General features: G+C 38.0%; 1 protein-coding gene across 2 annotated transcripts; it reads left to right on the top strand.

The window, feature by feature from the left end:
• The first annotated feature begins 18817 nt into the window (after positions 1-18817).
• LOC107630123 (Transducin/WD40 repeat-like superfamily protein) lies at positions 18818-25514 on the top strand. 2 transcript variants are annotated; one of them, XM_016333173.3, is made up of 7 exons: positions 18818-19263; positions 19499-19539; positions 20215-20337; positions 20786-21244; positions 21908-22072; positions 22160-22644; positions 24816-25514. In XM_016333173.3, exons 4-7 carry the CDS (start codon positions 20986-20988, stop codon positions 25194-25196), a joined length of 1290 nt encoding a protein of 429 aa, XP_016188659.1. In that variant the 5' UTR covers positions 18818-19263; positions 19499-19539; positions 20215-20337; positions 20786-20985; the 3' UTR covers positions 25197-25514. The 2 variants fall into 2 exon arrangements, with proteins under 2 accessions (XP_016188659.1, XP_016188658.1); XM_016333172.3 differs by lacking the exon at positions 20215-20337 and having other exon boundaries at positions 18828-19263.
• The last annotated feature ends 35434 nt before the right edge of the window (positions 25515-60948 follow it).

Raw genomic sequence — 60948 nt, 5'->3', positions numbered from 1 at the left:
ACTCAGACAAATTGGTAAATGCACATGATGAATTTAGATAAATTAAACACTTATTAGTAATCATCCTATAATAACTACAATTTGTTTCACTAGCGTGATAAATAATTATATATTAACACATGGTTAGTAGTAAATTTTCTTTATTTTCACTTAATTAGTAGTTGCTTTATATTTTAACTATAATTTGTTTCTTTATTTTCACGTAATTAGCAGTGACAAATCGTTTTTGTAATAATATTTACTGTTAAAAATAATCTAATTACGAATTTATAACTTATATAGAAATTCAATGAATAATGTTAAGGAATTAATTTTTTTCAATCAATATCAATTAATTTTTTAAAAGATGATTTTATTATCTTAAATTTAGACCGTAAATTTTAAATTTTTAATCCTAAATATGAAATTATAAACTTAAATTCTAATATTGGCTAATAATATTAACTAACTAATAATTAATTTCTTATAATTTTTCTTAATCTATTGAGGGAGTCATGATAGTTACAATAACTTGTTCATCAAGTGCGTAACTTTGAATTATCTGAAAGTACTTGCTTGCCACCTGAAATGCATCTATTAATTCTAGCATATAGAATTATTTAACTGCTGATGAAGCGGACAAAATTTAGAATTGAAGTAGCTAGTATGCATGTGACTTTCGTTGAAAATTGAAATTCTTTGATTTTTGAAAATGTGCGTCGGATTTCAACCATGAAAAAAGCTAGCGCTAGTTAAGGATGATGACTGATGATGATGAGGGAGAAATTAAATTCGAGAAAAAAAAATAAAAAAGAGATAAAAACATAATTTGACTAAGGAAGTTAGTTAGTGTCTGTCAAAGATATAAGTCGTTTTCTGTATTATTCTGTATTTCTATAGTGCGGTGGAGTTGACAATAAATCTCGACTCTTGGATAAAATATTTTTTGGAGTCATTATTTAGCATTCACTACTCTCTAATTATCTCTCACAATCTTTTTTCATAAAATCTTGTGTTTTTTTAATTAAACAAAATTTCATTCAAGAAAATAGTAAAATTATAGTTTAAGTGGAGATACATTATTTGATTATAAAAAATTTTGTAAGATAGGAATAGAGATAAATTTGAGTTTTTTTAATTTTTAAATCTATAGAAGAAAATGTTACAATATAAAAAAATATTCTCTTTTTTTCACCAAATAGATTAAAAGCTTTTCAAATGTAAAAATATTTCTATGGATAAATTTTTTTTTATTGTATCTTCATCTCAAATCTATAATTAATAACATATCCAAAATACCGATGAAGATAATTAATACACAACCAAAAAATTATTTTAGATTTAGATCCGTATCTCTGAAAGAAAAAAATAAGAACATCAACTAGAGAAAAAGAGAAGGGAGGAGAGGAGAGAGACGACTGAAAGAAGAAAATGGCATGGTGGGAGGGTGGGGTCGGCGAGGAGAGTGGTGGTTGTGGGAGGTGTGACTAGCGGAGAGTGAACTAGGCAGTGAAACAGAAAAGGTGATAGATAATAAGAAAGGAGAAAAAGAAAATAGGAAAAGAAGAGAAGAAGGGTAAAGGAGAGAGAGTAGAGGAGGGCTATCGCAGTTAAGACTGAGGCAGCGACAACAGCCATCAAGAAAGCTTTGTGTTTGTTTGGTCTCCCCAGGAGAGAGAGGTTTTCTTGATACAATAATATTGTTAGAATATAATTAAAATCAATTAGGATCAATTAGTGTTATTTAGTATATCTGAATATTTATTATAGGAGATTACGTCTTTATTAATTATTACGATTCTTTTAGTACCTATAAATACCCTTTTATATTGTATCATTCTAGACAACTTGAATAGACAGTTTGAATATACTTAATAATACACAAATTCTTTCTCCAGTTTAGTCTCTTATTTCTAACATGGTATCAGAGCCATGGTATTCTCCTTGAAGATGATAGGTTGTTTTTCTTGCGGTGAAATCACCGTAGTTTTTGCACTTTTTTTATGCCATTTTTCCTTACCTTTTGTCACTTCTTTAATTTGATGCTTTTTCACCTCACCGACTAGCCTATTCTCTCTGTCTTGTATTTTTCCGAGTCGAATGATCAAACACTATTGTCATCCACTGCTTACCTATTCTCATGAAGAAATCATATAGTTTTCGCTCTCTTTCGATAATTCCGTCTACGCTTCGTCTGCGTTCTCTCGTGGCAGTTCCATCTGCGCTTCTTTCTGGCAGTTTCGTCTGCACTTCCTTTAGACAGCGGCAGTTCCGTCTGTGCTTCCTTCAGACAAGCGGCAGTTCCGTCTGCGCTTCCTTCCGGCAGTTCCGTCTGCATCCGTTTTATCAGTTTATGCAATTTTTTTCTCTTTATTTCGTTGTTTTAAATAAGTTTCAAACTCAAGTTGTCACTTGAGTTTGAGGGGGGATGTTAGAATATAATTAGGATCAATTAGGATTAATTAGTATTATTTAATATATCTGAATATTTATTATAGGAGATTACGTCTTTATTATTACGATTCTCTTAGTACCTATAAATACCTTTTTATATTGTATCATTCTAGACAACTTAAATAGACAACTTGAATATACTCAATAATACACAAATTCTTTCCCCAATTTAGTCTCTTGTTTCTAACAAATATGACTCCCCTCTCATAAAATCTTATGTTATATACCTTTTTTGAAACTATTTTTTTCTCTTTTATTTTTATTTTTGTTTATCTTTTCTTTGGTCATAGGCATGAAATGGGTCGAGGGCCACCCAACAATGTAAACAAAGAACATCTCTCTCAATAGACTAAAGGATCGCGAAAGAAAATCATTTGCCATTAACTCTACTTCTAAGTTACCTTCTCATCTTTTTTATTTACTCATATAGTATCAATAACTATTAAGACTTAATTATAAGTAGGATAAGCTATTCACAACAACAATAAATTATTAGACTAATATATCACAACAGCACAACAATAAGTCATAACAGCAATAAGGATGTTGAAGACTCGAGATTTACTTTGGAGCAAATGCAAGCTCTACTTGCCTTAATTCAACAATATGGCTCAACCAATCCTAAAAGTGTTAACCAACCCGGGCATTAGATTTGGTTGGATTCACCAAGTGATCCGAAGATAATTCAAGTGCTTCTTGGGACATCGACACAGGATTCACCATGCATGTTACATTTAGTTTATGTGCATTCTATTCATATAATTCAATTCAACCGATTAGAGTTAAATTACCAAACAAAAATGCATTTTAGTTGCTAATATCTATGGCATAGTCAAATTTTCTAACTCATTATATCTCATAAACGTTCTTTACTTATTTGATTTTGCTCTAAATCTTGTATTTGTCTCTTTCCTAATTACATCATTAGATTATCTTTTTTATTTTTAACAAACTCGATTGTTAAGATTTAGGATTACCCTATAATAAAGAAGATTGGAGCAGATAGTCTCAATGAAGGATTATATGAAATCACACAACTCAACACTCAACACACCACATAGCATATACTGAGTTGCACTACACATCATGATCTCACCATACTTTGGCATGATAGATTAGGATATTTACCTTTTAATAAATTGCATCCCATTCACTACAAGAAAAATGTTGAGTACCATCGAAATTATTGTCGGATTTAATATCGGACGTTAGCGGCGAGTTTTCCGTCGTATTTACCATCGAATTTGCCAATAGATTCGTCACATTAATTTATTACCGTTGGAACATTATTTCTGACAGTAATATTTGGTGGGAAAAAAAATTTTCGGCGCGTTCACTATCGTCGGATTTATCAGGGGCTAGATTCGATGGTAATGTTGTTTAGTGAAATGTTGTATTTTGGGCACGGAAAAGATGTTACTGGTGAATTAATCTGGTGGTAAATTTGGGCTAAATTCAAATGAAAAGCCCTTTCCCCTTACTTTACGAAGCCGTTATCTCTCTCTCTCTCTCTCTCTCTATATCTCTCTCTCTCACTCTCTCTCTCTCTCTCTCTCCTTATTTGCTCACACCTCCGACAGCAGCAGTCAGCGTGGCCACCGCCGGAGCTTGCCACCGACGTTGCCACCGAGGAGGAAGCACCCATTGTCACTGCCGTTGCATGTCCTCAGCGAATCTATTGCTGCTGCTGCTGTTAAGTCTCATCTTTCGCCGCGGTTGAGGTTTACGTTGTCGTCGCCACTGCCTCTGTCACGTCGACATTAAAGAGAGCTTGCAGCTACTATCATTAGTGGTTGGTTTGATGGTATGGTTATTATAGTTTTTCATATTATTTTGTGAGTTTAACATTTTGTTAGGGTTAGTTGTTAAATTAGTGGTTAAATTTGCTTAATGAAGTACATTATTAAGAGTTGTTATATTAATTTAATGTAAGCGAAAAATTAAATTTGTCATACTGCTTGTTAGTTTGGTTGAATTGAGAATTAAGTTTTAATTAATTAGAATAATGAGTTTTACGTTTTTTTTTTAAATTAGTTTTCGAATTAGTTTCAACTTGTGAATTTAATAAGTAATCCTCTTTTATTAGGACGGTGCAATTACCTCTAAGCTCAATTGGAGTTTTCTTCTTTTGTTGTCTGTGTAGTAATATTTTAGGTTGGTTTTCTATCTCTGAATATAATGAACTGTTTAACGTTTATGTTGGACTTACTTTTCCTAGGATAGAGTTTTAGGACGGAAGTGGGAGAAGGTCGCATAATGACACCTTCTCGAAACCCTTGTTTGCTGAAAAATTATAGAGTTATAAGGGATTGTGCACTAGAATGGTTAGGATTTGATGTTTTACTAAATGCCTGTATGCTAATGATTTATGCCTGTAGTTCTTTCCTATGTGAAAATTTAATGGATGTTGCTGAATTATGAAGAAGGTCTATGAATTATCGTTTCAATTGTTTGCTACGTGTTTGGTATGCCAGAAACTAATAACTGTATTCAGTGGGAGATTCTAATTATAGGGGACATTGCCAAATTTTCTAAAAACATAAATAATTTCTATTGTTCTAATAATTCTAGGATGTTTGTTTCAATATGATTCCTCATCGTTTATGAATATATGAGAGGGATAACGATGGCCGGGGGAGGTTTAAAACTGGAATTCTTTGAGGGTGGTTGATGCATTTGTCGTGCATGTTTTTAGCATGAAACCGTTTATGTATGAAGGGGTTTCTAAGTGTCCGTGTCAAAAGTGTCGACTGACTAAGTGGTTAGGATCGGCGGACATAATGCTTCACCTCTACTATAACGGGTTCAAGGATGCGTATTGGATGTGGACAGAACACGGAGAAGTGGGCGAGTAGCGAATTACCCAGTCTGCCTCTAATTTAAATAGATCTGGTTGTCTAATGAGGGTTTGGGTGTCGAGAGACCTAAACATGGATGACATGACTTGAGAGGCTAACCAAGAGAGATACAACGAGATGGTATGTGACGTAACAGGTGTTAGGGAATTGGAAGAGGCTGAAGAAGAGCCTAACCTAAAAGCGAAGACATTTTATCATCTGTTAAAATCTACTGCGAAACCTTTGTACAACGAGTGCGTTCATTCGAAGTTGTCTACACGTGAGAGGATGATGAGTAATAAATCAGAGTCAATTCATACCCAAGAGTCCTTTGATAAGTGGGCTACCCTTTGCAACGAACTGGTGCCTGTCGAGTCTACTGGCATTCTTTGAAACTACTACGAAGCAAAGAAGCTAATTTCGAAGTTGGGTCTAAATGCGGTAAAAATTGATTGTTGTCTAATTAGTTGTATACTGTACTACAAGACGGATATAGACCTAATTGAATGTAGATTTTATATATCATTGAGGTTCCAAGTCGAGAGAGAACAGATCAGTAAATACCGGATAAAGATAATTCATATGAAACGGATGCACTACATGCCCATAGTCCCTAGACTGAAATGATTGTATGCATCGATGAGTTCAGTTCCTTATATGACCTGGCATAGTAACAATAAGAGAGCTGATGGAATCATAATGCATCCATTACATGGAGAAGCTTGGAAGCATTTTGATCGGGTCCATCCTACATTTGCGAGCGAGCCCAGAAACGTTGAACTAGCTTTGTACTTTGACGGGTTCGCACCGAACTCCAATTTTGGTAATACGTACTCTTGTTGGCCTGTAATCGTGACACCTTATAACCTGAGTCCCAAAATATAGTTTTTCTTTAATTTCATAATAGATTTTTTTTGCTCTTGTTTCAATAAGAAAAACTAAAGCTGGCTTGATTTGCTTGCACATTTTGTGTAATTCAGAAACTATTGCAGGGGCTGCTACCCCGTGATAGTTCCAGCTTATGATACTCATGGCTGAGTTGGGGGCATGTTTAGGCCTGCCTCCTCAGCCATTGAGTCTTCTATGATCTCTTCTCTGTCTTGCTAGTCTTCCTCTATTGGCATTGCTCCAGCTGGTCTTGATGATTGCTTGCTTCTTTTACCAGCTTTCCAAACTTGTAGGGCAGCTTTCTCTCCGAACATATCTCTCATCAGCAATTGTTGCTCGTCCTCCCTTTTCATTTTCAATTTCAGCTTTTTCTCCATTTCTTGTACAAGTTCCATTTCATATTCTGTAGCCACTACTAATGCTTTGCTATTGTTGGGCTCTAATTATTTATCTTCATTTGCAAGTTCAACGTAATAAACACCCCCATCAGCTGTTGTATATATCTACTTGTTATCCTGTTCTAACTCTCTGTATTTAACCCAATGGTCTCCGCCTGCACTTATATGACCCCTTTTATTATTTTTTTGGGCTTCAATAGCATTATTTTCTCTTGTAGCTCCTTTCATTTTCTCCTTTGCCATGTTGTTATTGAGCCTTTTAAGTGGTTGTCTAATAGTAAGATTATTATCTTCTTCTTGTGAACCAATTCTAAAGAGATGAATAATTTCATTGGACCTTTGGTAGAAGTCACCCCATATACCTTTTTAATTTTAGCTTCCTCTCTTAACACACTTAGCCCACCCATTTCTTTACCCTTCTCGTAGATCCTTTTGCTGCCCTTAATATCTTTATTCTCCTTTACACAATCCCTAGCATCTCTCTCCACTTCTTCTGATTCAGTTTCTCTGACAAGCAAATCTTCTAGGATATTCTTCCCCTTTTTCACATCTTTATGATCTTCTTTGCCAGTTCTTCTAGGAGCTTCGGCTATACTGTCTTCTTCTATTTCCCATTCTTTTTCCTACGCACTGCTAGCTTTACTCCCTGCTGTCTCCTGTGTTAACTCACCTCCTTTCCTCCAATCATGTTCTTCACGCGCCACCTCTCTCTAATTCTGCCTTGAGTTACTCTCTTCCATGCTTACCCTGTATTCTTTTGGCTTCAACGCTCTTGCTTGTGCCACTCCCAAACTAGCTAAATACCATGGTTCCTTTAGGTTCTAGGTTGACATTACTGTTGGATTCTTGCACTCCTTCTTGTTATGACTGATAATACTACAATCTAGATAATAACTCTCCAAGATTTTTTTATACTTAAACTGTATCCAGGTCTTTGGTAGTCTGTCCCTTTAGGATTTTCCCAGACTCCAATAAGAGTGTTTTGATGATTTTAAAAGCAAGCTCCTTGTTAGTGATCACTTTTTCAACTAGATTCAAGCAGTCTGCCCTGAACTCTTGTTGTGTCGTCTTCTGCAAAGAATTTATTTTTCCTTTTATGGATTCAAGTCCAGAGTTCTCCATTGAAATTCAATAGGTTTTAGGATATTGTTGTTCAAGTATTTGTTGGTTTTGCAATTTGTATGCTGGTGATTTGTGGGTAATGGTGGATATTGTGTAAAAACGGATGTATTTGTTGATTGTGTGTAGCGGTGGATATTTTATAGGAAATGTTAGATTTTTCAGGAAGATGTACTGAGGATTTGTATAATATACTGGATAAGTTAGAAGATGTGCTTGTATGATGTTTGATTAAGTGTGAATAGGAAAAACCATATGTTCTTACAAAACTTTTCTATTTTGAGAAAAACATTCTCCTAGAGAGAAAATCAAAAGATTTTTTTATATGTTGTCTATACTTTGACCCAAATAAAAACTACTAAGGCTCAAATGGTAAGCTCTCCACCTAGAGTGAGCCCAACACCTTTATACCTGACTTGACTAAGTCTGCGAATTACATGAGCTAGTACATTTATTATTTATTTGTTCATGGGTTTTAATTTTTAATTTTAGAGTGATTATGAAACGGACTTGTCCGTTTATTTTTATTTAAAAAATAGATAAAACTCCAATTTTAGGCTAGCCCGTTTATTGTGTTGGGCTCTTGGGCGTGACCTTTTCATTTTAATTTTGGTAACACGGCCTCACCTTGATCTTGAGCTAAGCGTCGTTCTGGTTTTGGGCCTTATTAGTGGGTTCTTGCAATCCTAGGCGTCGGTATCAAGAATCAACAGAATCTTTCTTCTCGTTGTTGACGGTTAACCACGGAATCACCTCCTCTACGCTGGTGAAGTTTCCTGCCACGCTTGGCTGCTTCATTTTTTGTGACACAGACACCATATGGATCTTCTGCGCGACGCATATTACCATGCCTCAGACGACGAAGATCAGCCCAAACGTCAGAGGCTCTCACTCTCGTCTTCTTCTTCTTCTTACCCTCCAAAACCCTATTTTCCTCTAACTCCTCCTCCATCTTCTTCTCTCAATCCAAATCCCATTCCTGGAAGCTATGTTTCAAAGAGACAACGAGCACTTCTCGCTCCTCTCCCTGACCCTGACCCTATCCCTCTCCCGCTTTACTCTTCGTCTACACATTCTGGTACTCTTCTTCTCCGTTAAATGTAATTACATATTTTTTTTTCTTTCCCTTCCTTCCTGTTGTTTTTCTTTCGTTATGATTTTGTTATTGAGGTGATACTTGTGTTTACTAGTTTATGCTTTTTTGCATTGCTAATGTTGCAGTTAAATTTTAAATACGACACATTTGGTATTTTCAAAGCTTGTAATAGGCTCAGGCCTATTGATTAGCTCATCCTTAAACTACCCTCCTTAGTTATTAAACAACTCTTAGCTCTCCATCTGTTATATTTGTATCAATAGCTCAGATTTAGAGTTTAAAATTTAGAATTTAAGGGTTTAGGGATTATGATTTAGCGTTTAGAGTTCACAATTTAGAGTTTCGATTCAGAAACTATGATTTAAGATTTATGATTTAGAGTTTAAGGATGGCCGCACTCTACTTTCTTCGAAGAGCAATGGTATTCCCCCAATTGATTAGTTTGACTTATTTTTATCTTCTTTTATTTCTTGTCACTCATTTTTCCCCCTTGTTAATGGTTTCTTCAGATATGGTATGCTGGATATTTTATTTTGTATGTCTATTTACTTTGAATGTTGAATTTCTTTCTTGTCTACTTTTAATCAGTGGTTGAGTTGAGATGAGAACTTCCACTGATCTTGTCTCAGTGTTCTTGTTCATAGCCACATGAAGTATCTCAGATGCTAATATACCACGTAATGTTTTATCATTGCTGAAAAACAAACCGAAGTGTCATCAAAGCCTGAATTCGATGCCCGAAAAGCTATATGCGGCTCTATGTGGGCATATTAAAGCCGTCAATGCTATACATTGGTCATCAACTCTTGGTAAGTTTAGTAAGGTTTAAAACTGGAATTCTTTGAGGGCGGTTGATGCATTTGTCGTGCATGTTTTCAGCATGAAACCGTTTATGTCTGAAGGGGTTTCTAGGTGTCCGTGTCAAAAGTGTCGACTGACTAAGTGGTTAGGATCAGCGGACATAACGCTTCACCTCTACTGTAACAGGTTCAAGGATGCGTATTGGATGTAGGCAGAACACGGAGAAGTGGGCGAGTAGGGAATTACCCAGTCTGCTTCTAATTTGAATAGATCTGGTTGTCTAATGATGGTTTGGGTGTCGAGAGACCTAAACATGGATGACATGACTTGAGAAGCTAACCAAGAGAGATACAATGAGATGAAATATGATCCAATAGGTGTTACGGAATTGGAAGAGGCTGAAGAAGAGCCTAACCTAGAAGCGAAGACATTTTATCATCTGTTAGAATCTGCTGTGAAATCTTTGTACGAGGAGTGCGTTCATTTGAAGTTGTCTACATGTGTTAGGATGATGAGTATTAAATCAGAGTCAATTCATACCCAAGAGTCCTTTGATAAGTGGGCTACCCTTTACAACGAACTGGTGCCTGTCGAGTCTACTGGCATTTCCTGAAACCACTACGAAGCAAAGAAGCTAATGTCGAAGTTGGGTCTAAATGCGGTGAAAATTGATTGTTGTCTAATTGATTGTTTTTTGTACTTCAAGACGGATACAGACCTAACTGAATGCAGATTTTATAGATCATCGAGGTTCCAAGTCGAGAGAGAACAGATCGGTAAATACCGGATAAAGATAATTCATATGAAACGGATGCACTACATGCCCATAGTCCCTAGACTGAAATGATTATATGCATCAATGAGTTCGGTTCCTTATATGACCTGGCATAGTAACAATAAGAGAGCTGATGGAATCATAATGCATCCATTACATGGAGAAGCTTGGAAGCATTTTGATCGGGTCCATCCTACATTTGCGAGCGAGTCCAGAAACGTTGAACTAGCTTTGTACTTTGACGGGTTCGCACCGAACTCCAATTTTGGTAATACGTACTCTTGTTGGCCTGTAATCGTGACACCTTATAACCTGAGTCCCGAAATATAGTTTTTCTTTAATTTCATAATAGATTTTTTTCGCTCTTGTTTCAATAAGAAAAACTAAAGCTGGCTTTATTTGCTTGCACATTTTGTGTAATTCAGAAACTGTTGCAAGGGTTGCTACCCCGCGACAGTTCCATCTTATGATACTCATGGCTGAGTTGGGGGCATGTTTAGGCCTGCCTCCTCAGCCATTGAGTCTTCTATGATCTCTTCTCTGTCTTACTAGTCTTCCTCTATTGGCATTGCTCCAGCTGGTTGATGCGTGAGCATCTTGTCTATCTTTTCCTAGTGAATTTGCATCTAATTTGTTGAGTTTAATTAAGAATTAATTATATTTTAGCCACTATGGATGCTATTTTGAGTTTTGTGCAATACTGTTTATTTTAGGTAGCATTTGGCGAAATTTGATGGAGTTTCTGCAGAAAAAGAGAAGCCAAGGAGATGACCAGCGAATACCGACGCGGACGCATGGCTCACGCGACCGCGCGGAATGGAGGAAATCACAATGACGCGATCGCGTGCCTGACGCGATCGCGTGGGTTGGAATCTGCACAAATGACGTGAACGCGTGGACGACGCGGACGCGTCACATGCGCCACGTGCAGAAAATGTAGAAAAACGCTGGGGGCGATTTCTGGGCTGTTTTAACTCAATTTTCAGCCCAGAAAACACATATTAGAAGCTTCAGAATGGACAGAACAAGTGGTCCCCACTCATCAACTGAAGATCTGTTAATTAATTCAAATTTGAATTCAAATCTTAAATTAGGAAAAGATATTATTTTAATTTTTAGTTTTAGATATTAGATTTTAAATTTATTATGATTAGTTATAAAAAGGGAGGAAGCTTTCCTTCCTTGGAGGAGGCCCCGGGGGAAATTCCACCTCATCCCATCAGGGAACATAACTGACAATCCTAATTTTCTTTCTTTTCTATGAGCAACTAAACCTCCACTGTTAAGGTTAGGAGCTCTGTCTATTTGTATGGATTGATTTTATTACTTTTTCTATTTTAAATTATGTATGGATTTATATTTAAGAATTATTTTCGCTCTTTATTTTATGAATTTGGGTGGAACGGAAGTATGACCCTCTTTCTATTTGAGTTCCTGTAAAACTTGGAAAAGCTCTTTACTTGAACAACAGCTTGAAAATAATTTCTCCTAAATTTTAATTATCTGGATTTAATGGGATACGTGACATATAATCCTTTCATTTTTGGGTAATTAGAGTTTTTGTGGCATATAAACTAGAAATTGATTATAACCCTCTAATTGGAATTAATTGACCAAGGAATTGGCAGTTAATGAATTTTAGAGGAGACTAGGAAGGTCTAAGGAATTAGGGTCTAGTCACATACAGTTTGCCATAAATTAAATCCTGCATAATTAAATTAGTTAGTAAGAAAAGTTAATCCGGAAAAATAGATATCTCTGAAACCTTAACTATCTTCTCCATATTTTCTTCCCAATTTATTTAATTTACTATTTTATTTTCTGCACGATTGAATATTCAAATACTCTTTTCTGTTTTTCTAACTAAGCCTATCAAACGCTATTGTTGCTTAATCCATCAACCCTCGTGGGATCGACCCTTACTCACGTAAGGTATTACTTGGTACGACCCGGTGCACTTGCCGGTAAGTAAGTGTGGTTGTAAAATACCGCACCACTGGTCCTGATGATTGCTTGCTTCTTTTACCAGCTTTCCAAACTTGTAGGGCAGCTTTCTCTCCGAACATATCTCTCATCAGCAATTGTTGCTCGTCCTCCCTTTTCATTTTCAATTTCAGCTTTTTCTCCATTCCTTGTACAAGTTCCATTTCATATTCTGTAGCCACTACTAATGCTTTGCTATTATTGGGCTCTAATTATTCATCTTCATTTGCAAGTTCAACGTAATAAACACCCCATCAGCTGTTGTATATATCTGCTTGTTATCTTGTTCTAACTCTCTGTTTTTAACCCAATGGTCTCCGCCTGCACTTATATGACCCCTTTTATTATTATGTTGGGCTTCAATAGCATTGTTTTCTTTTGTAGCTCCTTTCATTTTCTCCTTTGCCATGTTGTTATTGAGCCTTTTAAGTGGTTGTCCAATAGTGAGCTTATTATCTTCTTCTTGTGAACCAATTCTAAAGAGATGAATAATTTTATTGGACCTTTGGTAGAAGTCAGCCCATGTACCTTTAATTGCAGCTTTCTCTCTTAACACACTTAACCCACCCATTTCTTTACCCTTCTCGTAGATCCTTTTGCTGCCCTTAATATCTTTATTCTCCTTTACACAATCCCTAGCATCTCTCTCCACTTCTTCTGATTCAGTTTCTCTAACAAGCAGATCTTTTAGGATATTCTTTCCCTTTTTCACATCTTTATAATCTTCTTTTCCAGTTCTTCTAGGAGCTTTGGCTATACTGCCTTTTTCTATTCCCCATTCTTTTTCTATGCATTGCCAACTTTACTCCCTGCTGTCTCCTGTGTTGACTCATCTCCCTTCCTCCAATCATATTCTTCACGCGCCACCTCTCTCTAATTCTGCCCTGAGTTACTCTCTTCCTTGCTTACCTTGTACTCTTTTGACTTCAACGCTCTTGCTTGTGCCACTCCAAAACCAGCTAAATACCATGGTTCCTTTGGGTTCCAGGTTGACATTACTGTTGGATTCTTGTACTCCTTCTTGTTATGACCGATAATACTACAATCTAGACAATAACACTCCAAGATTATTTTATACTTATACTGTATCCATGTCTTTGGTAGTCTGTCCCTTTAGGATTTTTCCAGACTCCAATAAGAGTGTTTTTGATGATTTTAAAAGCAAGCTCCTTGTTAGTGATCACTTTTTCAACTAGATTCAAGCAGTCTGCCTTGAACTCTTGTTGTGTCGTCTTCTGCACAGAATTTGTTTTTCCTTTTGTGTATGCAGGTCTAAAGTTCTCCATTGAAACTCAATAGGTTTTAGGATATTGTTGTTCAAGTATTTGTTGGTTTTGCAATTTGTATGCTGGTGATTTGTGGATAATGGTGGATATTGTGTAAGAACGGATGTATTTGTTGATTGTGTGCAATGGTGGATATTGTATAGGAAATGTTAGATTTTGCTAGAAGAAGTACTGAGGAATTGTATAATATACTGGATAAGTCAGAAGATATGCTTGTGGGATGTTTGATTAAGTGTGAATAGGAAAAACCATATGTTCTTAGAAAACTTTCCTATTTTGAGAGAAACATTCTCCTAGAGAGAAAATCAAAACACTTTTTTATATGTTGTCTATACTCTGACCCAAATAAAAACTACTAAGGCCCAAATGGTAAGCTTTCCACCTAGAGTGAACCCAACGCGTTTATGACCGACTTGACTAAGTCTGCGAGTTACATGAGCTAGTACATTTATTATTTATTTGTTCATGGGTTTAAATTTTCAATTTTAGAGTGATTATGAAACGGACTTGTCCGTTTATTTTTTATTTAAAAAATAGATAAAACTCCAATTTTAGGCTAGCCCATTTATTGTGTTGGGAACTTGGGCATGACCTTTTCATTTTAATTTTGGTGATAGGGCCTGACCTTGACCTTGAGCTAAGCGTCGTTCTGGTTTTGGGCCTTATTGGTGGGTTCTTTGCAATCCTAGCCGTCGGTATCAAGAATCAACAGAATCTTTCTTCTCGTTGTTGACGGTTAACCCCGGACGCACCTCCTTTGCGCTGGCGAAGTTCCCTGCCACGCTTGGCTGCTTCATTTTTTGTGACACAGACACCATATGGATCTTCTGCGCGACGCATATTACCATGCCTCAGACGACGAAGATCAACCCAAACGTCAGAGGCTCTCACTCTCGTCTTCTTCTTCTTCTTACCCTCCAAAACCCTATTTTCCTCCAACTTCTCCTCCATCTTCTTCTCTCAATCCAAATCCCATTCCTGGAAGCTATGTTTCAAAGAGACAATGAGCACTTCTCTCTCCTCTCCCTGACCCTGACCCTACCCCTCTCCCGCTTCACTCTTCGTCTACACATTTTGGTACTCTTCTTCTCCGTTAAATGTAATTACTTGTTATTTTTCGTTTCCCTTCCTTCCTGTTGTTTTTCTTTCGTTATGTTTTCGTTATTGAGATGATACTTGATTTTACTAGTTTATGCATTTTTGCATTGCTAATGCTGTGATTAAATTTCAAATACGACGCATTTGGTATTTTCAAAGCTTGTAATAGGCTCAGGCCTATTGATTAGCTCATCCTTAAACTATCCTTCTTATTTATTAAACAACTCTTAGCTCTCCATCTATTATATTTGTATCAATAGCTCAGATTTAGAGTTTAAAATTTAGAATTTAAGGGTTTAGAGATTAGGATTTAGCATTTAGAGTTCAAAATTTAGAGTTTCGATTCAGAAACTATGATTTAAGATTTATGATTTAGAGTTTAAGGATGGCCGCACTCTACTTTCTTCGGAGAGCAATAGTATTCCCCCGATTGATTAGTTTGATTTATTTTTATCTTCTTTTATTTCCTGTCACTCATTTTTTTTCCTTTGTTAATGGTTTCTTCAGATATGGTAAGCTGGATATTTTATTTTGTATGTCTATTTACTTTGAATGTTGAATTTCTTTTCTTGTCTACTTTTAATCAGTGGTTGAGTTGAGACGAGAACTTCCACTGATCTTGTTTCTGTGTTCTTGTTCATAGCCACAAGAAGTATCTCAGATGCTGATATACCACGTACTGTTTTATCATTGCTGAAAAACAAACCAATGTGTCATCAACTCATGGTAAGTTTAGTAAAGTTTAAAACTGGAATTCTTTGAGGGCGGTTGATGCATTTGTCGTGCATGTTTTCAGCATGAAACCGTTTATGTCTGAAGAGGTTTTTAGGTGTTCGTGTCAAAAGTGTCGACTGACTAAATGGTTAGGATCGGTGGACATAACGCTTCACCTCTACTGTAACGGGTTCAAGGATGCGTATTGGATGTGGACAGAACATGGAGAAGTGGGCGAGTAGGGAATTACCGAGTCTGCCTCTAATTTGAATAGATCTGGTTGTCTAATGAGGGTTTGGGTGTCAAGAGACCTAAACATGGATGTCATGACTTGAGAGGCTAACCAAGAGAGATACAATGAGATGGTATGTGATGCAACAGATGTTACGGAATTGGAAGAGGCTGAAGAAGAGCCTAACCTAGAAGCGAAGACATTTTATCATCTGTTAGAATCTGCTGCGAAACCTTTGTACGAGGAGTGTGTTCATTCAAAGTTGTCTACATGTGTTAGGATGATGAGTATTAAATCAGAGTCAATTCATACCCAAGAGTCCTTTGATAAGTGGGCTACCCTTTGCAACGAACTGGTGTCTATCGAGTCTACTGGCATTCTTTGAAACCACTACGAAGCAAAGAAGCTAATTTCAAAGTTGGGTCTAAATGCGGTGAAAATTGATTGTTGTCTAATTGGTTGTATGCTGTACTACAAGACGGATACAGACCAAACTGAATGCAGATTTTATAGATCATTGAGGTTTCAAGTTGAGAGAGAATAGATCGTTAAATACCAGAAAAAGATAATTCATATGAAACGGATGCACTACATACCCATAGTCCCTTGACTGAAATGATTGTATGCATCGATGAGTTCGGCCCCTCATGTGACTTGGCATAGTAACAATAAGAGAGATGATGGAATCATAATGCATCCATTACATGGAGAAGCTTGGAAGCATTTTGATCAGGTTCATCCTACATTTGCGAGCGAGCCCAGAAATGTTGAACTAGCTTTGTACTTTGACGGGTTCGCACCGAACTCCAATTTTGGTAATGCATACTCTTGTTGGCCTGTAATTGTGACACCTTATAACCTGAGTCCCGAAATATAGTTTTTCTTTAATTCCATAATAGATTTTTTTTCGCTCTTGTTTCAATAAGAAAAACTAAAGCTGGCTTGATTTGCTTGCACATTTTGTGTAATTCAGAAACTGTTGCAGGGGTTGCTACCCCGCGACAGTTCCAACTTATGATACTTATGGCTGAGTTGGGGGCATGTTTAGGCCCGCCTCCTCAGCCATTGAGTCTTCTATGATCTCTTCTCTGTCTTGCTAGTCTTCCTCTATTGGCATTGCTCCAGCTGGTCTTGATGATTGCTTGCTTCTTTTACCAGCTTTCCAAACTTGTAGGGCAGCTTTCTCTCTGAACATATCTCTCATCAGCAATTGTTGCTCGTCCTCCCTTTTCATTTTCAATTTCAGCTTTTTCTCCATTCCTTGTACAAGTTCCATTTCATATTCTGTAGCCACTACTAATGCTTTGCTATTGTTGGGCTCTAATTCTTCATCTTTATTTGCAAGTTCAACGTAATAAACACCCCCATCAGCTATTGTATATATCTGCTTTTTATCCTGTTTTAACTCTCTGTTTTTAACCCAATGGTCTCCGCTTGCAATCATATGACCCCTTTTATTATTATGTTGGGCTTCAATAGCATTGTTTTCTATTGTAACTCCTTTCATTTTCTCCTTTGCCATGTTGTTATTGAGCCTTTTAAGTGGTTGTCCAATATTGAGATTATTATCTTCTTCTTGTGAACCAATTCTAAAGAGATGAATATTTTCATTGGACCTTTGGTAGAAGTCAGCCCATGTACCTTTAATTACAGCTTCCTCTCTTAACACACTTGGCCCACCCATTTCTTTACCCTTCTCGTAGATCCTTTTGCTGCCCTTAATATCTTTATTCTCCTTTACACAATTCTTAGCATCTCTCTCCACTTCTTCTGATTCAGTTTCTCTAACAAGCAGATCTTCTAGGATATTCTTCTCCTTTTTCACATCTTTATGATCTTCCTTGTCAGTTCTTCTAGGAGCTTCGGCTATACTATCTTCTTCTATTTCCCATTCTTTTTCATATGCACTGCCAGCTTTATTCCCTGCTGTCTCCTGTGTTGACTCACCTCCCTTCCTCCAATCATGTTCTTCACGTGCCACCTCTCTCTAATTCTTCCCTGAGTTACTCTCTTTCGTGCTTACCCTGTATTCTTTTGGCTTCAACGCTCTTGCTTGTGCCACTTCCAAACCAGCTAAATATCATGGTTCCTTTGGGTTCCAAGTTGATATTACTGTTGGATTCTTGCACTCCTTTTTGTTATGATCGATAATACTACAGTCTAGACAATAACTTTCCAAGATTCCTTCATACTTAAACTGTATCCATGTCTTTGGTAGTCTGTCCCTTTAGGATTTTTCCAGACTCCGATAAGAGTGTTTTTGGTGATTTTAAAAGCAAGCTCCTTGTTAGTGATCACTTTTTCAACTAGATTCAAGCAGTCTGCCCTGAACTCTTGTTGTGTTGTCTTCCGCAAAGAATTTGTTTTTGCTTTTATGGATTCAAGTCCAAAGTTCTCCATTGAAACTCAATAGGTTTTACGATATTGTTGTCCAAGTATTTGTTGGTTTTGCAATTTGTATACTAGTGATTTGTGGGTAATGGTGGATATTGTGTAAGAATGGATGTATTTGTTGATTGTGTGTACTGGTGTATATTGTATAGGAAATGTTAGATTTTGCTGGAAGAAGTACTGAGGATTTGTATAATATACTGGATAAGTCAGAAGATGTGCTTGTGTGATGTTTGATTAAGTGTGAATAGGAAAAACCATATGTTCTTAGAAAACTTTCTTATTTTGAGAGAAACATTCTCCTAGAGAGAAAATCGAAAGACTTTTTTATATGTTGTCTATATTCTTACCCAAATAAAAACTATTAAGGCCCAAATGGTAAGCTTTCCACCTAGAATGAGCCCAACGCGTTTATGTCCGACTTGACTAAGTCTGCGAGTTACATGAGTTAGTACATTTATTATTTATTTGTTCATGGGTTTTAATCATAGTTGTCAAACTCGGCTCGATCCGGCTGGTTCGACCGGAAATCTGGTCATTCGGTTATCTGGTCAGGCCAAACCACTCGTCGAATTGGACAGGCAATGGACTCGGTTAAAACCTGTTTGACCCGACCGGTTTTTCATTAAAACCGGTGACCCGGCCGGTTAATTTAACCCGGTCCGGGTCATGTTTTTTTTTTAAAAAATGCCTGAAACGGCGCGTCGTTTCACTCCTCCTGTCCTCCACCCCCTGTTGATTTGCATGAAATGAAAGCATGAACCCTAATGGCTAATGTCCCTAATCTGAATGGAATTGGAACCCCCCTAACCCCCAGCCAGCCTTGTGTCTCTTCTCTCTCGAGCTCGACAGTCCATCACTCACGGCGGCTCACGGTGGCTCACGGCGTCACCTTCACTTCGTCACTCACTCGTCGCTCCCCTCACCTCGTCGGTCGTCACACTCAGTCTCTCACGGCCTTACCTCGTCGCGCGCTCTCGGTCTCTCACCTCGGGTGGTGGTGGTCGTCGTCTTCTTGCTTCTCAAGGTCTCTGTCTCGCACCTGGTCTCGATCTCTCCCTTCCCTGCGCTCTTCGTCGCCGGTAGCAGAGGCAACAGATCCCGGTGGGCTGACCTTCGTTGTCGTCTTCTTGCTTCGAGCCTTGCCGTCAGCTTCTCCCTTCGCCATCAGCTTCTCCTTCGCCATCAACTTCCTTCGTGCAACCCGATTTGGTGAGTTTCCCCTGGTCTTTCTGCTTCAATTTTGGTGCTGCATCAATGCACTTTGATTTTGTTGCTGAAAGTAATTTGTTGCTTAAAGTTGAATGTGCTGCTGAAATTTGTTACTGATTATCATGAACCTTGAATTTGTTGTTGACATGCCAAAATAATCACTTAGCTTAAGTTTGTTCATCGCCGAAAATCATTACCGAGTTTATGAAACCTTGAATTTGGTGCTGTTTTGCAGAATAATCACTTAGTTAAGTTTTGCTTCATCTCTCTGCCCAGGTGAGTTTCAGCTTTTGCCTTGTTATTCCTCTTTCAATTTCGTTGCTGTAAATTATTAGTACATCTTGAATTTATTGTTGAAAGTTGAGTTTGTTGCTGAAATTATGATTAGCTAATGTTAATTTGCTGTAAATCATATTTGGAGAATTGGAGTTTTTTTTGGTTGCTCCCTGAAAGTTATCATAGTTTAAGTTTTTGTTGCTGCCTGAAAGTTGTCATAGTTATCATAGCTGAATTTGTTGCTAGAATTCTAGAAGTAGAATTTGTTGTCAGCTATAAGTTGAATTTGATGCTGAACATATCATAAATGTGGTTGTTGCTGAAAGTAAAATTTGTTGCTGGATAACTGAGTTGAGTTGAATTTGTTACTGAACCTTGTTGTGTTGCTTAAAAAATGCTAAATCTTTTGTTGGTGTATGTTAAGGGATAAGAGATAAGAGAGTTGGTCAGTAACAAAATTAGTTTGGTATAGTTAGTTAGGGTTTGTTATTCTGATCTCTAATCTTTCTCTCTTTTCTAACTCTGTTATAAATGAAGCTCTTGCATCCCTCTAAGAGGTATGTAGAATTGATTTATTGATGGAAGAATAAGATGAAGTTAATTTAGTTTGCTAGTTTCTTGTAGCTCTCTCTTCAAACTCTTCTTTCTTTGTTTCTGATGTTCTGCATAACGCAGTGTTTCTTATGGAAGATATAGATGCAAATCAAAATGAGGAAAATGTTGATCAAGCTCCAAATTTGTCCTATGAAGATATATATGTCGAATTTAAGATCACTTGGACTTGATTTATCGATTGTGGTATCTTTTGCTTGTTCTTGTTTATTTAAATGGTGAAAGTATTTTGTACTAGAAACTAGTTTATTATCTCTTTTTGCATCATTAGTTATGTCTAAAAATTAATATTTGATTATTATTATGTTTTTAAAGACTTGCATTTTAAGTTTTAATACTTAATTTTAATCTTATTTATATAATTTGTATTTTTTTAAATTATGACCGGGTCAACCGGGTGAATCAGTGACCTACCGGTTGAACCAGTGATCCGGTGATCCAGTCATATGACCGGGTTGATTGCCGGTTCGGTTCTGATAACTATGGTTTTGATTTTCAATTTGTGAGTAATTATGAAACGGACTTGTCCGTTTATTTTTTATTTAAAAAATAGATAAAACTCCAATTTTAGGCTGGCCCATTTATTGTTGTTGGGCACTTCGGTGTGACCTTTTCATTTTAATTTTGGTGATAGGGCCTGACCTTGACCTTGAGCTAAGCGTCGTTCTGGTTTTGGGCCTTATTGGTGGGTTCTTGCAATCCTAGGCGTCGGTATCAAGAATCAACAGAATCTTTCTTCTCGTTGTTGACGGTTAACCACGGCCGCACCTCCTCTGCGCTGGCGAAGTTCCCTGCCACGCTTGGCTGCTTCATTTTTTGCGACACAGACACCATATGGATCTTCTGCGCGACGCATATTACCATGCCTCAGACGACGAAGATCAGCCCAAACGTCAGAGGCTATCACTCTCGTCTTCTTCTTCTTCTTACCCTCCAAAACCCTATTTTCCTCCAACTCCTTCTCCATCTTCTTCTCTCAATCCAAATCCCATTCCTGGAAGCTATGTTTCAAAGAGACAACGAGCACTTCTCGCTCCTCTCCCTGACCCTGACCCTATCCCTCTCCCGCTTCACTCTTCGTCTACACATTCTGGTACTCTTCTTCTCCGTTAAATGTAATTACTTGTTATTTTTCCTTTCCCTTCCTTCCTGTTGTTTTTCTTTCGTTATGTTTTCGTTATTGAGGTGATACTTGTATTTACTAGTTTATGCTTTTTTGCATTGCTAATGTTGCGGTTAAATTTCAAATACGACGCATTTGGTATTTTCAAAGCTTGTAATAGGCTCAGGCCTATTGATTAGCTCATCCTTAAACTACCCTCCTTATTTATTAAACAACTCTTAGCTCTCCATTTATTATATTGGTATCAATAGCTCAGATTTAGAGTTTAAAATTTAGAATTTAAGGGTTTAGGGATTAGGATTTAGCGTTTAGAGTTCAAAATTTAGAGTTTCGATTCAGAAACTATGATTTAAGATTTATGATTTAGAGTTTAAGGATGGCCGCACTCTACTTTCTTCGGAGAGCAATTGTATTCCCCCAATTGATTAGTTTGATTTATTTTTATCTTCTTTTATTTCCTGTCACTCATTTTTTTCCCCTTGTTAATGGTTTCTTCAGATATGGTATGGTGGATATTTTATTTTGTATGTCTATTTACTTTGAATGTTGAATTTCTTTCTTGTCTACTTTTAATCAGTGGTTGAGTTGAGACGAGAACTTCCACTGATCTTGTTTCTGTGTTCTTGTTCATAGCCACAGGAAGTATCTCAGATGCTGATATACCACGTAATGTTTTATCATTACTGAAAAACAAACCGAAGTGTCATCAAAGCCTGAATCCGATGCCCGAAAAGCTATCTGCGGCTCTATGTGGGCATACCAAAGCCGTCAATGCTATACATTGGTCATCAACTCATGGTAAGTTCAGTAAGGAATAATTTTTGTCATTGTTTCTTGGTGGTGGAAGCTTAGTTTATTAATCTGCTTATTAGAGTTAGATTACAGCTCATCTCCTGGCATCTGCTGGGATGGATCATACGGTTTGCATTTGGAATGTATGGAGCAGAGATCAGAAGAAGGCACGCATGTTGAACTTCCACAATGCAGCGGTGAAAGATGTGAAATGGTCTCCACAAGGGCTCTTTCTACTTTCATGTGGGTATGATCATACATCGAGATTGATCGACGTTGAAAAGGGATCAGAGACTCAGGTTTTCAAAGAAGATCAAGTTGTTGGAGCTATTAAGTTCCATCCGAACAATTCAAATCTTTTCCTTTCTGGGGGATCACAGGGCCATATCAAACTATGGGATATCAGAACTGGAAAAGCAGCGCATAACTATACTCGGAATTTAGGTCCTATTTTGGATGTTGAGTTTATGGTGAACGGGAAGCAATTCATTTCTTCTAGTGATGTATCTAGGAGCAATGTCAGCGAGAACTCTATCATTGTTTGGGATGCTTCAAGGGAGGTTCCGTTGTCTAATCAGGTGAAGAATTATACAACTATTTTAACTCTCCATATGCTTTCTTTTAGTTCACACTTCTCTGCAAAAGTTCTATCAAGTTGTCTTACCATTAGTTTAAGCAGCACTGTTGACTTTAATTATGACTCTTTTGGATAAATGTTCCCTTAGGCGGCATATAACCTATGCAGATAAGTGATAGTCACAGCTTGCAAGCTCTGTTTATACTGAGTTCTAGAAAAAATAGTATCCAATAATTAGGACCAGCAGCCATTTATACTTTCAAATGGTATTGTATTTAATAGTTTAAATGCTAGTAAGGAGGGGAAAGGAGCAGAAGGGAATAAATTGGTGATCCTTATGATCATAATGAGGGGGGAGGTTTTTCCGCTACCCTCTTAGAACTCAACTTCTTTGCCCTCAATCTATTATGTAAAGAGGTAGAACAGATTCTGTTTCAACTAAAATACTACGGAATTACATTTATTCCTTGTACTTCTGTTTCTACTGAAAGGATGGAAACATAAAGGTTGTATTGGAAATTTAATAACATAATTAATCTGTTTTCTCTATATACTTTTGTCGCCAAAACAGAGGGAAACTGGGAAAGATATTTCAGTGTCCCTAAGCATAGGTAATAGGTATTTTGGCATTTATTAGGAGTCTCTGTATACAGTAAGCCATTCAAAGATCTGCATCCATATTTTATTTTTGATCTTTATCTTCTTGCTGCTGGTTTTACCATTGTGATAACCAATACTTAATGTTTAGCATGGGAAGATATTATACTCTGGCCACCAAAGTTATGCTTTGAAGGTCATGTTTGTTACTTTTTCTGGTTAATGAGAATAACTGTCTTAGGCCTTATGGGTCTGGGTTCTTGTTTCCTTGCTCTCCCTGTGCACTCTTTCCTATACAGTTTAGACTAGTTCCTTTATAAGGATGCTTAATCTTGTCTGGTAAGCCACCATATAGTTTTGTCCTCAGAAGATAGTTTTAAGTTTTAGCAAACTTTTGTGACTTCAAATGGAGGGATTCCGGATGTTCTGCTTGAAAGCAATTAGCACTCATAACGAAAATCTTACACTCACACCACACAGAAAACATGCAAGCTATAACATCTTTGTATTCTGTAACTAATGCATCTTTTCAGTCATCATCATGTTATCCCCTAAGCATGTAATTGTGCTAAACTTGAAACTGAAGTTGCAATTCAAGTGATGGAATGCCCATGTTTATATTATATGCCAGCTATCAAATTTCATGCTGTCATTCTTTACCTGCATTTCAGGTCAAACTATGATCTTTTGTGCCGCCTTTATCTACTTGCTTTTCATGTAAACTTGTTTTCTCATAAGAGATTGTATCTTTTGGCAGAACCATGTTCATATAACAGAGATTGATTATGATCCAAGGAAGTGGGTATAGAAATAAACTTACATTCTGTTTGTGAAGTATGGCTTGCATAAGAATGGATGTGACACCAACTCTTCGACTATAGTGGCGCATAACAGTCCCTGGAAATTTGTCACCCAAGGTTACCTTCCTTTAGTTCTCTCAACCATTCATTTGGGTGATGGGCTGATGGCTCTTACACCAAATTTTTGGAAGATATTTGGGTTCTTCTTTGCATAATGGCTCCACCTTTTTTCTCTTAAGATGACCTTTTTTAGAATTTCAATTTTTATTTGTAACCTAAATGAAAGACAGGTCAATGGGTTAGCCTCTCTTTGTCCTTTGCACTACCCAATTAACCTTGTTGTTGCTCCTCATACTGAGTTGGACTCTCCACTTTGGACTCCCCTACTTTCAATTCCTGACTTCTCACCTAACAGAAAGATTTCATAAACAAACTCAGTTGAAAATCTAAACCTCTAGCTGAAGTCGTATATTTTGTTTGTGTTGTCACTCTTAATCTAACTACAACTAATAGCATGCACTAGAAGAACAGGTCCGTTATTGCTTTCTCCCTTAACATGTATGATGTGATGTGAACTTTTTATTCCGAATTGAGGGGCCATATCCTTTTGTCGTGCCGCATGGGAATTACCAATATGATCATTGTTATATCTTCTAGGGACCAGTTTGAGATGTGATCTTTTGAGGACTAAATTGATGCATACGTGATATTTCAAGTACCCTTATAACCATTAACCCATGATTTATATTATTTCTTATTATTGCTTTTGAATCAGGTTTATGCAGAAGCTTATACTTGTCCGTGTATAAGGTGCCATCCATTTGATTCGACTTTTGTTGCCCAATCAAATGGGAATTACATTGCTATTTTTACTGCCACCCCGCCTTACAGACTCAACAAATATAAGCGGTACGAGAGCCATGGTGTCTCTGGCTTTCCAATTACTTGCAACTTCAGCTTGGATGGGAAGAAGCTTGCCTCTGGGTCTTCAGATGGTTCTATTTACCTTTACGATTATCAGTCATCAAAAGTTTTAAACAAAATCAAGGCCTACGACCAAGCATGCATCGATGTCACCTTCCACCCTGCTCTACCTAACGTTATCGCTTCGTGCTCATGGGACGGAAGTATTTCTGTGTTTGACTTGCAAACATAAAAACTGGAAGGAGTGCACAGTTTTTGGTTTCTTTGAGTCAATGTAGTGGTTCCTGTTTTGTTATAACTAATGGTTTGAACGGTGAAACCTCTCAGGTTTTATTTCTTGAGAGTTGTGTTTTTTTAATTATTCTACCTTTCAGATTGGGTTTATTGTGTATTCCATTACAGATTAGATCAAGGTGAATCATATGTTGTTTAAAGAACTGTTCAAAAGTATTTGCCTCAAGTGAGAAATCAATGACTAAACTCTAATGATGTGACAGATTCTTGTTCTGAATAGTATAGCAACTACAAATATTGGAAGAGAATTATTTAATTATTTGTTTACATGTCTACCAAATGCTAATGTCTACAGATTATATTGCATATGTTATCTTTAAAGTGGTTCTTAATATTCTAATTTGTTCTTATTATTTTTCACAGTGAAGAACTATTCCACTTAATAGAGAGAGACAATGGTTCGGTCTAACCATTTGTAAAGCTGCAGAGAGATGTGTTTGCCATTACCTTCTAACACTTTGCAGAGTCAATCACCTTCCACTTGCACTTTGGAATAAAAAGCAATGACACAAATAAGGTTCATGACTAAAGATATTCTCGTTTCTCATTCTACTTTTCTCGAATAACATATATTATGGTCAATGGAGGCTAACAATAGAATATAGTTATGTAGCAACAAAAATAACAGTGCAAGTTTACCCCAAACTATGTTCAGAGCCTATTACCAAATTTTGTCTCCTACAAAGATTTAACAATTGTTATCATAAAAATAGAAGTGGGTTATCCAATCCAGACTCCAACAAAAACATCCATTCCTTTCTCTTTATCTATTATTGTCACTTACAAAATCATTCTTTTTTTTAATTTCTTTTTATTTGTCACAATGATCTGCGATTCATTCTTGAACGCTCATACTTGTTAATTAAGCAAATCTAAACCCTCCATTTATTATATTTTATATTAATGACTTAGATTTATACTTTAGAATTTTAGGTTAAGAATTTAGAATTTATGATTTACAGCTTAGAACTCAGAGTTAGGATTTATAATTTAGAATTTAGAAATTAAAGTTAAAGTTAAAGGAGCGCTATACTCTTTACTTTCTTCAGTGTACATTAGCATTAGATTTATCGGAAAACTAACAGTAATGGATAAAATGATATTGGGTAGTAGTGCGGCTCACAAGGCACCAAGAGTGTCTAAGTACTTGTAATCAATATCTACCAACCATGATGGAAGGAACACCAAAAATGGCATTCATCTAAATAGAAAGCCTGTGGGGGCAAACTCAACTATTCTTACGTTCAGCCACTTCTTCCCATATAAGGAGCAGATTCAAAGGGGGGTGGGGGTCCAAAATTAAAAACTACTTAAACAAGACATAATTATGCCTCTCCCTTTTACACTCTTCATTGGGAGAAAGGGGACAAAACCTCTCTAAATCTCCTTTTAGATGCATTGGGCTAATGGGCCCAACTTCATTCCCCCAATAATATTCCAATATACATAAAAAAAAAAACTGTAGAAGTCAAATCTCAATCCATGAGAACATTGTCTGTATCTCAATGGCAATGCACAATGCACAGCACTATCCAGAGAAACAAAACTAGCCTCTCTTTGCAAAATAAAAATGATGGTCCACAGCTGGTCTTGCAACTATTCATATTGGAAAACTTGGTCAATTTCTGTTCTCTAATCCCAGTTTTGAAAGCTAAGAGGAACAAAAAAAACCCTTACAAAACATTATTTTTTAATTATTCAACATGTACATGAATATGTTCCCCACCTTACATGGTCTTAAGCAATCTCTCTCTGTCTCTCTCCTTATTATCCCCTATATATATTAATAATATACATATATCATTGTGCACTATTAGTCTTGACCCAAAAGAAAACAAACTTAAAAGGCATAAAGGGGGGAAACAAGAAAGATGGAACTAAGAAGGGTGAGGAAAGCATGCCCCTACACTACTCTATTTTCCAATAATCAAATCCTATATGCCATATGGATGCAATCATCATCATCTAAAAGAGAGAAATAAGAAGAGATACTTTTTGTGGCAGATTTGAGGTCAAGAGGGCCTTCGCGTTTCAAGGGCCCACAAGTCAACCCATGGGGTGACACGAAACGATGGGCTAAAGGGAAACCCCAATTGAACTTCAAAGTTGAAACTATATAGTAAGCTTGGACATGAATCAACTTCATGATAGTAACATGGACTATTAATAATATTCGCCATTTGACGCCATATCTTCACCCAAAACATTGGGGTATTAAGTTTATACATAATCAACCAATTTGGGTTGGTCGAGTGGTCAGCTCACTTGTCCGCTTAAATAAGTGTCAGGAGTTCGAACCCCGCCTTGTACATGTAGCAATTCATTGGCCAGCGGCAGACTCTTAAATGAAGCTTAGATCTGCGACGGATTAGTCCTTAACCTGTCGGATTAGGAGATACCGTTTGGGTAAACCAAAAAAAAAAAGTTTATACATAATCTAATACCAAAAACATAAAAAAAAGTTTATACATAACCTGGATAAGATTTAACCAACTTGAATTAGTCCAATAATTAATTCACTTTTTCACATATGTATGTATTCGAATCTCGCTTCAAATTCACAACAGGTTAGTCTTTGATCTATTGAGTTGAGATACAATATGAGAAAACAAAACTTGCGTGGAAGTTCACTTCACCACCCACATTGAGGCTCACCATCACCACCGATACCAAGAGAGAAGGATATTTACAACATTTATACTTATTTGTAAGTTATTTAATTTTTACATTTAAAGTTGAAATATAATTTGAGGAGTGGTACTAAAAAGATAAAAATGATTAGGAAACAATGTTTTTATTTATGTTAGCAATTGGCATTATATGGTTGCTTTGGAATAGGAAAACCACCAAGCCGAATTCTTTTCTTTAATCAAGAAATAGTAAATACTTTGCTAATCACATTGTCCGTTTTCTTTTTTGATCCATCTTGTCAAATATGTATGCTTTCAACTTTTGGATCAATGTTTATCCACTGCTACATGCAACACCATAATCAAAATGTTAGTGTTATCACTTATCACTGCTAAGGCTTCCAATCCTGGCCCTGAAAAGTAGCCGACAAACTCATTTTATTGGTTCTGCCATGTGATCTGTGGCCTCAACCAATTCACCCATTTGGTTGGTTCTTCTTTATTGGTGCCTCTAAGGGGTCGAAGATAATTTATTTAAAATTAAAATAATTTAACTAACATGTTATACATGATAAAGTTATTAATTGAAACAATTTTTATAAAAAATAAAAAATTTAAGTTTTTAATATATTTATTAAATAAAAAATTTTAATTTCTTATTAATATAATAATCTTAATTTATGTTTTAGAAATACATATTAATTAAATACATAGAAAAAATTAATTAAGAAATGATTTTTTTTTTAGGAGTGCTTTTGGTCTGTAATTTTTTGTATAAGCTAAATTTGGAACTAAGTCTGACTGACATAGATGTTAGAGATATAATCTATTTTTTTTTTTATCAATTTCATGATATGGTCTCAGAATTTCTATAACCTAAACATTTAAAGTTTAATTTTTGTTGAACCTCGTCCTCGTAAAAAAAAAAAATACCAGCATAAGGTCAATAAAAAAAAGAATACTTATATAAAAGTTGACGCAAACCCAGAAAAAAGTTCCTATGTGAAAGAATATATATATATAAATAATAATTCATATATCTCTATCTATATCTTAAACTTTTAAGAGAAAGTGATTTTATGATAATAAATTTGTTAGAAATGAACTTATTAATAACTCAATTATCTAAGATTAATTACGAATTTACAAGTTTGAGTTTGAAATTTAAACTGTATTTAATGAGTTAAAATTGAACTTAGCTAAACTCATTATATGGTTTTTGTCATATGATATATCTATAAAAGTGAATATTGTCACTTCTAATTGATAATGAAATTTTTTATTATATATCATATCTAAATTATATATCTTTATAATAAAAAAATTTTCTATTCACTATGAAAAATAAAATAATGAGAATAAAAGATAATTTGAATAAATTGCATATAAAAAAGTGTAAACTATCCATTATGATAAAAATGATAATATCACTCTTCTATTAATTATATTTATGTTATTCGAGTCAATTCATTTACTCGAGTCATCTAAATTTTTGGAAAGTCACACTAAAATTTTAGACTAAATTTTCGTGACATAAATATGACTGGACTCGATTCATCACTTATATTAATAACTGCTTTTCATTCATCACTTATGTCGATAAAATAAAATAAAAAAAAAAATATCACTTTGTCGTGAAAAATAATCATGTGCTTCAAGACAAGACATGAATGATTATAATCTAGGCTCTTTGTTAGTGAAAAATCTTGGAGGTATTATTGAGTTTGCTAAAATGTCTTTGTTCGGATGACACCAAGTTCTAGAAAGCTGAATCCAGCTAGCTAGAAGGAGATAATAAAAAGTCGATCAATTAGATTCTCTCAGCTCAATGCTTTTATTAATTTGCTCCTTCTTATAAATACTTAAATAGTGATTTTTTCTATATTTTATTTCATTCAGCTTTTACAGTGTTTGGTCTCACTCTCACTGACCAACATTATGTATAAGGTAAATTATGGTGCAACTTGGGTGAAGTTTCAAACTTTGTTTAGCTGAGTATTGTTTCCAGATATGTCTACATTGGCTTTTCTCTTTCTCTTTTGCCCCCTTTCTTCTCTATATATTGTCTTCTGAAAACGAAGGTTCATAATAATTTGAAATAATTAAAAACTTATGAATACGGAACCTCTTTATAGAAATTTTCAAAACTACACATTCAAATTCATCATGAATTTTAAATAATACATTTTGGTTTTTAAAGAATTTTTATTCATTAGATATTCTTAAGAATTATTTTTATCAGATAAATTAATTGTTTATTAAAATTTTAATATGTATATTAGACAAATATAAAAAAAGTGAATTCTACTATATCTTTTATAAAGTAACATGTAATTTATTCAGTGTAATGTGTCACTTTTTAATTAGTTATTAGGTTAACTATGGTTAGACTATTTTATAACTAAATTAGTTTTTAAAATGGATAATTATGTAATTTTTTAAAGTATTAAAATTGAAACATGACTTTTTCCCCCAAATTATTTCTAGAATATGTATCCTAACCCTGTGTAATGGCTTTCGGCCTTTCGCTCCTCCTTCATTCCTTCATCCTCGTCGTGCCTCTTAAGCAGCACCGCCTCGTTGATTGTAGTGAAATTATAAGCCAACTGAATAACTAAAAAAACTGTTAGGAAGTTTCAAGAACGCAGAAAAAAGAGAAAACCAACATGTCCAAACATGGCGAAGCAGACTCTGGCCAGGGATGACAGCAGCGACGGACGAGGACGCCATGACGAGAGACGCATCGGAGCAAGGAGATGCGACGACGCAGAGCAGGGGAGCCACAGACGCGACGGCGTAGCATTGGAGACGCACCGGAGCTGGCCAGACGAATCAGAGGAGCCGACGATCGTGACTTCTGGACTCTGGAGTTCAGCCATTCGAGACTTCAGAAGAGGCTGACTGGTGAGGAAGAGTTACTGAATGACATTGAGAGAGAACGAGGAAGAAGAATTTAGGATTAGGGTCACCGTTAACGTGATTTGAAAAATTTTAAAAAATTACTTTCTAATCTTTTAATACATTATCCATTTACCCCTTTTAAAAATTTAATTGCATATAATCTAATTATGCTTAAGATAGTAACTCAAATTAAAAGTAAATATTCAATTAAGATGTGACACATCATAGGGAATAATTTACATGTTATTTTAGTAACGATTGGGTAGAATTCATCATATATAAATCTCAACTAACAAATTTTATTATAAGATCATTAGATTAAAAAAATACAAGACAAATTTATTCTTTTCAAAATAATAAAGAGACTAATCTATCTCATAAAACTAATTCTAAAAATAAAAAATATATTAAAAATACAATATTTAATCTAAAATTTTTAAACCAATATAAATGTTTATTCAATTTTCAACCTTTTAGAATAGGGATAAGTACTGATTTGGTCCCTAACGTTGAGGGTCAGAATCGAAACTGTCCCTGATGTAATTTTTGACTTAAAATCGTCCTTAATGTTGCATTTCATTTTAAAATCGTCCTTTCTAATAAATTTTTTTAATTTATTCATAAACTACCCCTACTTTAATAAAAAAATTATAAAATTAAAAAAAAAAAGAAAACGCATTGGGAGGGGGAGGAAAAGGGTATACGAAGGGGGAGGGGAGGGGGAGGGGGGACGCCGCCTCTGCCTCGTCGCTTCGCTGCCTCTGCCTCGCCGCCTCTGCCTCGGCGTCGTGTCCTCCGTGGAGCCCGCGTTGCTGTCGCCTCGGCTGTTCCCACCGCTGCTGGATCCGTCGCGTGCATCGTTGTCCGAGGAGCCACCACCGTCCTTGCTCATCGTCTCCCTTAGAGCCATCGCCATTGAGGGCTATCAGAGAGAGAAACGCGAGAGTCAGGGTGTCACCACCGAGAAGAAAAAGAGCTGTGCTCCATGCTGCCGTCACCACCGATCCACAGCCACCACCGCGAGGGCTCCGCCGCCGTCGTCCCAGTGCCGTTCTGGCCGTTGCAGAACCACCGATGGAGCTCGCTGAAACTGGTCGGAGGTTTTCGTTACTCATTTTGATTCTGTCCTATTTCGAGAATGTTGCTGCCACCGAATCATGAACCGGAAAGGAGAGGAGGCCGTTTTCTGTTATCACTGTTGCTGCCATGGAAACTGGTGCTGAAAATTGCTAACGGAGCTGCTGTGTTTGATGATTTCTGTTGTCACTGTTTCTGCTTCTTGGTTTGGTGTTGTTTGGTATTGTTGCTGTTGTTTGGTGTTCTTGTTCTTGGTGTTGGTGTTGGTTGGTGTTAGTGTTGGTGTTGGTGTTGGTGGTGGTGGTGGTGGTGGTGGTGGTGTTGGTGGAGGAGGTAATTGTGCTGGTAGTGGTGAGGGTATTTTTGTCCAAAAAAATTAAAAAGACGATTTTAATACGAAAAAAAAACATTAAGGATGATTCTAAATCGAAAATTACGTTGGGGACGGTTTCGATTCTGACCCTCAACATTAGGGACCAAAATAATACTTATCCTTTTAGAATATGATAACTCTATTCACAAGTGATAGCGCGCTGTTTGAATGAATGACTCTAGCCCTCGGCTCACTGAACTACAGGGGTTTCTATCCCCGGGTAGTTCCCAATATTTGGTACTTTTTATACTTCGTAGGTGCAACATCAACAAATTCGCTCAATCCTTCAATCACCCTGAGCTAAAGATCTACTGATCTCGGAAACTTCTGCCGTGGAAGAAACGAAAGATTCTCCATTTTATAACAAATTCTGAATTGAATTGGATCCGCCTCGATTCGATCAATAATGGAATATATATATATATAGATAGGGATGATATGATATAATTAAAAAATATTAATTTATTTATCTTAATTATAGTAGAATAATTAATGTGTTTTTATAAAAATACATAAATTAAAACCGTATTTAGAAATGACATAATTCTTCGAGACATTGAAATTTTTGTGGAGACCGCCCTGAATAGGGATTTGACTGTGAAAAAGTTTTTTTATAGAGACAAAGACGGCGGGCAAAATTTTTTCAAGGCAGGCACGAGACCCAAGCGGAGATCTCTGTCCCATCCCCATTGATCTTCGAAATTTATAAATTTATTTAATTGTCCTTAATAGTTTATTTCTCATATATATTTTTAGTCATTTCATATGCTATATACATAGACAGAGAAATCTTAAATTCCTAATTCTCATTTGCATAACCCTTCTTCAATTCAAAGATCTCTAGTGTCGTCCAGACTTCATCCAACCTCTTTGCAGTCACCTCTCTCACCACTCTCCTTGTTCACCGCACGGTCAGCCCTTATCGCGCTGTCAACCTTCACTGCGTCGTTCTCTCTGTTCGCGACATTCTTTTTCTTCTTCGAGGGTGTGTCCGTTATCTTCTCCGCAACTCCGCCGTCGTATCTATTCTTCTCTCCGCTGCCAAGTCTCCCACCTCTTCCACTGCTCGGTGCTCTACCTCATTGTTGCGTTCTCCCACCGCATCAATTTGAAAGAAGTCGTCGTCTTATGTTTAGCATTTTTGTAAAAAATTTTGCTATTTTTGTATAGAATAGATACTTGCAACTCTATTCCTATAAAAAATAATAATTAGTCAGAACTATCGAAAAGATGGGAAATAGGGCCCCACAAAAAATAGAGATGGAAAAAAATTTCCACGGCGAGAATCCGGGCAGAGACAGAGAGCAAATCTGGGGACGGAAATGGGAAGTAGGGAGACATCCCCGATCTAGGACTGGTAATACATACCCTACCGCGGGTACCCAACCCGGCCCAATCTGTTTGGGTAGGGCAGGCTACCCGACTCGCTGCGAGTAGGGTAGAGATCGATCCGGGTATGCCTGCAGGTAGGGTAGGGTACGTGTTTAGAGTGTACCCTATCCTATACCCTACCCGCACCCTATATATAACCCACATTTTATAAAAAATAGATATATAGTGAAAGAAATATATAAAAGTTAAATCCCAAACCTCTCTTATGTAATGACTTGCAATAAATGGACAATCACTAAACTAGTTAGTTAATTTAGTAATTTAGAGCATTAATTTTTTATTTTTTATTTTATTAATATGTATGAAATTTAGAATGATTAAATTTTATATTTGCTTAGAAAAAAATTGATATTTCTACGGGTAGGATAGAGTAGGATAGAATTTAAAACTTTAAGACGTGGGTAGGATTAAGATTGAGAGATTCTCAACCCACAAATAGAATATGATAAAGTTTTAATAAAATTTTTAACTCGTAAATAGAATTAAAGTAAAGTCAAAATTCTATTATACTCTATCCATTACCAATCCTATTTTTATTCCCTGCTCCGTTTCCATCCCTAATTGTATTTTTTAACAAAAAATCGAGATCCGGAAGAATATTTCATTGTCACGGAAAATAGAGATCGAGATGGAAAAAAGTTTTAGGACGTGGGGCGGGTATGAGAGATCATATCTCGTCTCCGCTGTTCTATATTATCATCCATGTATATAATTTCTCTTAATTAACTTTTTAGTGCGAAAAATCAAACTATATGATCGAGTAATATTCACTAACTCTAATGATGATTATAATGGCTAATGCTCTTATTTATAATCCTAATTAAGCAACTAATGGATCTAACGACCAATGATCAACCATCACATTTTTTTCTTATATATACACACAACGAAAGTATATATATCTTTTTATAGAGGCGGGATATATATTTGTTTTAGGGCAAAACACCCTAATAAGCCAAGGCAAGATTTAAGTTACGTAAATAAGCCAAAGTCAAAATCGTTTTAGCAATGAGCCAAACACTATCTTAATGTAATTCGAACCAGCATGGTTCGAACTACAATCGTTAATAATTCGAACCAGAGTGGTTCGAATTAGGCTGAAAAAAGGTTGCATGTAATTCGAACCATGTAGGTTTGAACTCTAATCCCATGTAATTCGAACAGGGCTAGTTCGAATTACACACTCGAAAGCAACCCATGTAATTCGAACCAATCTGATTCGAATTACCCTTGAAGTGGCTCCTTAGTAATTCGAACCGACCTGGTTCGAATTACTCGTGATTCGGCTATATAAGGAGTTCGAATCAGCCTCATTCGAACCATTATTCATTTCCCCTGCCCCACCAAATCCCAGAGAAAACGACCCAGATTCTCTCCGACGAAGACCTGAACGGAATACTCTGCTGATGGGGGACGATCCGGCAAGGTTATATCGCTTGGACGGAGTTGCTCATATAGCTGGGGTCATCAACGACGAGGTTAGTACAGAAATAAGTTCGTGCTAGCGGTTTATGTGACTAAGTGGTTTTGCATTTGGTTTTAGTGGTTTATGTTGGTTTTTTTATGTTGGCGGTTTATGTTAGTTGTTTTATGTTAGTGGTTTGTGTTAGTTGTTTTATTTTAGTGGTTTGTGTTAGTTGTTTTATGTTAGTGGTTTGTGTTAGTTGTTTTATTTTAGTGGTTTTTGTTAGTGGTTTAATGTTAGCTATTTTCTTGTTAATGGTTTTAGTGAAGCTGTTTTACGTTAGTGGTTCTAGTTAAGATGTTTTATTTTAGTGGTTTAGGGGGGGTGGTATATGGTAGTTGTTTTGCATGTGGTAGTCATTCATGGATATTTATGTGGATTGATTTAGTATGATGTTTTGTTGATGATTTATCGTGTTGGTTATGTTTGTCATTGATTACGAAGCTGGTTCTAACAAAGCGGTGCTTGTGATGCGCAGCCTCAGCGATGCATCAGGAGCATGCGGCGGCAGCAGGGCATGCGACTGGATGACAGATACGTTCTGTACTTGCAGATGGCCGGACTATACCATCTTGTAAGGCTGAACGACAGATGGTTCCGGTTAGACGAGGCCCTAGTCAGTGCATTCGTGGAGCGCTGGCGTCTGGAGACGCACACGTTTCATATGCCGTTCGGAGAGTGCACGATCACACTTCAGGATATTGCATACCAGTTGGGTTTGCCGGTGGACGGGCATTACGTGAGTGGTTGCCTGTCAGAGTTCCAGATATACATCCAGGGTGGCCGTCCAGCCTGGGTGTGGTTTCAGGAGTTGCTTGGAGTGACTCCTCCTCCCAGTCAGGTTCAGAAGTACGCAGTGAACTGTAGCTGGTTCCAGGAGACCTTTGGTGAGTGCCCCGAGGGAGCCGATGACGAGACTGTGCGGAGATATGCCCGTGCGTACATCATGATGTTGTTGGGTACGCAGCTGTTTGCGGACAAGTCGGGCAACCGCGTTCACATCAGATGGCTTCCCTACGTTGCTAGGCTGGAGGAGATGGGTACCTATAGCTGGGGTTCTGCGGCACTGGCATGGTTGTACCGGTGCATGTGCCGAGTGGCGAACAGACATGTGGTTAAGTTAGCGGGCCCACTTCAGCTACTTCAGTCTTGGATCTTCTGGCGATTTTCTCTGTTTAGGCCTGCAGGGTATGAGACATTCAGCTGGCCGTTGGCCTCGAGGTACTATACTCAGCCTTCTCTATTTCAATTTAATTTGCATAACTCCATGTTGATTAATAATGTATTACATACCGAAAACACACATTTAGGTTGCCATAAGACACATGTATGATGCAGGTGGTCAGGTTACAACCCTTCCGGTAGCGAGAAGGGTCCGAGAATGCAGATGTGGAGGTTGAGGATAGACCGGTTACAGGACAGGGAGGTGAGTATGCAACTTAAACAGTTTCATTATTTAACCACACTTTATGAGTTGTGTCTATGACTTGTCCTGACAATGGAGGGTTCTCCGTGCAGTTTATCTGGATGCCGTACAGCAGCCCCGACGTACTTCAGGTTGTGCATCCAGAGGCACTGGAGCCTCGGCATATGGCGTTGTGGCGGTCTATGACGTCGCTGATCTACTTTGCCGTCATAGAGTAGCATCAGATAGATAGGGTGCTTCCGCAGTTCGGAGGGGTGCAGCCCCGTCCGGGTCCCGCCCTGAACATCGACTTTCTGATGTCAAAGGATGGCAGAGGTGGTGATAGATGGTTCCCGTACCATTTGCAGAAGTGGCATCTCTATTGGGAGTCCCGTGCGGAGACCGTGCTGAGGTTCGATGTTGTTGCCGACCCTGGACCATCGCATGAGTTCCTCGAGTGGTGGCTTCAGCATGGAAAGAGGTTCTTGTCTCTGGACATGGAGGTAAGTGGTATGGGTCAGGTATGGGTGACGGGGCTGACCCTGGGGACGCTGGACTCGGGTCGGGGCCTCTTGGAGATTACTTTGTTGGTGTACCCACCCATGACCAGCCTCAGCAGGAGGGTACCCCATGGGTTATTCCGGGATCACAGTGGTCAGACTTCCTTGCCTCAGATACGCTAGATGCGGACTTCGGAGGTCAGTAGTTTCTAGAGGAGATTACCGCCATCATGCAGGAGGACGTGCATTCCCGGAGACGAGGTCAGACCTCCGGGACGCAGGCACCCTTAGATGTTGATCTGAACGAGCCTCCTACGGCATCTGTTGGAGACCATTTTGTATTGGGAGGTACACCACCATCAGCCTACACTGCTGCATCAGAGTCCGTTGCCGGGCCGTCTGCGGCAGCCATCCATGTTACGCCACCTGCACAGCCTGCCCCGCATGAGGACGCAGATGAGATAGAGGATGAGGAGCCATTTATCCGCAGAGGTCAGCGGGCACGGGTACCCCGTCGTTGTGGTACGGGCTTGCATCTGTTTAGATGAGTCACGTTTCATGTATTTTGTTCTTTAGGGTTCATTCATGTATGATAGCCATGTGTACTTTTGTTGTTATTTTAGAGCTGTTTTCCTTTGTTGTTTGTTCATCGTATTGTACTATGAAAACTAGTGTTTACCGGATTTATCATTGACTCTTTATAATCATGGAATCATATAACAGTTTAATGGGACTTGTATTAAATTTTGTATTTTTGGGAAACATAACATATTCATTACTAAGCGCAGCATGCACGATACAAAGTAGAAAGATCAACAAGTTACATAACTGCTCAAACATAACATCTAAAAGGAGAAGTTAAATATAATAAGTACTAACACTAACAACACGGCTACTAATGGCCCCCTGTGTGAGACGATCCTCCAAGCTGTGGGCAACTCCGACGTGTGTGTCCGGGTCGGCGACAGAGGCCACACCTCTTTGGCCGGTTCGGATCTGCCTCGTCCATATTCGTCCGTATCCTAGTGGATCTCGGACGACCCTCTCTCGCACGCCTTTTGTCAGGGTCCGGAATCACCGTTGGCCCGTCGTAAGGTGGCCAGAAGCCCTTCGGGATCGGAGGTGTGAATCCCATCCGATACACACTGAATACCGAACTAATCTGATACACGCTGTGAACATAAGAGGTCTAGGTAACCTGTGAGTAGGCACAGCATGCAAGTGCGTGCTGGCACGGGAAATAAAGCGCCTGGAAGTACCCGCAGTCACATGTCCGAGAGGCAAGCGATACTCTGTAGCTACCCAACGAGAAAGAACCGGTCGGAGTGGTCTCTGCTATGGTGAACTCGGAGTTATCCCGGTCATATAAAGTCACCGTGAAGCACCTGGCCGTCTTCAAGTTGGCCTCAATACACTTCACCAAGTGCTGACTGAATTGTTGTCCGGTTCCCATCTGGGCCTCAGCCTCTCTCCCCTCGCGAACAAAGAGTTCTGCAAGCCTTCCATACGTTGCCTTCACCAGGGAGGATACAGGGAGATTTCTGACACCCTTAAGGATTGAGTTCACACACTCGGAGATATTCGTCGTCATGTGACCGAATCTCCGCCCCTAATCACGATGCTGAGTCCACAAGGAATAATCAATCCGGTTCGCCCACTCACACATCGTCGAGTCCTCAGACCACAGAATATCAAACCAGTAATCAAACTCAACCTCGGTTTTTGCATACGCCGCATTCACTAGAAGCCTCCGTGCGTCCTTGCCCTTGAAGGTAAGGGCAAAATTAGCCGCTACGTGTCGAATGCAGAATGCACGGTAGGCAGATGGAGGTAACCAACCTCTGTCAGGAGCCTCAAGCGCAGCCTTGATGCCGTTATGCCTGTCCGATATAACCAGCAGACCCGGCTGTGGTGTCACGTGCTGTCGAAGGTGGGAGAGAAAGAATGTCCAGGACTCCGCATTCTCACCCTCTACTAGTGCGAATGCAACAGGTAGAATGTTGGAGTTCCCGACCTGTGCAATCGCGATGAGCAAAGTTCTCCCGTACTTGCTATACAGATGTGTACCGTCAATGCTGACTAGGGGCTTGCAATGACAGAATGCCTCGATGCACGGTGGAAAAGTCCAGAAAAGTCTGTGAAAATATGCTTGAGACTCGTCTACCTGTCCTCCAACTCGAACGGGGCTCGTCCTTAGGACTGCAACAGTACCAGGCATCGTCAGCTGGACTCCCAACACCCACCTAGGCAGCTCATTGTATGACTCATCCCAGTCACCGTAGATGAGGGCAATAGCCTTCTGCTTCGCCATCCAGACCCTCCTGTAAGTCGGCCTAAACCCAAAGTGTGCTGCCGTGGCATTCAGGAGCACCTTGATGCTGACGGATGCATCAGCCCTAACCACTGGCATAATGAACATCGAAATCACATGATAATCCAAACTCCTGTGGTCACTCGAGATGGATGTGGCCAGACAAGTGTGAGGTCCATTGTACCATTTGACCTCCCAAATGCCCTTGCGCTGCCGGAGACTCAGTCGAATCAACCATGTGCACCCATTCCCAAACTCAGAACACTTGCCCACATACCGGCGATAATCAGACTCCACTACCTTGTACTGTACCCCTCGCCGGATGCTGTAAGTCTTCACACTTAACAGGGCCTCATCTTTATCCTGAAATTGCTGACCAACCTGGAACTCTGTCAGACCAGCAGTCCCTTCTGCATCTCTAGCTCCGAATCCAACAGAGTGCCCTGAAACCCCCTCCTGCCTCATGGCATCCAGGTCCAAAGAGGAAAAATGTGGTGGATACTGCTGTGTGCCAGAACTAGAACCACCGACCACCAATGCAGGCTCAGTCGCTCCAACCTCGTCGCCGCTGTCATCCTCAATCATATCCGGCTCGACGTCGTCCTCCTCTGCATCACCCAACAATCCGTCTCCCACGCCAACCGGTGGAATGCCCTGTAAAGCATTCGGCAGAATATCAAATGATCCTACCTCGTCGCCTACGCCGTCATTGAGATCAACAGTAAAAGACGGGGAGGCGACAGGTTGGACCGCTGGCTCGTACACAGGGACGGAGGAAGAAGCAACGGCAGGCCTGGAACTGGAACCGGCTGCCGTGGCTACAGTGGTGGTATTCCGGTTCAAACCCCCTGAGCTGGATACCACATCAACCAGCTTTGCCAACAATTCTAGTGTCCTCACCTCCGAAAACTGCCTCCGACAAAGAAACATGACTTGCAGGTCCTCATCACTACCAATGGTGAAACAATCATACTTCACGGTATCCTGCAGGACCGTGATTGGAATACGGTAGAAAAGCTTCTTAACCCGCTTCGCACCTTCCAGACCAAGTTTCATCAGCACAGATCTAACAAGGTCATCATAGCTCGTCGTTGGACTCACGACAATACAGAGAGGATCCTTATCTGTGAACTTTACATCCGAACGAGTTTTCCTCTTAATGGATCCTTTGTGGTGAACCAAAACAACAAAACTCTCCTCACTAGCCATCTTAAACCCTCTAATGAGAGCAACTCACGTTTACAACCATATATATACTGCTCTGTCTACCACTAAATCGAACCAGCCTGGTTCGAATTAGGGATTGTGTAATTCGAACCAGGGTGGTTCGAATTACTTGATGCAGCTTCTCTCTCTATAATTCGAACCAGCTTGGTTCGAATTACTTACAATGCTAATTCGAACCACCCTGGTTCGATTTACTTGAACCAATTTCTCTCTCTGTAATTCGAACTGCCTTAGTTCGAATTACTCATGAATGCAGTTCGAACCAACATGGTTCGAATTATATTATTATATGGTTTGGCTCATTACTGAAACAATTTTGGTTTTGGCTTATTTACGTAATTTCGGCCTGGCATTGGCTTATTATGATTTTTTTGCCCTTTGTTTTATACTTACTTTATATAAATCACTCACTGCAGCAGGGTAAAAAATTTTCAAAATTTAAACATAAATCACTTTAGAATATCATGGTTTATGAGATTTTTTTCAAATAAATGATTCAATTATTTTATTTACTAAAATATATAATTTATATCGTATTTATTAATTCACATTACATGATTTATCTTGTTTACAGTGTAAACGAAATAAATTAAGTTTTGCTTTGTCCGTATCTCGTTTTCATATGAGATAGTTGGAGTTTGAAAAAAAACATATATCTCATTTACAGTATAAACGAAATATATTTATAATTATATAGTTTATAGTGTAAATGAGATATGTGTAATATTATAAAAAAATTACAGTTAAATAATATTAATAATCCAAATTTTTAGCGTTCAATTAGTACTTAAACATATTGGTGAAAAAGATTAAAAAGAAGGATATGTTTGAACAATTAATACCCAAAAAGAGAGCATAAAAATTTTAGATTAAATTATAGATCAAATTGGATTGATTTAAATTTGAAAAAAAAATTTCTACATGTTCAAGTTTCATAATGAGAATAAATTCGGTAATTATACCAACTCCTAAAAATTGAAAGATGGGAAGCGTGAAATTGATGGGGGATAAATAAAATAGAGAAAGCCTCAGCAAGCTTCCACTGCGCCACACTGATTTCACGTCTAGTACTAATCCTATCACTTATTTCCTCAAGTACTAAACCACAACTTAGCATGACTAACATTCACTAGATTTCTATCTATGATAGATAAAACCAAATACCAACTTAATCGTACTTTTAACACGTTGTTACCGATCTTTTACTTACTTCTTCCCAAACCGTTGGATCTAGCGGTATCCTCCGTCGTCATAGTGAACACACGACCTTGTTGTTGGCCCTTGGCAGAATTCCGGTTGACCTTCTCAGGACAGTTCCAAGACATGTGTTCAGCTCCTCCACAACTATAGCAAAGTCCCAATCCAGCTCGACACGAAGTTCCCGGATGGTAGCTTCCACACCGCCTACAAGTCATTTCATTCTGAGGTTGCTTTCCATACCTCCTCCCTTGGTGATTGTTGTTGTTGTTCTTCCGGGGATTGTCTTGGGCTTGCTGGGGCTGTGGGTTATAACTTGCTCTCTTAAAATCTTGACCCCTTGGAGCAAAGTCCCTCCCTCGGTTCTGTTGAAAAGGTCTCCTATGACTTCCTTTTTCTGTAGCTGCCTTTTTCACACACTCTTCAATAACCCTGCTCTTATTCACCAACTCTGAGAAAGTTCTGATCTCCATTGGTCCTACTGAACTTAAGATATCGCTCTAGAGCCCTCCTTCATACTTAATGCACTTCCATTCCTCGAAGTCTCCCGAAGCTCCCTAACACATGCAGGAAAACTTGAATAGTTCCTCAAATTCGGCTGTATACTCAGACACGGACATAGCCCCCTGCTTTAGCTGCAGTAGCTCTAGCTCCTTGGTCGTCCTGGCAGAATTCGGTAAGAAGTTAGAATTCCACCTGGAAGGCATCCCAGGTGATAGGGTCATCACCTTGCTATAGGAGACGTCAGGCTCCCTACCACCAATGCGATGCTTCCTTAGTGAGCAGATAGGTAGAAAATTCAACACACTGCTCTTCAGGTACCAACTACGCTTGCAGTGCTCGCTCCAAAGCCTGAAACCAGGTATCGGCTTCAGTCGGGTTGGTAGTTCCCTTGAACTTAGGTGGATTAACCTTTAAGAAGGTTGCCAGTGTCATCGGGCCCTGAGCTCCACTTCTGCCATTGCCATTATTGTTTATCTGTTGCCCAAGAGCCTCCGCAGTGGCCTGCATAGCAATAGCCATGTTCTCCAACGCCGCCATAAAGTTTACCGGGTCATTTGGGTTGATCTTCGATCCCTGAGCATTAGTACAACCTCTCTCATGACCTCGACCGCGTCCACGAGATGCCATTTGGTTCCTATACACACCAAATAATCGATATCAAGGTGATCAAACTCAATATCTCAAGTCAAGTGCTTCAAATTACCAAAGGTACACTCATGGACTTCATGCTAGATGTATCGGTTAGATACCCTAACTAGCACAGGCACAGACTCAGAGTATGCATTGAAGCATAAGCAGTTCCATCCCTCAGGCTCACGAGGACGAATTTCTCTGATACCATAATGTAACACCCTAATATTCAAATCCTTATACTCGAGTCATAAGTCAATGATATTACGGTGGTACGACCCTCAAGGTGGATTTTTATTACATAATTATAAGTAAAATTGAAAGGAGTATTAATCGAGAAGCCTGAAAAAAGTAGAAACAAAATCGCGAAGCCGTATCACTCACGTATCGACAACTAAAAGTTCAAGCGTGAAGTCGAAAGCGATATACAGATAAAGGTATTAAGGAGAATAAGAGAAGGACAGTATATAGATTTATAATATAAGTAAATAGCCACTAGTCGTGACCCGCGAAGTTTAGGCTGGCTAGGGTACAGTATAACAGTAGTTAACAACAGTATCCCCTAATCTCTCCCAAAAGAAACATAAGAGCCTCTATAGGCAAGTTCAAAGGAGTTCAATACATAATATAGGTATTTCAAAATAAAGGCGGAGAGATTCTAAGCAAATATAAAGTAGAGAATATAAAGATCTTCGCCATCTCTCAGATGAACCACAGCTCACTTCTGAGCACCTGGACTTGTATCTGAAAAACAAGAGATATATACGGAATGAGAACCCCCGATCCATGGGTTCCTAATACGGTAAAAGTGCCAAATAAATACAATGCATTGTAATAAAAACTCGCTAAGCATCCTAAACTTCCTTTCACCCAATATTCATCCTATGTTCTCGCTAATCCATGAATAGGCAACTATCATAAGGGAATGCTAAATCTAATTCATCTTCCTCATGCTTTCCAACTTTTTAATTCTCCAACAAATCAGAATCAGAATCATAGGTCAAACCATGACCAGTTATTTTGTCTTAGCAATTCTATATCAATACTTCATATCCTCACCTAGAGCAAGTGAAATCACTTCACTGGGTCTATCCAGGGAGCTCATATGATCTCATTATCAACCTGGAGCAAGTGAAATCACTTCACGGCGTCTACCCAGGGGACTCAAATTATATCATTCAATAATCATCATTTTAAATTAATCATATCATTATTCCATCTCAACAAGAACAACTCTTAGCGTCAACCGACACCAGCATGAGGGACCTCTCAGTTGTATAAACACAATCAATACAGACAAGTAATACACAGTTAATGTACAAGTAGAACAGATAGCATATAGTCAGGTAAGATAGCATATATGATATAGCAATCCAAAAAAATAAGCAAACCCAAACAATTCAAACATATGCAAATGATGTATGCCTGCTCTATGGTTGATGATTTTCATCTGTCAGTTATAAAGCCAACCCGACAAGTCCTGGTAGCTAACTATTGGACTGTCCCTCTATCGCGCATCCCCAACTCGAGTAATTCTCAATCATAAACATAATCATAATCATAATCATACAACACCCACACTGGTGTTTATCCACGGGGGCAAGCTCATCCGGAACTTTCACAGTGTCCGGCCACACTTATGACATAGGATCAGCAGAGCATCGAGTCTCAACCTGGAGCACGTGGTGGCTAGTCATTGCTTTTATCCAGGGAAACTTGTATCTCAGATACTCATTTCACATTCATTCACAATAGTCCATAATCCTTCATCGCGACCATATCTTCACTTATACATCACATAATTGCACATTTTATACATTACTCATCATAACCCAAGACAAGTGGGGCGAAACCACAACCCTTGCGTCCACCCGGAGAGCTTCTATACTAACCAACCTGGAGCAAGTGGGGCGCAACCACAACCCTTGTATCTACCCAGGAGGTACATTCTCATATGCCCAGGAGGAACCAAGGAGGGGATCCTAACCTCCCACCATCTCACTGGGGGCGATTTTACAATACCAAGAAGAACAAGGAAGGGGATCCTCACATTCCTTCATCTCTCTGGGGTCGCACTTTCAAGAAAGAGAGCTCAAGATAAAACAATCATTCAAAGCCATATTTTCATTTTCAGCCATAAATCAATATTTATCATAGCCATCCGGCTCATAACATAACCCATAACCAGCCAATAATCATTATTAAATACAGCCATTTGGCTCACGGCATACACCGCACTTCCATCATCACCCTCAGCAACTCATATAGTCATCATTAATCATAATTCATCATTACTCTCCCTTTACTTCACCCTCAAGCTACCACCCTTCCTAGTCCCTTCTCATTTCTAGACCTACTATAAGGATTTAAAACTTAAAGGATGAGAATGGAAGCTTAAAAGTATGAAATTTGGCTTTAAAATCTCAAAATCAACTTTTGCTGAAAACAGGGTCACGCGTGTGCGTCGCCCACGCGCACGCGTGGAAAGCGGCAAAAGGAAGTGACGCGTGAGCATTGTCCATGAGCATGCATGGGAAGCAGAAAGGTAGCGTGACGCATGCACGTAAGTGACGCGTACGCGTGGGTGCGTTTTGTGCTCCTCGCACTAACCCAGCACAGTACCAGCGCAACTCTCTGGATTTTCTATTGGGGTACTTGCATCAATACAGCGACACGTACGCGTCGGCCAGCTGCACGCGTGAGAGAGTAAAAATTGTGAGTGACGCGTGCGCGTCGGCCATGCATGCGCGTCGGAAAAAGCTGCAGAATTTCATTTTTAAACCTCAAACTTCTGCCACACATAACTTCTTCTACAAAATTTCTTTTTCAACCATTCTTGAACCTTGGAAAGATCGCTGAATAAACTTTCATAAAAATCCAGTTTTGAAGAATTCCAAACTCCGAAGACCGAGTTACAAACCGCCGAAGTTGGTCAAAAATCAGTTTTTACCCAAAAACAGAAATTGCCAATTTTTCTAATGTTCACAAGCCAAATTTATTTTTACTCATCCAAATGGCCACAACCCAACCACATTCACATAATTACACTCAACCAAAACCAAACCTACCTCATCTACACAATTTCACCCAAAACTATCAAATTCCACTCCTCAATTCCTCAAATCTTATTATTCAATAATCAAACCAATTATTCACACATTCAATATCTAAAATCCATCCAATCTCTTATATCATCACACAATACACACATCAACTTACCTTCCTTACCTCTTTCCGGACTCCGGCCCAAGGTTCATGGCCTTCGGCCCAAATTCACAATTTAAATACATATTCCATAATCCGATATTCATTATCCAATTCATCAAATTCTCAACACACCAAACATACAAATTCACACAATTCTCAATCCAATCATTAATTCACATTACATATCAACTATGCATATTAGTACCAACCATTTATACAATCCAAACTTATCCTAGGGGCATCTAGCCTAGGAACTCTCATCATACCACATGGTACTTAAATAAAACTTAAACCGTACCTCTTGTAGCCAAAATAATTGAGCTTCTTCTTGAGAGTCTCCACCAACCTTTATCTCCAAGCCTCACCAAGGCCCCACAAGCAATATCAATCTTCCAATTGTGCACCAAAATCACCCAATACTCTAACATAATCAATTTTCACACTTATAATCAACATAGGGTTCATGAAATTGATAAATCACAAGGGTTAGAGGGTTCCTTAACTTAACCCATGAAATTATTGATGGAACTCACCAATGGCTCATACTAGAGCACTCCTAAACAACCAAAATCACAAGATTTCCTCAAAACCCAAACCAAATTTGAATTTAAAGAGAAAAACAAAAACTGGAAAGAGAAAAGTAAAATACTGATGAGCGGATAATTTATACGCTTTTTGGCATTGTTTTTACTTAGTTTTTAGTATGATTTAGTTGGTTTTTAGTATATTTTCATTAGTTTTTAGGAAAAATTCATATTTCTGGACTTTACTATGAGTTTGTGTGTTTTTCGTAAATTTCAGGTATTTTCTGACTGAAATTGAGGGAGCTGAGCAAAAATCTGATTCAGGCTGAAAAAGGACTGCTGATGCTGTTGGATTCTGACCTCTCAGCACTTGGAATGGATTTTCTGGAGCTACAGGAGTCCAATTAGTGCGCTTCCAATTGCGTTGGAAAGTAGACATCCAGGGATTTCCAGAAATATATAATAGTCCATACTTTGCTCAAGGATAGACGATGTAAACTGGCGTTCAACGCCAGTTCCATGTTGCAGTCTGGCGTCCAGTGCCAGAAACAAGTTACAAGTTGGAGTTCAACGCCAGAAACAGGTTACAACCTGGCGTTGAACACTCAAAACAGCCCAGGCACGTGAGAAGCTTAAGTCTCAGCCCCAACACACACCAAGTGGGCCCCAGAAGTGGATTTCTACACTAATTATCTTAGTTTATTCATTTTCTGTAAACCTAGGTTACTAGTTTAGTATTTAAATAACTTTTAGAGATTTATTTTGTATCTCATGACATTTTTAGATCTGAATTTTATACTCTTTAACGGCATGAGTCTCTAAACTCCATTGTTGGGGGTGAGGAGCTCTGCAGCGTCCTGATGAATTAATGCAATTATCTCTGTTTTCCATTCAAACACGCTTGTTCCCATCTAAGATGTTCATTCGCGCTTCACTATGAAGAAGGTGATGATCCGTGACACTCATCACCTTCCTCAATCCATGAACGTGTGCCTGACAACCACCTCCATTCTACATCAGATTGAATGAGTATCTCTTAGATTTCTTAATCAGAATCTTCGTGGTATAAGGTAGAATTGATGGGGGCATTCATGAGAATTCGGAAAGTCTAAAACTTGTCTGTGGTATTCCGAGTAGGATTCAAGGATTGAATGGCTGTGACGACCTTCAAACTCACGATTGTTGGGCGTAGTGACAGACACAAAAGAATCAAGGGATTCTATTCCGACATGATCGAGAACCAACAGATGATTAGCCGTGCTGTGACAGAGCATTTGGACCATTTTTACTGAGAGGACGGGAAGTAGCCATTGACAACGGTGACACCTTACATATAGCTTGCCATGGAAGGAGCCTTGCGTGTGTGGAGAGGAGTACAAGAGAAAAGCTGAAATAAAGAGGACAAAGCATCTCCAAAACCCCAACATATTCTCCATTATTGAGTAACAAGTATTTATTTTATGCCCCTTGACTCTTACAATTAAAATTAAGAATTATTATTGATATTATATCCTGACTAAGAGTTACAAGATAACCATAACTTGCTTCAAGCCATCAATCTCCGTGGGATTCAACCCTTACTCACGTAAGGTATTACTTGGACGACCTAGTGCACTTGCTGGTTAGTGGTACGAGTTGTGAAAGGTGTGATTCACAATTCGTGCACCAAGTTTTTGGCACCGTTGCCGGGGATTGTTCGAGTTTGAACAACTGATGGTTCATCCTGTTGCTTAGATTAGGAAGATTTTGTCTTTTGGGTCAGAGTCTTTTATTATTGTTCTTGTTAAAATTTTAGAATCCTTATTTTCTTTTTCAAAAATTTTTTGAAACTTTATTTTTATTTTATTTTATTTTATTTTATTTTTATTTTTACTAATAATAGAGTTTTTCTGTTTGAGTTTAGTTTTATATTTTAAGTTTGGTGTCAATTGCATGTTTTTATTTTCTTTTAAATTTTCGAAACTGTGTTCATTGTTTTTTCTTAATCTTCAAGTTGTTCTTGTTTATTTTCCTTGTTAGATCTTTAGTTTTTCTTGTTTTGTGATTTTTCTTGTTTTTCTTGTGCATTTTCGAATTATTAGTATCTAAAAAAAATTTATTTATTAAATACCTTGTTAAAACACTTTAAATTTATAGCTCAATTGGCTAGAGCGTGATGCTTATGTTCTTGGTAATTGGCTATCTTCTTTTTTAAAAACTTTTTCAAAATTAATTTTTCTTTGAATAAATCTTGTGTCAAACTTTAAGTTTGGTATTTTCTTGTTGATTTTTCTTTAATTTTCGAAAATTTTGTTTTGGTTTTCTAAAAATTTTAAGTTTGGTGTTCTTTCTTCATGTTCTTGTGTTCTTGTGAGTCTTCAAAGTGTTCTTGAGTCTTGTATTTTGATCTTAAAATTTTTAAGTTTGGTGTTCCTTGGTATTTTTCCTCCAAAATTTTCAAAAATAAGGAGCATTAGATCTAACAATTTTAAGTTGTGTGTCTTTTGTGTGTTTTTCTCTTTCATCATAAAATTCAAAAATCAAAAAAATATATTTTCTAACTATTTTTAAGCAAATATTTCGAAATTTTTTATAAAAATTCAGATTTCAATTTCAAAATTTTATCTTATCTTAGTTTTAAAATTTCAAAATTCAAATCTTTTTAAAAAAAAATCATATCTTTTTCAAAATCTTATCTTATCTTATTTCAAATTCAAATTTCAATTTTCAACTTCCAAAATTCAAAATTCAAAATTCAAATTTTCAAATTTCAAAATTCGAATTTCAAATTTAAAAAATTTAAAAATTTTAATTTTAATTTTCAAATCTAAAATTTAAATTTCAAAACTTCCTAACCACTTTCTCTCCATTTTTTGAAAATCCTTACCCCTTATTTTTCAAATCTTTTTAACTAATTAATTATTTCAGTTTTCAATTTTCTTTTAATTTTTGAACTTATATTCGAATTTTCACTTATTTTATTTATTTTATTTTCGGTTTCCAAAAAAAAAATATTTACAATCCACGTCATCTCCCTTTCTCCATCATGGATCTAAATGGAAATGAACAGTCCAGAAGGACTCTGGGGTCATATGCCAACCCCACTACTGCTTCATATGGGAGTAGTATCTGTATACCCTGCATTGGAGTCAGTAGCTTTGAGTTGAATCCTCAGCTCATTATCATGGTGCAGCAAAGTTGCCAGTATTCAGGTCTTCCACAGGAAGAACCTACAGAGTTTCTGGTACAGTTTTTACAAATTGCTGACACAGTACATGATAAGGAAGTAGATCAGGATGTCTACAGATTATTACTATTTCCATTTGCTGTAAAAGACCAAGCTAAGAGGTGGTTAAATAACCAACCTAAAGCTAGCATAAGGACATGGAAACAGCTGTTAGAAAAATTCCTGAATCAATACTTCCCTTCAAAACGGATGACACAACTAAGGCTGGACATCCAAGGCTTTAAACAAGGAGATAATGAATCTCTTTATGATGCCTGGGAGAGATACAGAGAGATGCTAAGAAAATGCCCCTCTAAAATGTTCTCAGAATGGGTGCAGTTAGACATCTTCTATTATGGGCTTACAGAGAAAGCTCAAATTTCTCTAGATCACTCAACTGGTGGATCTATACACATGAGAAAGACAATTGAAGAGGCTCAAGAGCTCATTGATACAGTTGCCAAAAATCAGCATCTGTACCTAAGTAATGAGTCTTCCATGAAAGAAGAGGCTAAAACAGTAACTGCTGAACTCAGTCCTACAGAACAAGTTACTGAATTCAATCAGCAATTAGATTTTCTAACAAAATAGCTAGCCGAATTCAAGGAGATGCTACAAGACACAAGAATGGCTAATATGAATATGGAAGTACAGTTGAAGCAAACAAAACAGCAGTTATCAAAACAAATAACAGAAGAGTGCCAAGCAGTTCAATTAAGAAGTGGGAAAACATTAAATACCTCACTTCAGAGCAGCAGAAAACCAAGAAAAGAACAACTGATAGAGGATGAGCAAAATACTATCCAAAATCTCTCTGAGGACAGTAAGAGCCCAGAGAGGAATAACTCTGGCGTTCAAATGCCAGGAACAGGCAAGGAGCTGGCGTCAAACGCCCAATGGAAGCTCAGTTCTGGCGTTCAAACGCCAGAAACAGGTAGGAAGTTGGCGTCCAACGCCAATCAAACTTCCAACCCTGGCATTCAAACGCTAGTGAGGGATCAGACACATACAAGTGCTGATAACAACCCCTCTAAAAAGGCTTTCCCAACCACTTCTGTAGGAAATAAACCTGCAGCAACCAAGGTTGAGGAGTACAAAGCCAAGATACCTTATCCTCAAAAACTCCGCCAAGAGGAGTAGGATAAGCAATTTTCTCGCTTTGCAGACTATCTCAGGACTCTTGAAATAAAGATTCAATTTGCAGAGGCACTTGAGCAAATACCCTCTTATGCCAAGTTCATGAAAAACATCTTGAGTCATAAGATGGATTGGAGAGAAACTGAAAGAGTTCTCCTCACTGAAGAATGCAGTGCAGTCATTCTGAAAAGCTTTCCAGAAAAGCTTAAAGATCCCGAGAGCTTTATGATACCATGCATATTAGAGGGTAATTGTACCAAGACAGCTTTATGTGATCTTGGGGCAAGCATCAACCTAATCCCTGCATCCACCATCAGAAAGCTTGGCTTGACTGAAGAGGTCAAACCAACCCGGATCTGTCTTTAACTTGCTGATGGCTCCATTAAATACCCATCAGGCATAATTGAGGACATGATTATCAAGGTTGGGCCATTTGCCTTCCCGATTGACTTTGTAGTGCTGGAAATAGAGGAGCACAAGAGTGCAACTCTCATTCTAGGAAGACCATTCCTAGCAACTGGACGAACCCTCATTGACGTCCAAAAACGGGAGATAACCCTGAGAGTCAATGAGGATGAGTTTAAGTTGAATGTTGTCAAAGCTATGCAACATCCAGACACATCAGACGACTGCCTGAGCATTGATATTATTGACTCCCTAGTGGAAGAGGTCAATATGACTGAGAGTCTCGAATCAGAGCTAGAGAACATTTTTAAAGATGTTCAGCCTGATCTGGAGGATTCAGAGGAATTGAAAGAGCCTCTGAAACTTCCTCAGGAAGAGGAAAAACCTCCTAAACCCGAGCTCAAACCATTACCACCATCCCTGAAATATGCATTTCTGGGAGAAGGTGACACTTTTCCGGTGATCATAAGCTCTGCTTTAAATCCCCTGGAAGAGGAAGCGCTACTTCAAGTGCTAAGGACACACAAGACAGCTCTTGGGTAGTCCATAAGTGACCTTAAGGGCATCAGCCCAGCAAGATGCATGCACAAGATCCTATTGGAGGATGATGCTAAGCCAGTGGTTCAACTACAGAGGCGGCTAAATCCAGCCATGAAGAAAGTGGTGCAGAAAGAGGTCACTAAGTTATTAGAGGCTGTGATTATTTATCCTATTTCTGATAGCCCCTGGGTGAGTCCTGTCTATGTTGTAAGAAGGGAAGTATGACAGTGGTTCATAATGAAAAAAATGAACTGGTTCCTACAAGAACAGTTACAGGGTGGCGTATGTGTATTGACTACAGAAGGCTCAATACAGCCACCAGGAAGGATCACTTCCCTTTACCATTCATAGACCAGATGCTAGAAAGACTAGCAGGTCATGAATACTACTGCTTTTTGGATGGCTATTCAGGTTACAACCAAATTGCAGTAGATCCACATGACCAAGAGAAAATAGCATTCACATGTCCTTCTGGAGTATTTGTCTACAGAAGGATGCCTTTTGGTCTGTGTAATGCACCTGCAACCTTTCAGAGGTGCATGCTCTCTATCTTCTCTGATATGGTAGAGAAGTTTCTGGAAGTCTTCATGGATGAATTTTCAGTATTTGGAGACTCATTCAGCTCCTACCTTAACCATTTATCACTTGTTCTGAAAAGATGCCAAGAGACCAACCTAGTTTTAAACTGGGAAAAATGTCACTTTATGGTGACTGAAGGGATTGTCCTTGGGCATAAAATTTCAAACAAGGGAATAGAGGTGGATCAAGCTAAAGTTGAAGTAATTGAAAAATTACCACCACCTGCCAATATTAAGGCAATCAGAAGCTTTCTGGGGCATGCAGGATTCTATAGGAGGTTTAGAAAGGATTTTTCAAAAATTGCAAAACCTCTGAGCAATCTGCTAGCTGCTGATACGCCATTTGTGTTTGACACAGAGTGTCTGCAGGCGTTTGAGACCCTGAAAGCTAAGCTGGTCACAGTACCAGTTACTTCTGCACCAGACTGGACATTACCATTCGAACTAATGTGTGATGCCAGTGACCATACCATTGGTGCAGTACTGGGACAAAGGCATAATAAGCTTCTGCATGTCATTTATTATGCTAGCAGTGTTTTAAATAATGCCCAGAAAAATTACACAACCACAGAAAAAGAATTACTTACAGTGGTTTATGCCATTGACAAGTTTAGATCATACTTAGTAGGATCAAAAGTGATTGTGTACACTGACCATGCTGCTCTTAAATATCTACTCACAAAGCAGGATTCAAAGCCCAGGCTCATAAGATGGGTGTTGCTTCTGCAAGAATTTAATATAGAAATAAGGGACAGAAAAGGGACAGAGAATCAAGTAGCTGATCACATGTCCCGGATAGAACCAGTAGCAGGAGCATCCCTCCCTCCTACTGAGATCTCTGAAACCTTTCCGGATGAGCAATTGTCTGCTATTCAGGAAGCTCCATGGTTTGCAGACATTGCAAACTATAAAACTTAAGGTTCTCCTTCTGTAACCTTGGAGAGGAAGCATGAAAAGCTTCTATCACTGCAGAGTCAACCAAAGCCCCCACAGTCAAACTCTAAGTTTGGTGTTGAACCCCTACATTCAAACTCTAAGTTTGGTGTTGGGAGGCAAACCCAATGTTATTGACATTAAAGAAGCGCTTATTGGGAGGCAACCCAATGTTATTTAATTATATCTATTTATTTTCCATTGCTATTTTATGTTTTCTTTAGGTTGATGATCATGTGAAGTCACAAAAACAAATGGAAAATCAAAAACAGAATGAAAAACAGCATGAAAAATAGCACACCCTGGAGGAAGATCATTCTGGCATTTAAACGCCAGAAACAAGCATCTGTCTGGCGTTTAACGCCAGAAACAAGAACCAAGCTGGCGTTTAACGCCAGAAACAAGCATCAGTCTGGTGTTAAACGCTAGAAATAGGCTACATTTGGGCGTTTAACGCCAGAAACAGGCAGCAGTCTGGCGTTAAACGCCAAGATTGCACAGTAAGGGCATTTTGTACGCCTAATTGGAGCAGGGATGCTAAATCCTTGACCCCACTGGATCTGTGGACCCCACAGTATCCCCACCTACCTCACCATTCAAATTCAAACCATTCCCCTCCCAAACCCACCCATTCACACACTTCCATCTCCTCCATCTTCTCTACTTCTTTCTTCTTTTACTCGAGGATGAGCAAACCTTTTAAGTTTGGTATGGTAAAAGCATTGCTTTTGTTTTTCTATAATTCAGTGGTAGAGCAATTGACTGTAGATCAAAGAGCTATGAGGAAAGAGCAACAAAGGCAAGGAAGAGACATAGAGGAGCTCAAGAGCACCATTGGTTCTTCAAGAAGAGGAAGACGCCACCCTCATTAAGGTGGACCCATTCCTTAATCTCCTTGTTCTTATTTTCCTATTTTTCGTTTACTATGCTTCATGTTTAATTATGTTTGTGTCTTTACTATATGATCACTAGTATCTAAGTATCTATGTCTTAAAGATATGAATGTCCTATGAATCCATCACCTTTCTTAAATGAGAATTGTTTTCTGAAAAAGAAAAAGAAGTACATGAATTTCGAATTTTAAAATAGTTTAATTATTTTGATGTGGTGGCAATACTTTTTGTTTTCTGAATGATTTCTTGAATAGTGCATGTCTTTTGAATTTGTTGTTTATGAATGTTAAAATTGTTGGCTCTTGAAAGAATGATGAAAAAGGAGAAATGTTATTTGATAATTTGAAAAAAATCATAAAAATGATTCTTGAAGCAAGAAAAAGCAGTGAAGAACAAAGCTTGCAGAAAAAAAAGAAAAGGCAAAAAAAAAAAAGAGAGAGCAAGAAAAAGAAAAAAGCAAGCAGAAAAAGCCAAAAGCTCTTTAAACCAAAAGGTAAGAGCAAAAAGCCAATAGCCCTTAAAACCAAAAGGCAAGGGTAATAAAAAGGATCCAAGGCTTTGAGCATCAGTGGATAGGAGGGACTAAAGGAATAAAATCCTGGCCTTAGCGGCTAAACCAAGCTGTCCCAAACCATGTGCTTGTGGCGTGAAGGTGTCAAGTGAAAACTTGAGACTGAGCGGTTAAAGTCAAGGTCCAAAGCAAAAAGAAGAGTGTGCTTAAGAACCCTGGACACCTCTAATTGGGGACTCTAGCAAAGCTGAGTCACAATCTGAAAAAGTTCACCCAGTTATGTGTCTGTAGCATTTATGTATCTGGTGGTAATACTGGAAAACAAAGTGCTTAGGGCCACGACCAAGATTCATAAAGTAGCTGTGTTCAAGAATCAACATACTGAACTAGGAGAATCAATAACACTATCTAAATTTTGAGTTCCTATAGATGCCAATCATTCTGAACTTCAAAGGATAAAGTGAGATGCCAAAACTGTTCAGAAGCAAAAAGCTAATAGCCCCGCTCATCTAATTAACACTGATCTTCATAGATGTTTTTGGAATTCATTGTATATTCTTTTCTTTTTATCCTACTTTGTTTTTAGTTGCTTGGGGACAAGCAACAATTTAAGTTTGGTGTTGTGATGAGCGGATAATTTATACGCTTTTTGGCATTGTTTTTACTTAGTTTTTAGTATGATTTAGTTGGTTTTTAGTATATTTTCATTAGTTTTTAGGCAAAATTCATATTTCTAGACTTTACTATGAGTTTGTGTGTTTTTCTGTAATGTCAGGTATTTTCTGGCTGAAATTGAGAGAGCTGAGCAAAAATCTGATTCAGGTTGAAAAAGGACTGCTGATGCTGTTGGATTCTGACCTCTCAGCACTCGGAATGGATTTTCTGGAGCTACAGAAGTCCAATTGGCACGCTTCCAATTGCGTTGGAAAGTAGACATCCAGGAATTTCCAGAAATATATAATAGTTCATACTTTATTCAAGGATAGATGATGTAAACTGGCGTTCAACGCCAGTTCCATGTTGCAGTCTGGCGTCTAGCGCCAGAAACAAGTTACAAGTTGGAGTTCAACGCCAGAAACAGGTTACAACCTGGCGTTGAACGCCCAAAACAGCCCAGGCACGTGAGAAGCTTAAGTCTCAGCCCCAGCACACACCAAGTGGGCCCCAGAAGTGGATTTCTGCATCAATTATCTTAGTTTATTCATTTTCTGTAAACCTAGGTTACTAGTTTAGTATTTAAACAACTTTTAGAGATTTATTTTGTATCTCATGACATTTTTAGATCTGAATTTTATACTCTTTGACGGCATGAGTCTCTAAACTCCATTGTTGGGGGTGAGGAGCTCTGCAGCGTCTTGATGAATTAATACAATTATCTCTGTTTTCCATTCAAACACGCTTGTTCCCATCTAAGATGTTCATTCGCGGTTCACTATGAAGAAGGTGATGATCCGTGACACTCATCACCTTCCTCAATCTATGAACGTGTGCCTGACAACCACCTCCGTTCTACATCAGATTGAATGAGTATCTCTTAGATTTCTTAATCAGAATCTTCGTGGTATAAGCTAGAATTAATGGCGGCATTCATGAGAATCCGGAAAGTCTAAACCTTGTCTGTGGTATTCCGAGTAGGATTCAAAGATTGAATGGCTGTGACGACCTTCAAACTCGCGATTGTTGGGCGTAGTGACAGACGCAAAAGAATCAAGGGATTCTATTCCGACATGATCGAGAACCAACAGATGATTAGCCGTGCTGTGACAGAACATTTGGACCATTTTCACTGAGAGGACGGGAAGTAGCCATTGACAACGGTGACACCTTACATATAGCTTGCCATGGAAGGAGCCTTGCGTGTGTGGAGAGGAGTACAAGAGAAAAGCTGAAATAAAGAGGACAAAGCATCTCCAAAACCCCAACATATTCTCCATTATTGAGTAACAAGTATTTATTTTATGCCCCTTGACTCTTACAATTAAAACTAAGAATTATTATTGATATTATATCCTAACTAAGAGTTACAAGATAACCATAGCTTGCTTCAAGCCAACAATCTCTGTGGGATTCGACCCTTACTCACGTAAGGTATTACTTGGACGACCTAGTGCACTTGTTGGTTAGTGGTACGAGTTGTGAAAGGTGTGATTCACAATTCGTGCACCAAATACTCACCACAATATTTAGATATAATTGTAGAGGATGAGAAGAGCAACGCGTGGCAGCAAATGGCTCATCAATCGGAGTTCCGGAGAGAAAGTTATGATGATTTGAAGTTTGATGAGGTTAGGATTTTCTCTCTTCTTCCTCTCTTCTCTATTTCAGCACCCCTACCCTCTTCCTTTAGGGTAAATGAGCTGAAATGCTCATAACTAATGTTTATATATGTTGGGTCCTGGGCCCACTTGGGCCCGGTTCACTTGGTTTGGTCCGTTGGCCCAATTTTGGGCCAAAACCTCTAAGATTAGAGTTTTAAATTGTATTTTAAATATTTTTATCTTCCCAAATTATAAATTCTTATTTCTTAAAATTATTCACTTCTAATTAATTTTCTCAGCCACAGTACTGGACAAATCGCAGCTGGTACTGCCGGTCAAATTTCCAGTGCGCATTTTTATTCATAAAATTATGTTTTTCGACTTAGAAAAATTCACTGAGTACAAATATCATATTTAAATTATCAAATTCTGATTGCTAAATTTTCTAACCATATTCGCTCCTATTTAATTATTATTTAATTAATTACAGTTTGACCGGGTTTTACAGAAAGAGAAGGAGTGAGAAGGAGTGATGCACGAGAGAGAATGCACGATCAAGGAGAGGAAGAGGGGTGCCTCGTCGCTGTCAAAGGAGCCATTGCCAAAAGGAACCCTACCCGTCACTTGTCACCGCTGCCGAGTTTTCCATCAACGCTGCTGCATGCGAGAAGGAGAAAGAGAGGCTTCGAGAATAGGGAAGGGGAATTGCGTGAGCTTGTGCCGAGAAGAAGAGGGTTGTTCTGCTACTGCCATAGTCACCGTTACCGTCGAGGCCACCACCGCCGAACAACACAATCGGGAAGAAGAGTGCGAATGGAAGAGAAGAAGGAACTTCACCAGAGACCATGTTGCCAAGCTTCTGGTCACCGGGAATGGCGACGTTGTCGTTGGAAGGACCACTAGAGCTACTGCTGCTTTGTTCCATCATTCCTCCCTAATTTCTATAAGTATTCTTATTTCGGAACCCTCATCGTTAAGTGTTCTATTATACAGTTGTTGAGAACTTGAGGTATTAACATCTCAGGTAAAGGCAGAAATTTGATATCCGGGTTAGCTATGAGATGTATTGGGTCTGTTAGTTTAATTGACACGTGAGCTCACAGCCAATAGGATAGGTATGCATTATATGTATTTGTTTGAATTATTTGGGTGTGCATTTTATTGTTGTGTGTGCTTATGTGATTTATCTGATTATATGCTATGTATTATGTGTTTTATATGTATTTGCTTTTGTGTGATTGTATTGTTTGATTTGATTGTGTTTGACATGTAGTGACTTCAGATTGCCCTTGGACTAGTTTATGTGTTAAATATTTAGAAAAGAGAGATGATAGTTTATTGGGTAGAAAATCTTTAGGTGTATCTTTAAACCCTAAAAAAATATTTAAAGAATTATTATGATTTTTCAAAATATATATGACTAAGAAATATTTGAATATGCAATTGTATACAAATGAGTAAAAAATGGTTTTCTTGAAAATAAAGAAATAAAGACTGCAAGTTTTTATAAAGATAAACTTTTCTAAGATGGAAAATTGTAGGAGTTCACTTGCACACAGATGAGACAAATAGAGGGTTTCAATTTGCAAAACTATTGCAGATATTGGAAGGAGGGAGTGAAACGCTGGCAATAATAGGAGACTTCAATGCAATTAAAAATCAAGAGGAAAAAGAGGGAGGAAGACAAAAATCCAGAACTTCAATACAACAGTTTAGGGATTTCATCAATGAGGGAAGGCTAGTCGACATTGGTTATGAGGGAGATAAATACACTTGGAGTAATCGTCAATTTGGAGAGAATCATCTAAAGGAGAGATTGGACAGAGCTCTTGTTACAAATGAGTGGAAAGGTGAATTTCCAGTAACCACTCTTGCACTCTTATCCAATTCCGGTTCAGACCATAAGGTCATTGATGGAGAAAAAATATCGGTAAAGATTTTCACAAAAATTTCGCGTTGCAAGTATAGTCTAAACCAACAGTTAAATCTCAATCAATATTTAAATTGTTTGTCACTTAAGTAAACCCAATAAAATTAACCGAAGTATTTAAACCTCGGATCGTCTCTCATGGAATTGTAGGGAAATGTTTTTACTATTGGTTATGAAAAAAGTATCTTTTTGGGTTTTGAAATAAGGAACAAGTAATGTAAATAACATGGAAATAAAATAACAACTAAGAAAAGTCCTAGCAAGGATTGATAATTGGAATTTCTATCCTTATTATCATCATCAATTGTGATGGTAATTGCCTTTTGCTTACACTTAGTTAACCTCTAACAATGAAGGAAAGTCAAGTGAGCAAAATTAACTTAAGTTCACAAGTCTTAATCAAAGAATAGATTTAGTAAAGCCTAAGACAACTAGCAAGTCTCAATCACCAATCAACAAAAGAATTTTGATAACTCAAGAGTTTCTAATTGATCAATCCAAGTTAAGAACATAAAAATCTAATTTAAAATCCAACTAAATATTTTATCAAACACTTGGAAGGCACAAAATAAAAACTTAGAAAATTAACAAGGACTTATAAAACCTAAGACTAACAATTGCAAGAAATCAACAACCAACAATTAAATAAAGAAGCCATAAACATGAAACATAAAATTGCATTAAAAAGGGGATTGAGAGTAACATGCGAGTTTGATGAATGACCAAAAGCATGGGTTTGGATTTTTGTACTAAAAATAGGATTGACGTTGCAAGTATAGTCCAAACCCAACAATTGATCATCAATCAAATTATCATTCTAAAGATTGTCACAATCAACACAAAATAACCGGGAGTTTTAAATCCCGGGTTGTCTTCCCTAGGAACTAATGCCAATAAATGCACAATTTTGGTTGTGGAAAACAAGGGGTGTTTTCAATGATAAGGAAGCAAACAAATAAAGAGATAAAGGAACAAGACAAAGTTGCAATTAATAAAGTAATAAAAGAACAAAAGAACTATGCATGTAATATAAACAAGTAAAACTATAAAGTGATTGAAAAGTGGTTCAAAACATAAATGAAATCTTGACTTGGGATGAGTTATGGAATCCCTTCCTTGCCATAACCACAACTATGATAATTATGATGGATTAATCTCACTAAGTCAACCCCCACATCGGAGAGTAAGTTAAATGAGTATAAGTGTCCTTAACCCACAAATCCTAACTTGCTTGCTAATTACCTTAGCAACAAATTAGCGTTAGTGGGAACAAGAACAATTAACAACCCAAGAATTATCACTAAATGTTGGACATTATGGCTCTAGTAATCCATAAACTTATTTTCCCCAAGCCAAGGGGTGGAAATTACCCCATAACTAAGATTGGCATTTTATCAAACACATAGTGGGCATAAACATAAAACATGGCAAAATTGGAAAAATGGTAAAAGTTATGAACCATAAATGATCAAAATCAATAAAGGCAACTCAAACAAACATAAAAAAAGCATCAAACATCAAATTCATCAACAAGAACATCAAAATTGCAAAACCAAGTATATATTGATAAAGGAAAGTAAAAATATAAATAAGTGTAGAACAGGTATGGTAATTGAAAGAGACAATAAAAGGAATTCTTACAATGTAAATTGCAAAATCCAAAAGCAAGACTTAAAGTATAAGATTCTACAAACCCTAATTAAAACCCTAAGAGAGAATTACCTAATCTACACGACTCCTACTCCTACTATGTGTTTTTCTTATTCTAAGATGGCTCCCCTTATATGGCATGAAGTTCCCTTCATATAGCCTTTGATTTCAGCCTCCAAGCCTTCAAAAATGGGCCAAAAAGCCCCCAAAATGCGAGTCCACATGCCATTTTAATGAAGTCATGCACGGACACCTATGCGGATGCACAGATGCGTGCGTACGCACGCTTTGAGAAAATCCCTTCTTG

Source organism: Arachis ipaensis, chromosome B3, assembly GCF_059453495.1.
Source record: "Arachis ipaensis isolate K30076 ecotype BB chromosome B3, ASM5945349v1, whole genome shotgun sequence".
In the NCBI taxonomy this organism is placed as follows: domain Eukaryota; kingdom Viridiplantae; phylum Streptophyta; class Magnoliopsida; order Fabales; family Fabaceae; genus Arachis; species Arachis ipaensis.
The sequence above is the reverse complement of the archived record's forward strand: the minus strand, read 5'-3'. Positions and strand labels throughout refer to the sequence as shown.

Excerpts from the sequence above, each read along its gene's own strand:
- LOC107630123 (XM_016333173.3), top strand. The coding sequence starts at position 20,986 with ATGGATCTTCTGCGCGACGCATATTACCATGCCTCAGACGACGAAGAT. Across the intron at positions 21,245-21,907 it reads CTCTTCGTCTACACATTCTG|CCACAGGAAGTATCTCAGAT; the intron begins GTACTCTTCTTC and ends TCTTGTTCATAG. Across the intron at positions 22,073-22,159 it reads ACATTGGTCATCAACTCATG|CTCATCTCCTGGCATCTGCT; the intron begins GTAAGTTCAGTA and ends GTTAGATTACAG.